The 60,948-nt window shown below is 42.5% G+C and overlaps 2 protein-coding genes across 5 annotated transcripts; one reads left to right on the top strand and one right to left on the bottom strand.

Annotated features, from left to right (window-relative positions):
• The first annotated feature begins 527 nt into the window (after positions 1 to 527).
• slc41a3 (solute carrier family 41 member 3) lies at positions 528 to 22,422 on the top strand. 4 transcript variants are annotated; one of them, XM_004070268.4, is made up of 11 exons: positions 528 to 711; positions 3,374 to 3,693; positions 11,610 to 11,717; positions 13,311 to 13,382; positions 13,481 to 13,625; positions 15,752 to 15,898; positions 15,999 to 16,143; positions 16,242 to 16,321; positions 20,419 to 20,553; positions 20,628 to 20,776; positions 21,203 to 22,422. In XM_004070268.4, exons 2-11 carry the CDS (start codon positions 3,397 to 3,399, stop codon positions 21,374 to 21,376), a joined length of 1,452 nt encoding a protein of 483 aa, XP_004070316.1. In that variant the 5' UTR covers positions 528 to 711; positions 3,374 to 3,396; the 3' UTR covers positions 21,377 to 22,422. The 4 variants fall into 4 exon arrangements, with proteins under 4 accessions (XP_004070316.1, XP_011475011.1, XP_011475012.1 ...); XM_011476709.3 differs by lacking the exon at positions 528 to 711 and adding an exon at positions 1,600 to 1,737; XM_011476710.3 differs by lacking the exon at positions 528 to 711 and adding an exon at positions 1,792 to 1,902.
• Positions 22,423 to 24,012: 1,590 nt separating this feature from the next.
• On the bottom strand, positions 24,013 to 41,918 carry LOC101160655 (carbohydrate sulfotransferase 11). The gene is made up of 4 exons (XM_004070267.4): positions 41,242 to 41,918; positions 31,953 to 32,029; positions 29,637 to 29,798; positions 24,013 to 26,239 (listed from the first exon to the last, which is right to left on the bottom strand). The coding sequence occupies exons 1-4, from the start codon at positions 41,333 to 41,335 to the stop codon at positions 25,556 to 25,558; spliced, it is 1,017 nt and encodes a 338-aa protein (XP_004070315.1). The 5' UTR covers positions 41,336 to 41,918; the 3' UTR covers positions 24,013 to 25,555.
• Between the last annotated feature and the right edge of the window lie 19,030 nt (positions 41,919 to 60,948).

Below are 60,948 nucleotides of genomic sequence, written 5' to 3'. Positions count from 1 at the left end.
GCATTGCGTCTGAACATTTTTTGCAAAAAAAATGTATTTTTTTTAAATAAACCATCAACGTTTTTTATCTCCAAAAGACAGTGGAGGCATAAATAATCATTGCAAAACGCTAACATTAATTAGATTTTAACTTGAAAACGATTGACGTCATTTCCGCCGTTCAAAAAAAAAAAGAAATGCAGTGTGCATGGTGTCCGAATTGCTTTGAAAATATATAGTTTTTTCTTTTATACTTTCTTCTTTTGAAATCATGGAAGAAAAGATTTCCTATCCAGAATAAATGTTTTGAATGCACTGTTAGGATGACAAAAAGTGCTAAGAAACACTGAATCATTTCTTCAAAGACTTCCACTAACGCGATAAAAATGTTTTAGTGGAGTTTGATGCCTTTGGTGAATGAAACAGTGTGTACTGCTGCAGTCCTGTTGCTGTCAGCCGGCCCACAGACAGATGGAAGGAGACAGCGGGGACATATTCTCATCTGTCACGCTGTGTAATCCAAGCCAGTGCTGCCCCACCATGCATGCGCACTAGCTCCTACTCTGCACACACTGACACTTCAAGATCTCCATGCACAAACGTATATAGGCCTACCGAGATGGAAAGAAGATAGTACATGTGGCCTTCATTTAGATTCAACAACTTCCATTCACTCAGACCGGTTTCTGGGGGTCAGCTTTACAAAGACTGCCTCCTAAACTTAAACTAACGGTAAGGATTTGATCTAATCTGCGTGTTAGAAGCTTGTTATGGTCTTCACGGCCCGACAGAAAATTATGTCTAGTGGAGCATGTTGGCTCATATTTATACTATTGTATTCATATAAATCAATAAAACAGTAGGTAAGAAGCATGGAAACATTCAATATTTCAACTAATTCACTTTAATCCTTTAAGAAATGGTTTTAAAAGAATTCTGTGCACAATTTGAGTTTGTGACCTCACCCATATGGAGTTTGATTTACAACAAAACATATTATTTGAACACTTGTTGGTGTTTAAATAAGCTTTTACAGATGAATATAGTGTAAAATAGGACAATAACTTCAAATTTGGCTTTCAACTTTTTTTAAAATAAACTTTATTAACAAATATTGCACATACAAAATACCAAAACATTGTTATTCCACACTCTGTGCAAAAGACACAATTTTCACATTTGCCAGGCAAAAGGAACAAAAATGTCCAAAAGCCTTAATAATAGCAATCTAAACCAGGTTAAACGAAAATAGAATAAAAATATAATAAAGGCAAAGGAATCTGTGAAAGTTGTTTCAAATGTTTCCACTGTTCTAGCAGCTTTTTTAGTGTTAGTGCAGGATTTAATACTATTTACATTCACTATTGTTTCTTTCTGGAAAACATAAAAAAAACTGTTTTTTTGTATCCATACTTGTGAATGAAATATTTAGCTAATATTATAAGTAAGTTAACTACATTCATCATCTCTGCATTAACTCAGATTTCACTATTTTTTTTACTTTCAAAGTTCCAATCTAGCAGCATTTGCATGAGCTTCCCGGAGGGGCGGGGCCACATGTGGAGACTATTTTAATCGTCCATTCAGAGAGCGTCTCCTTGGGTAACCGTGGTTACCGGGGCTTGGTTAGTATTCTGGGATGTACACATGGCAGCCTCGCGCGAAGGAATGCCTTTCAACGGATTTTTATCGGAATTCTTGGACAACTTCGGATTCGCTGATGAATTCGGACATTTTTGGAGATTGTCACGAAAAGATGTACGTAAACCACGGCGCATATTTACACTTAGTACCCGGTAAACTCAGTCAAAGTCGCGGGGTTTGTTTTTTTTGCGTGCTTTTATTTCCTTTCGGGTTGTCGTGGTAAATCCTCCAGGCTAAACAAAACAACGACATGCAAATGAAGAATAACCGTTTGTAATGGTAATGTAGCCTGATTTCTGTTTCTACCCCAAAATGCTGCCTTAAACTAAAAAATAAATAAAAAAATAAAAGAAAAAACAAATCACTGGCGGTAATAAAAAATGTAGTTTTAGGTTAAAAAAACAATTAACCTATTTGTATCTATTTTAATGGCTAAATGCACATAAAAATGTAATATTTAATATAATATACTGTGAAAATTGTGTTTATAGATAGACTTTATTAATCCCACGATGGGGAAATTCTTTAGATACATTTTTTTTAAATTAAGCTTGGTCTATTTTGAAAAAATAAAAACCTGTAACCTTGCCTCTCTAATTTGTTATTCCTAGTCAAACATCTAACTTCAAAATTCTCGTAGAAATAAAGTTGCTTGTAGAAATCTGATTAGGCTAATGAAGATTTAAGTCATTTAAATCCTTCAGAGTTTTTCATTTTTATTATTGAACTTCTCAACCTCCTTTAGGTAAATACCTAATGTGATATAAAGTAAGATAGAAGGACTGCCGTGTTGTGCAAACCAGAGAAAATCTTTAGATTTGCAGACTGAAGCCAGTTGTGGTGTGTGTCTTCCATTGACCATATATGAGAACTGGACCTAGCGAGGCGGAAGTAAGCCTCTGCTTATTTCCCATCATGCTTTTGTTTACACTCTCTCCCACTAGCTTACAGTCCCTCACAGCTCCAAGCTAAGTTTACTCATGCAACAAAAGTGGTGGGCAATATTGGAGCTATCCAGCCGTACAGTTTTGAGGCAGATGCCAACTCGGATGTGGAAAGTAAGACGTTGATGGATCTATTAGTCTGCATTAGTGGATGCATCAGAATGGAGCAGAGCAGGGAGACTTGGGCCTGCCCAATGCAGTTTCTGTGTCACAACTGAGAGTTTTTTTATTTGTCTGCCCCATTATTCACCACAACCTGAATAAAGAAATACTCATAAAAGTTTAAAAACACCATTTTCATTGGAGTGAGTCTTTAATAAAAAAAGATAGGATTCTGACAAATATAATGCCTGAGTAATAACTGTTTATTTTGCTATAAAATATAGGATTTTGGCTTGTTTGAGCCAGTAGGTACTTCCTGTTTGGAATGCCAAGGGGGGAGGAGTCACTCAGCCCAGTTCCTATTTCCAAATCTATGTGTAAGGGTCATGTGAGGTTCAGTGCCAATTGAAAGAAGCATTCATTCAGTTTTCATTCATCTTCTTCTAAACCCGTTTTGTCCCTTTTTGAGGTCACGGGGCTGGAGGAAGCCGGAGTCCCCGGAGAAAACCCACGCATGCACGGGGAGAACATGCAAACTCCACACAGAAATTCAAAGAAGCAGTAAAATCAAAATAATCTAGTCTTGCCAATAAAAGCAACTTTACTTTTAGGAGAACATTTTTCAGGGTTAGTGTGTTCTGCATGCTAGAAAACATGTAATAAACCAACCTTGAGGTGGCGTCTTCTGCCTTTTGTATCTTCAGATTAAACCGTCAGAGCAAACGCCATGGCCGGAGAAGATAAACCTCCGCAGCCGGCCCGGCACAGGAAGAAGAACAAAAAGTCCCGATCCAAGGGGAAAAGTCCAGGCGGCAGTCCCGGTGGCCACTTCACCGACAGTCAAGATGAGCTCGTTTTACCTCCAGTCCTCCAGCCCAGAAAGCTGCAGGAGGAGAAGCCCAAAGTTTCTGTGGCTAAAATGGAGGAGGAGTCCTCCACAACCATTTGCCTTCAGGTGCTGCTTCCCTACCTGCTGGCTGGGATGGGTATGGTGATGGCTGGCATGGTGCTGGACAATGTACAGGTGAGTTCAGCATCATATTCACCTACGCCTCAGAAAAACCTTCACTTTAACCTCCTTTACATTTTTCTACTGAAGCTCCACTGTCATACCTGGACCTTGTAGTTCTTTACTTTAGTCTGGGTTACTCTTCAACTTTACCGGCCAGCTGTCACACTGATGAAAACCTCGTCCACAACGCTTCTTTTCTAAAGTTTCAGTGCCTATGGATGGTGTTTATCGCCGTCATAGTTCAGCCAACATCTGGTGTTTAAATGCAGATGGAAAACATGAAGACACGGTCAGTCCCGTCTGACGTTAGCGGCAGTAGATGTTGACCCGCTCCCACTCCAGTCAAAGTTGACCTGTTGACCCCATTAGATTGGCCCAATAAGAAACAGATGAAAAAAATTGCAGCTCAGATATATAGAAGTGTACCTTAACATAATCACACCTAAATGTCTTTATTGTTTGAAAACTCCCATGAGCCTTTGGGGCAACAAGATCTGGAGTCTATGGCTATGTCCGAATTCCCATCCTAACTGCTGTATAGTGCACTATATAGTGCGTTCACCATTTTCTAGTGCTGTCTGAATCTACAATTCCAAAATTCAGTACCCTAGAAATTTCCCAGAAGTCTCTGTGAAAAACCATGAGCATCGATGCTCACTGGATCGGCCAATATAGACCCCAATGCATTGGAACGTTTTATGCCAAAAAATGTATTTAAATGTATTTTTCAAATAAATCATCAGCATTTTTATCTAAGACAGTGGATTCATAAATAATCGTCTCAAAACGCTCATATATCAATTAGATTTGAACTTGGTGAAATAGATGACGTCATATGCAGCGTTTAAAAAAAAAAAAAAAAAAAGGAAAAGTAGTGAGCGTGGTGTCCAAAGTGCTTTAAAAACTCTGGGCACTCTATAGTGCCGCACTATAGAGTTTTTTCGAAGTTAGGGTGGAAATCCGGACACAGCCATAGTTTGGACCCTTAGCAAAGTAACTGCGGTGATGCAGACGTCTGGCTCTTTAGAGCTCAACACCCCGTGGGTCAAGTTCTTGTAGAACGAGACGGACGTGTTCTTTCCTTACGTGCAGCCCATTTTGAACACATCCACTGATGCATGCCGTCACACCTATGCATCCACTGACTGATGCATGCCATCAGTCAGTGGATGCATGGGTGTGTACATCCAGTGTAATGGATGAGAAAAGAGAGGGATGAATGGTTTTGACAACATTTCCAGAACACTGTTTAAGGAGTTTTCCTCTAAACAGATGAGTGGAAGTTCACTGCCGGCGGCAGTCTGCTGATACTGACGCTTATTGCAGCTTCTGTGAGATTGAATGAGAACCCACGACGAGAACGACACACACACACCTCTGCATCTTTGACACAACCCCGTTGGTTTTCGTCTGATAACTACCATCACATATGAAGCTAGGAAAAAGGCTCAGAAATATTCATTTTTTTCTACGTTTCTGGGCCTCTTGTAGTTAGAACTGAACTCTTGTTATTACATTTAGTGATCCCAGGCCTTTATAGTACTCATAACTACTATAGGTACTATGCCACTGCCACATCTTTGTGTTTTACTGCATTTGATTCTTTATCACTTTTCTATCTGGATTTTTGCAAGCTACTACTATACCTCTCGATGACTTTAGTGACTCATCCCAGGCATTTCGTGGCCTCGTGTTGATCTTGCTTCCGACACATAATGAAGAATTTTCGGGCGGCAGTAGCTTTCAGCTGTGTGGGAAGTTTGTTTTCCTTTAAACTGAACTTGTCTGAGCTCCTCACGTCTTCATCCCGTGTCTGGCATATTGAGCGATTTGGTCCTCAGCCAGATGGGCAGAGGAGATCAGACGCTCCGCTGTCTGCTTCGTTGACCTTCAGGTGCCTCGTCTTCCTCCTTTGTTCACTGACAAACGGCTTTCTCCTGGCTCATCTGTGATTCCGACCACTCGCCGATCTGTGCTGGTACTTAGAAAATATTTTGGCCAGAATCTGTGGTTGGAGGGGGTTGTGGCTAGAATTGTTAATACAGATGTTTGCTCCTTCATCTCTTGCATCTTGTGTTCTTCATCATTCATCCTGTCTTCACTTCCTGCAGAGCACTCGGTTATTGTAGTACCATGATGAGGCAGATTGAATACATAAAAATGTTGGAACTGCAAACGCCAGCGGCAGTTAATGCAGAGAAGGTTGTCTGTCAGACTGCTGCTGTGTTTGAGAGCAACAGCACGGTGTGATGCTGTTCTTTGAGTCAAATGAAAACCTCTACAGGATTTTTCTCCCCTTCTCTTCTTGTTGTTTTCTTCTTTTTTGTGGTCATTTTTAGCTTTCTGTCACAATAAAGGGAAATAGAAACGTTCAAACAGAATCTTAAGAAGGTTTTTCAAGAAAACACGTCTTATTTTCTGTCTTGTCAAGAAAATAATCGTATCAAGAAAGTTTTTCAACCACAAACAATCTTAGCTCAACCTTTCTCAAAACATGTCTCAATGAGTAGAATTTGTTCTTCTTGAAATACAAATTCTTGGTAAGACCATTTTTTGACCCCGTTGGCAGATTTTGTTGTGTTTTTAAAGAAAATCTGCCTATGGGGTAAGACTTTTTGACTTGTTTCTTAGTGGCCTGTTGTTGCAGTTCAACTTGAACCAAATCCAATTTTCAACCCTTGTGCTTCTATCTCACCCGACCACACATGTTCTCTGGATAATTCAGAGGATTTTGATCAAACGTAGACAGGTCTTCCTGTTCTTTTCTGCCTCCGTTTTGTTCTTTTGAGGAAAGTAACGCTCACTGTGGTTCTCTTTAAGGAACACTTAGAACGTTTGAAGTCACATAAACATGAAGGATTACAACCCTCATCACATCTTTCTGAAAAAGAGTCACAAATGTCAGTTGGGCAGAAACTGTAGGGACATTTAAAGCACATCTGTGAAGTTTAGCCCCTCGGTTATGATTCAGCTGAATTTCTCCTGCTGGAGGTTCTACATCAGCCGTTAGAGCGGCATTTCTCCCTGCATGGGTAAAAATACAGCCGGTGGGGTAAGTTAGCCGAACACATGGAAGGGAAGAAGGGGGAAGGCAGTGAGAGCATCTGACGGGGAGGGGGGGTGGGGGTGAGACGCAGAACACACAGGCACAGAACAAGAAAGCGGCGAGCGACACAGACGGAACCGTCTCCCTGCCAGCTACGTCACAGCAGAGCGGAGTCGACCCCGATGCTGAGCAGGAAGAAGAGCTGCAGCCTGCAGGAGCCGGCTGCTGCGTCTCATTTCTTTTGGGCTTTTCCAGAGCTCCTTCCTCCTTTCCTGCTATCAGCTTGAGATGCAAATTGAAGACCAGAATCCAGATGGCACAGTGGCAAAGACATTTCCCTCAGCTCCTCATCAGGGGGCTGAGCTGTCTCTTTAAGCGCTGCTGGGATTTACCGGATTCAGCTTCTTTCCTGAAGGTCAAGTGGATTTCAGACTGGATTGTCAAGTTTTGAAGTCTCCGGATCATCTTTAGTCTTTTTAAAATGCTCAGGCTTGCAGGTGTTTTCACATCCGCACTTGTTGAACACCATGACCTATGAGTCAGAGCAGGTGGGATCTGCTGACTCATTAAAGGGGTGACAATGCCACGCGTCTCTGCGGATGGTGAGATGAAGATTGAGGGTCCAGTTCTTGTTTTTCTCCTAGTTAAAAAGGGGGTTTTGAGCTGCACTTTGAAGGCTTTTTAACTGACATAGAAGCTGCAAAAATTGTTTAAAATCAAGGCAAACTTTGTTTTCCTCTTCAGTCTGCTGTCATCTTCAGAGCTCTGTGACAGAACAAATGGTCTTCAAGGGAGCTCTTGTTTTGGACTGAAGCTGCTCCTGCCATGGGATAACTGCTGAGGGGGTTACAGCTTCCCTGAAAATGGTGGTGACCCGTCTGGAGCTGGAGCTTCGCTACCAGGGCCAGAAGCTGCGTGGCGTGACCTGGAAGCTGACGCGGTCGCAGTACGGCTTCCTGCCTGAGAGCTCCTGGCTCATAGCGGCGCAGGTTGTGGTGCCATTCCTGATATCCGGGCTTGGATTGGTCTCTGCTGGAATTGTGATGGACCTTATGAAAGTATGAGCTGTTAGATGTTTTTTACACCTTGTGGCTCTGGTTATGTTTTGTAACTAACTTTCTGAGTCGGGAAGTTTCCTGAATTTCCAACTCAGAAGTCTTGTCCTGATTTGCTGAGAGGCTGAGAGCAGCAGTCAGGACAAACATCTGAGCGGATAGCAGAACCGTGTTGAAGCCTCGTGGAGACCATGAATGGAGAAGATTATAGTATATACAAAAGGTAACGTTGATATCAAAGGAACTGTCATCCATCCATTCTCCGCTCATCCGGGACTGGGTTTGGGGGAAGCGGGTGGTCTAAGCAAAGATGCCCAGACATCCCTCTCCAGCTCCTCTGGGGGGACCCCGAGAGGTTCCTAGGCCAGTCAAGAGACGTGGTCTCTCCATCGTGTCTTGGGTCTTCCCCGGGTCTCTACCTGGTGGGACATGCCCGGTTCATCTCCGCAGGGACGCGTCCAGGAGCTACCTCAACTGGCTCCTCTGTATGTAGAGGAGTGGTTCTACTCCAAGCTCTGTCCGAATGACAAAACTTCTCACCCTATTGCTAAAGCTACGTATACAGGAAGCATGGAAGATGTTTTCAAGAACATGCTGTTACTAGCGCATGTACTCAAAGTTGGAAGAAGCTTGGTGCAAAATGTCAAAGTGGAGTAAATCTGGTAAATCTTGCTCCAGATTTTTTCTTTCACAGCTCTATTCCGATATCTGAAAGACTTGGTGTCAGAGAATTCCAGCCAGCGACATACCACAATTATTCATTTCTCCTCCATGATCAACAAACAAACGGTTGGGACGCACATGAACGAAAAAGGACGCCCCCCGTACGTCACTAGAAAATCTGAGTCTCTGATTTATCAAAGTTTAACTGGTTTAACTTTCAGTGCACATTTAATGGCTGTGCATATACATAGGCCTTTTATTGGAGGTGGTCGCTCAAACGCGCATTTCTGAGCTCGGTCCGAACGTAGCATGAGGGAGCGCCCAGTCACCTTGCAGAGGAAACTCTTTTTGACCATTTGTATTTGGGACCTTGTTCCCTGGGTCATGACCATAGGTTAGCATTAGAACGAAGATCCACCAGTAAATTGAGAGCTTTGCTTTCTGACCCAGTTCTCTCTTCACCACAACGGAACGGCACAGCAACTGCATAACAGTGGAGACCACAACAATCCACTAGTAAACGTAATCTGAAGGTCTTTGCTCGATGAACAGGACGACATCATCTGCAAAGAGCAAAGGGGACATCCTGTGGTCCCCAAACCAGACCCCAAGACGAAATGTTTTGTCCAAAAAGCCCCAAAAGCAGAACCCAAACCCGACTTTACTCACCTGCAGATACACCTGAGAACCAACATTCAGACGCTTTGCTTTGAGCAGGAAATGACGCAAAATCCCAGTGATGTCGTAAATGTCAGAAAGAACTGCAGAAAGCAGAAAGAGCAATATTTAAGTCCAATCGAAAGTTTAAAAAAATACACAGCCAGTAAACAGGAGTACTAATTAAAGTCAAATATTTGACTTCAAAACAAATTTTTCCTGCCATAATTCCAACCTGGAACTTGAAAAGTTGAAACTTTAGTGAGCAAAAAACAAAAACAAAAAAAACAAATAGTTTTGGTTGTTACTTCAAACTGCTGCTTTGCAATCAGCTCGCTGTGTTTCTGCCACCTTGTGGCGGGAGCCATGTATTACAAGCTGTGGAGGTTTAACCCTTGTGCCATCTTAGATGACCCCACCCTCACATTGACGTGTTCTCCCTACCATGACAAAGGTGGATAAAGGTGGAAAGATTTCATGTAATCCATGGACACCAGTGAAGATCACAAATTATTGAAGAAAAAAGGTTCAGAGCACTGTCTAGTGGGTCTAGATGACCCAACTCCCAATGTTAAAGTGCCTAGGATAGCACAAGGGTTAAAAAATACATCTGCAGATCAAAATACTAAAGTTCCTATTCTTATCCTTCAATAATAACCCGTTTAAAAAAGCCTCCTTCTCTGAATATGAATAACAAAGAAGGAAATTATGGTTTTATGAAAGGGAATTGATGAAACTGATATTCAAATTAAGAATGGAGATGTCTGGATGAACCCAAAGTTTCATCTAATTTCAATTTTCTGCACATCATCATCATCATCATCACATTTCATGTATCAGTTTAGCGTTTTTCTCGTTGGGTCAAAATATTCGACTATAGTAGATTAACTTAATCTTGACTGTGTTGGATTTAATTTAAAATAATAGAAGAAACTTGCAGGAAATTGGATTTTCACATCAACCTGGAAGAACTGTGAGGTGAAGAGGAGGAAGAGGAGGAGGAGGAGGAGGAGTGTCATGAGCGTCTCTGTGTTTCATGCGCCCAACTCCACATGGATGAACAGATCAATGATGAAAGCGGATCACGTCTTAGTGGAATCACGACGACGAATGACCTAATGATTCGATGAATGAGGCCGTCACGAAAACACTAGTGTAGTTTCCTTTTGTTGTTGTGATCCACAGACGCTGTAGAAATCCATTTCTGTGGGCTCCATAAGTCGGTTAAACAGCGTCCGTTCATAGTGAGGGGGAAGAAGAACGAAAAGCTGACCAAGTGATTTGAGTTTGTCGATCCCGATGGGTGCAAAAACAGAAGAAACGGAGGGAAATCCGACCTTCTGCTGCCTCGCTCTGCTCTCAGAAGAAGTGGGCCGTGTCCCGAGCCTCCTCCTCTGTGTGACAGCCGTCAGCCAAAGCGGTCCCAAATCCTCAGAGGAAAGTAGATCAATATAAATAAATAGACAGCTGCATATGGAACAAGAAAAGTCGAGATCCAAGAAACATTTCTGCAGCATTTGCAACATTTTAGCAGCGATCCAATGCTTTAGACTCTCAAAGTCTTTAAACCCTCAATGACTTTAGAAACTGTTAGTGCAGTTCTGTCTAGTTGTTGCAAGGAATGACTAGAAGTAACCGACCCACAGCTGTTTTCACATCAACAGTTTGTTAAAGACCCACTCTGATCATCTTTTGATCTATTGTGAAAGCGTTCCCGCTTTATGATAATGCCCCACTGCTAAGATCTCTCTGTTTACATGCTTTTCTGCTAGCTTACAGCCCCTCACACCCTCACACTCACTTCACAGCTGCAACAAAAACGATAAACATCATTAGAGCTATCCAGCCGTACAGTTTAGAGGCAAATATCAGCTCATATATATGCCCGCAAGTGGATGCAACAAACATGGAGCAGAGCAGGGAGCCCAGTGTGTTTTCTACATCACAAACACAATCTTTTTCAAAAGGCAATTTTCCATCTGCTGCTGATTTAGACAAATATCCAGAAATGCATATTTGAGCTTAATTTTCTTATGTTAAAAACACTATTTTCATGGAAGTGGATCTTTAAACATGATTTTACTGAGCTCAGCACCGTCCCTTTTGCTTCTGTGCTCGACCACAGCTTGTTCATCACAATCCAAGAGTGTTCTTACAACTGCCTGAATAGAATAATCAATCGTTCAGACGATTAGTGTGACACGTGGCCTTCAGTGTTCACTCTATGCTCTCCATCTTTGTCTTTTTCCATCGCCACATTTCTCTGCGGCCCATTTTGGCCTTGTTTGCTACGTTTGCATGTAAAGCTCTGAGCTGCAGCTGCAGAATCTGCCGGTGAAGCTGCTGAACCCGTGCAGACTGATGGAGATGCTGGACGGTTTGAACAGGAGCCAATCTGGAAAGTTCCTTTCAAACTGAAACTGGCCGAACAGATCTAGAGATGACACCTTTGGTTCTGTGCTCTGTAACCTCCTCTTTAATGTTCAGTTTGTTATGTGTGTTGGCAGCACTGGCAGGTCTTCAAAGTGATCACAGAGGTTTTCATCCTGGTTCCTGCTCTGGTTGGACTCAAAGGAAACCTGGAGATGACCTTGGCAGCTCGCCTCTCCACTGCTGTGAGTCGTGTTGGTTGATCCTGTGAAAATGTGGACACAAAAAGCAAACACACACTGATCTGCCTGTGGGTCTGGTAATGACCGATGCCGTCACCTGTAGGTTTTTGCCTTAAAGCTCAAGCAAACCTGTCACTGCAGCGACTTGTGACTTGAGTCCTTTGACTGAAGAAGACCTGATGGTTTCATTAATAAGAGGAAAGTTCTAAAACTACAGGAAAGGTTCTCTTTTAAACTTTCAACTACTCCGAATTAAGTAATTGTTAATGGCCGATGAAGTATGCATAGTCAGAAATTAACGCACGACGTGGAAGCCTGAACCGGTTCAGGCTTCCCCGAAGTGCGTCAATGCTGATGATGCACACTTGGAAGGTCATTAACCCGCTTAAACCACGGTCACTTACAAAAGAAATCAATATTCAACCAGTTTTTAGGACTTTATTGTTGATATTTTTTCGGTTTAGATCACTTTTTTTCTCAAAAAGCAGACTATTTGATGCGTGGTGCGGCAGACCTCCGATCTGGACTGCAGCGGCAAAGGAAGGTGATACCTACTCTGATCATCCCGATGGGTTTATAAAGAAAGCATCAGTTCAGAGAGAAATTCACCTCTTAGCGCTTGTTTTTGTCCAGATGATGAAGCTAAAGTTTGTTTTAAAGAACCCAGAACATTTTCAGCTATGTGACCGGAACTTCTTTTTTCCCCGTGCGGTTATCACTGTGGTATATTACTTTTTAATGCACACCCAGCAGCCAATCAGAATCGAGAATTCACCTGGACCATGGTATACGTCACGGTTAATGGCTGACGGAAGTATGCATTATCACTTTTTAACGCACGCCGTGGAAGCCTGAACCGTCAAGTGCGTTATAAAGTGATAATGCATACTTCTGTCAGCCATTAACCCGCTTTTACCATGGTCACTTACAAAATAAACAAATATTAACCAGTTTTTAGTCCTTAATTCTTGTTTTTTTTTCCGATTTGGATCGCTTTTTTCATGAAAAGTGGACTATTTGTTACGTGGTGCGGTCAAGATTCAGCGATTTTATATATATGCTGGTCGTCCCGATGGGTTGAATAAAGCATCAGTTCAGAGAGAAAGTTCACCTCTTATCGGTTGTTTTTGTCCAGATGATGAAGCAAAAGGCTGTTTTAAAGAAGCCGGTGCAGTAATACAGAAGATTTAAGAGAAGTGACCGGAACTTCTTTTTGGGGCGTGCGGTTATCACCTTTAACGCACACCCAGCAGCCAATCAGAATGGAGTATTCACCCAGTATAATAAAAAACAAACTGATCTTTACTTACAGTAAAAAATGCAACAAGAATTTGTTTAACATATGGAGGGGGGGGGGGGTGCTTTCAGCTCATTTTCATGTAAAAATGACCATTTTATTCTTTACAAAAGTGTCACTTTAGTTTTAATCACAATCAGTTTAATGAAAATGTTATTTCTTAACAAAGAAATAAAGGATTTTAGAGTAAAATTTGAAGAAAAAAAAATCATTTTTATCCAAAATTAAAAACCCAAACCGCTGAGACCAATCCAACATGGAAAAACCTTCCGACTCATTGGACTCGTGTGTGTTTTCAGGCAAACACCGGTCAGATGGACGACCCGGAGAAGCAGTGGACGATGGTGCGCAGCAACCTGGCTCTCATTCAGGTCAAGCTCCTCTAACAGCATTAAATCTTCACTGCTCTGGTGGAGAGCAGTGAAGAACCAAAGGCTCTGTGTGAATGCAGCAACATTCTGTCCTGCAGGTTCAGGCCACAGTGGTGGGGTTCCTGGCAGCCGTGGCAGCTATCTGCTTAGGAGCCGTGTCCAGGGGGGGTGTTGAACTGGATCAGGCGGCTGTGCTGTGCGCCAGCAGCATCACCACCGCCTTCTTCGCTGCTCTGTCTTTAGGTGAGAGATACATGATGGTCTTCATCAGGGGTGGCCAATATGTCAATTCGGATTGATCAGTCGATCGTAGAGGCAGTGTGGGCAGATCACAGTCCATTAAAAAATAAACAAACCTGAAACAAAAAGGTCTTTTTTTTTAAAACAAATTGCTGTTAGCCAATCATCATCCTCGCCGCGAATTATGTCACTTTACTTACATGCAGAACAGCCAATCAGACGTCCTCTGTTGTGTCCACATGTTGTGAGCATTCGGCGTCAGACTCGTAACCCTGGATGAAGCTGTGCAGTATGAGGAAAACACGCGATTTGTGATATTTGTGATCAATTTCACCATGACGATAAAACTTGTGATACATGAACAAACAGCAAAACAACTAAATACATCACTTCAATTTCACTGACAGAATTTAATTGAAATAAGAGTCAAGATAACTTAAATTACACTCCAAATGACCCTCGTCTACATAGGAGGCAAACATCTAACGTTAAAGGAGTCCATCCTGATTAGTCAACAACGTGAAGGTGTCCTTCCGATTGGTCAAATGCATAAATGGATTTATTGGATCCGTTAAATACTTCAAGCTGCCATCAGATTACAATATTTTACAGGTTATAGAGTGCACCTGAGTACAAACCGCACCCCCCTAATTTAGAAAGGATAAGCCATTTTGAACATACACTAGCTGCACAAGTCAAACATATACATGCTGCATGTTGTAATGACTCAATTTGTTAGTCATCAATTATCCTGCACCAAGCACTATGCAACTAGTAACAGCTTCAGAGAGGGGGAAGTACACAACATATCAGTTTATTTATTTGAACACACTCACAAACAGCCAAACAGCATGCAAGTCACTTCTGCTCACAGCCCCCTCAGTCATGGTGAGGAACTTTACAACCACAATTCCCCACTTCCCATGAGTCTTAGGGGCTTATGGTGGGGCTAACCCCCAGGTCGCCACACGGTGTTGTAGATTGAGAATGTTAATGTGCTGAAACCGCACGTGTGTCTAAGACGGAAGAGGGAGTGTGTCCAGCGGAAGGAGGGGAGAGCGCGAGAGCAGCGCAAGAGGGAACCTGCATGTTGGGACTAAAGATGCCAAAGGATTGTGGGATGCGGCCAAAGTAGGGCTGAGCATGGCGGTTTCTTTTTGTGGCACCATGACTGAGGGGTCTAAGAGCAGAAGTGACTTGCATGGTGTTTGGGTGCTTGTGGGTGTGTCAAAATAAATGAACTTGTTGCCGGAAATGGGATTATACATTCAGCTTCCTCTCTGAGACTGTTTGAGGCAGCAACACGTGCCTCATCTCCCCCATGTCCCATACTTACCTTATCTGCTCGAACCCCCCAGCAGCCGTCAAAAAATGCATAAATTAGCCGCATTGTTGAATAAGCCGCAGGGTTGAAAGCGTGTGACAAAAGAAGCGGCTTATAGTCCAAAAAATACGGTAATTTAGCACATTTGAGGGAACCATTCATCGCAATTGGGGTCGTTTTTTGCGAGATCCGTATTGCACAGCTTGAAATCACTATAACGATAAATTTTCAATATATTGATTGACTTTTAAAATCAGCTCTTTCATAAAAAGTCTGTAATTTAGATACATAGATGTAAAAATTAGGACTCTTATGACATGGTTTTATTAACAAGACAGTTTATACATCATATTTTTATATTTTATTTCTTGTATTTGTTTTATTGCATTTTTCTTTTATGTATGTGTTTAATGCTAAATACTTTTAGTAGTTTTATGTTGTTTTTACATTTTTGTTCTTAATTTGTCCAAAGTTTCTTGTGTCTTTTTTTACAGTGAAGCACTTTGATACAGTCAAACAGATAAAGTCTTAGTTCAGTCGGGTGTATTTTCATAGTATGTCTCACAGACATTCTACGTCCTTCTAACTATTTTGTTCATCCAAAATGAGCAGAACATGACTATTCGATTTCTCCTCCTCTACAGAAAGCTGTGGCTCAGTTCTTGGTTGGTACGGAAAAAGAACCCCGCCGTTTTTCCTCAGCAGGATGTTGAAAGCTTTCCATCAGACGGCAGCAGCTCTGCTCTCAGACTTTCACCTCTCACCCTAAACCTTTCTGTCATCACCCCTTCCTTTTCCACTCAAGGCCTGGTGATGATTGGAGTGATCATCGGCTCCAGAAAGGTGGGCATTAACCCTGACAACGTGGCCACGCCCATCGCTGCCAGTCTGGGAGACTTGATCACGCTGTCCCTGCTGGCTGGGGTCAGCAGCACGCTCTACCAGTACAGAGGTGAGGACACGCAGCAGACGTTTCCTACATCCTTCCAGCAGGTGGCAGCACAGACTGGAAGCATCGGCGTGTTCCCATTTCGTGTGCTCCTCCTCCTCAGACTTGTGGTACTTGTCCCCCCTGGTGTGCCTGTTCTTCTTGACCCTCATCCCTCTGTGGGTGGCCGTGGCCCGACAGAGTCCTCAGATCTCAGAGGTGCTCCGCTCGGGGTGGCAGCCCGTCATCGTAGCCATGTCCATCAGCAGGTCACCACTCAGCTCCCTCCCCTGCATCTCTGCTTCTCATAAACCTCCACCCTCCCTTCCTGTGGCGATGTTTGTTCTCTCTTTGCTCCTCATTCCAGTGTTGGTGGACTTATTCTGGACAAGACTGTGAGTGATCCAAACTTCAAAGGAATGGCTGTCTTCACTCCCGTTATTAATGGTGAGTGGTCCTGACTGAATCCTTTATTATCTCAGGACGCCCAATGAAAGGATGTCTCATCTGTTGAACATCCTAACCAAGGATGTCCTCCTGATTTGGTTTTTTGGCCCAGAGTTTTTTGATTTTCAGTTCAGATCCGAAACTTTCATCTGACATAGAAAAAAACCCCCGAAGAAATGCTAAATAAACAGGTCCAGGTTTTCCACCATCATTTTATACACCCTATTTTATCAACTAACACCGAAATAGTGCACTTCTATTTGAGATAACTATAAACTTTTATGGAAACATAAATTGGAACTAGGAGCTGCAAAAGTAACTAAATAAATAAATTAATTAAATATATGATCAAAGTTGACCATAAATAAAGTGAAAACAGCACAGAATATCTGGAAAAGTTGAAGGATTTGAAGGACCAAAAGTCATAACTGGAAAAAGCGGAAAGAGCTGAACATTTGAATAGTTGAATGGGTGAAATAGCTGAAACATTATAGATGGAGTTGAGCGCCATAAAATTGGCAGAAAATACTATAAGAAAGAGAAACAGGAAAACAGTGGGATGAATGCTTCATAGCTTTCAGTGAAATAAAGATCCAAACAGCAGCTCAACTCAAGATACGCAGCAGACATGTAAACACATCAAAGTGCAAAAGCAAGGCCCCCAGTGGTCCCTGGGTATAACAAGCTTCACCTTCGGGGGTCTCCCAGACTTTTTGCCCCCTCATTGCGGTTAGGCTGCTTTGGACTCAGCCACCAAACCCTTTTACTCCATGTTGCGTTTGCACGCCGTTTAACAGTTTGTCCCTTTTAGTCTCGTTCGTGTTGTGGCGACTGCATTTATCTCTTCCTGTCCTCACCTTGACTCTCTCACTGCTGACTCTTGCACTTTTAAATCTTGTCTTTTAACCTATTGAAGGTTTGGGAAATAATGGGTGAATGAATAATAATGCCTGGACAGATTTTCAGCATCATCGTGCCAGTACGTTTTTGTTTTGACCATCCGGCTGGGATCTGGGATCACATCAGCAAGCGTTTGTGGTTGAAGGCAGGTGAAGTTACGGTTCGTGGTTTTGTTTGGCAGCAGATCTGCTCTCTTATGCCAGAGTTCTGGCAGACTTTCAAATCCTCTGTGTTCTCACCGTGTCTTCATCGTTTTTCCACCTCTTCAAACTGTTGCTCAATCCTTCTTCTCTCTGAAAAACCTTCTGAGCTCCAAGTTTGCTGAGTTTTCCATCTAGAGCTCTTCCAAAAGACGTGGACAAGAACTGAATCCATCTGCAGCCAGTTAAAATGTGTCCGAGACTTTCCCACAGGGAAACTCTTGAGGGTTTTTTCCAGAGCTGATGTCACATTTGTGTCTGCAGTGGATCAGCTTGTTGCATAGAAATGCTCCATCATTCCTGAGGATCAGAGCTTCGGTCTGCACATTTTCTCAAACCTTCATAGAAGTAGCACTTAGACTCTTGCACAGGGGCCAAAAGCTGAGGACATCTTCTGATGAGTGACGGAAACTGTAAAAGAAAAACTGCTACCTGGTTGTTTATTTGACTTAAATTTAAAAAGTAAGCTGTAAGTTACAGAGAAAAAGCTAATAAATAGGATAAAACAAAAAATAAATGGGATAAAACAAAATAAAACAAGCTAATAAATGCAGAACAATGAACATTCAATGCTTTCAGTGCAAATTTCAATCAGGATTTTAGAGCTATATATATTTATATATATATATATATATATATATATACATAAAAAAAACGCCCCTCTCACCCTCCGTGGGTGGTTTCTCCTCAAAGCTCGGGTCCTCTACCAGAGGCCTGGGAGCTTGAGGGTCCTGCGCAGTATCTTAGCTGTTCCTAGCACTGCGCTTTTCTGGACTGAGAGGTCTGAGGTCTTTCCAGGTCTCTGTTGTAGCCACTCCTCCAGCTTGGGGGTTACTGCCCCGAGTGCTCCAATTACCACTGGCACCACTGTCACCTTCACTTTCCAGGCTTTCTCCAGTTCTTCTCTGAGTCCCTGGTATTTCTCCAGTTTCTCATGTTCCTTCTTCCTGATGTTCCCATCGCTTGGTACTGCCACATCCACCACAACGGCTTTCCTCTGTTCTTTATCCACCACTACAATGTCTGGTTGGTTCGCCATTACCATCCTATCAGTCTGGATCTGGAAGTCCCACAGGATCTTTGCCCTCTCATTCTCTACCACCTTCGGAGGTGTTTCCCATTTTGACCTTGGGGTTTCCAGTTCATATTCTGCACACATGTTCCTGTATATTATTCCAGCCACTTGATTATTGCACACCTGTGCAATAATCATGCTGTCTAATCATCATCTTGGTATGGCACACCTGTGAGGTGGGATGGATTGTCTTGGCAAAGGAGAAGTGCTCACTATCACAGATTTAGACAGATTTGTGAACAATATTTCAGAGAACTGGTTATTTTGTGTATGTGGAAAATGTTTCACATCTTTGAGTTCATACCATAAAAAATGGGAGCAATAACTAAAGTGTTGCATTTATATTTTTGGTCAGTGTATTTATAATATAAAAAATATATCAATATGTACAAGAAGTGCAGAAGTGTGCAATATGCAAAATTTGAACTGTGCAAATATAACAATGTCCAAAGTGTATGCAGATTGATATGTACATGTCATAAACAAATACAAAAACATAAAAAAACAGCAAGGAAGGTGTGTCCAAACTTTGGTTCTGTACTGTATATATACAGTATATATTTATAAATGCAGGAGAAGGATTGCAAGTGAGGATGTACAAGCTGACATTAATGGAGGAGAAGAAGAAAATATGAAAGAAGGAGGTGCATTTCCTGTATTTAGCAAGTTCTTTACGACAATAATCACTTCCAATGTTTTGTCCGCAAAGCCCCATCTACATTTGTTTTTACAGTCAAGATTTATTCTCATACGTTGATCTGTAGTAGGAATGTAACGATTCATTTGATCATAATTTGTGGTCGATGATACAATTCCTAGTTTCTTTAAGATAATCGAGTGTGATTTAAATATGTGTACAAACAAATAAGTAGACAAGGCTCATTGTTGGTAAAAAATACCTTTAAAGAGTAGTTGATTACTTAACTTTTTAGTGAATGAAATAGTAATTAAATTAATTATTCACCAATTTCTTCACTTTTTTCCACTCGTGCACAAACAAGAGACCCTCAAAATTAAAACATGGAGGCGACACAATCAGGTTTTTTAGCAGCACCTCATCAGTTTCACCACATGAACATGAAAAAATATAGCATAGCATACATATAATAGAATATAGTAGTGCTACATAGTGGATAGACAGGCAGTGGACAAAACCTGCACTTAACTGAAATATTTGATACTATTGTTAAAAAAACAACAGTAAAAAATGTTCCATGAGTGACGTCACTCTCTCACTTGGGTTCTCTTATCCAGTCAGTGATGTAAATCCAGGAAGGATCAGTCATTTCAGTTAAATGGCATTTTTTTTTATTGCCAAATCTGTCAAAACCTTCGATCTCTACTTTACAGCTCCAGTCTGCTGGAAACGTTTAGTTCAAAAAGTTAGAGCCAAAGAAAAGTTTTTATTTGAACCTTTTTTTTTATACGTTTCTATCGGAAAAAAGCTGTTAAATAATAAATGTGAAGCCTTTTGTTGTATACACGAAGCGGGTAGAAGTGAAAAGAAAAAAAAGAAGAAGCGGTTCCGCCTGCTGATACTCTTGCTGGCGTTGCAGTTGTGTTAACTGTCACTTTCAGTTGATCTTTGACCCGAGGTCATTTCTCTTCATGAATCACTCGCTTCAGGAACCCCCCACTCTCACCCATCCACACCTTTTGGCAGGAAAACCTGCTTTCACTGCAGCAGTGGCGGTTCTACACTAACTCACCCCCCGGGCGACATTTGCGGGACCTCCTGAAAGACGGGGGGGCGCGTGCAGCTGCAGGGGCGCCAATTCGCAGGCCGGGCCTCAGCTTTGACACAGTGGAGTCTGGATCCCAGCTCAGCAGAACCGCCCTGCAATAAAGACACCCCCCACCCCCCCAGATTTTGGGGCAAAAGTTTCAGTCATCGTGCTTCTCATGTTTTGCCCCCACTGCAGGAGTGGGGGGTAACCTGGTTGCCATCCAGGCCAGCAGGATTTCGACTTACCTGCACTTCTGGAGCATCCCGGGGGTGCTGCCCTACAAGATGAGGCAGAACTGGCCCAACCCCTGCACCACCTTCTTCTCCTCCGGTACCTCACTTTTCTCTCAGGTTTGAGCCTGCGCTGGGGGGGACGCTGTCCACTTTTTCTGTTGCCTCCTCCAGGTGTGAACTCCAAGTCGGCGCGGGTGCTGCTGATGCTGGTCGTTCCGGGTCACCTGGCCTTCCTCTACGCCATCTCCCTGCTGCAGGGCGAGGAGGCGCCCAGCACTGCAGCCTTCATCCTCTGCTACCTGTGTGCCGCCCTTCTGCAGGTAAAAGCCCCAAAAGCGACGGCGCCTCCTGCTGGCCTCGGCGTTTCTCTGGCGCTCTCGGACTCGGACCTGTTCCGGGACAGGATCCAAACGTCACCAGAACATGAAAAGTAGGGTGAAAAGTAGGGGAAGCAGGGTGGCAGCTTTAGAGTTACAAAACCAAAAGACCAAAAGCAACCAGAGAAACGGACCTACGCCAGCGTGAAAACAATCACTTTTAGTAGGAGAGGTGAATCTGAGTCACGACTTTTACACAAAGTTACAACTGATTATCCTTTCTAAAAAGGTTATTCAAAAATAAAGTTGTTTCTTAACTAAACCAATGTTACCTGTTTGGATTCTGCTGAAGTGGACAGAGATTCGTACAAATGTGGTCACTCTGTTGGACCTGGGGTAGTTTGAGCGTCTTCTCCCCCGTCTCCTCAGGTGGCCATCCTCCTCTACGTCGCCGACCTCATCGTCCGCCTGATGTGGAGGAGAAGTCTGGACCCCGACAACTTCTCCATCCCGTACCTGACGGCGCTGGGCGACCTGCTGGGCACCGGCTTCCTGGCTCTCTGCTTCCGCTGCGTGGCGGTCCTTCAGGGTCCGGGTCTCTGAGTTCCCCTCAGCCGGACCTCCTCTGACCGCCTTTACCGAGCAAACGGACCTCCTCATTCGGCCTTATCCAGTTCACCTCCGGGGAAACATCACAGGAGACGCCTTTTCACGATTCTCAGCCGTCTTTCTAACGTCTCAGAGTTAGATTCATTCCACATTAGAGCGTTTTCTTGTTGCTCAGACGCAGACATAAAGTCCTCCTGGTTGACCTCCTGACCTCCTCTCGCCTGGTCTGCCCCAGAGTTCAGGTGAGCTTCACGCAGACAAACACCTGCTGAAACCAACTCTGGTGTGGACCAAACATCTCCGTGTGAAACAGCAGGACCTCCTGCTGCGGCAGGAAGCAGCTGCACAAATGAAAACAACGGAAAGCCGGCATGTTTGGATGAGGTGAGGAAAAAAAGGCGACCAGAGATCCAAATGCTGCTGGGCCTTCTGCACACAGAGCATCGCTTTGGTCTCCTCTGTGGCTGAAACCACAAAACAGGAAGCAGATGAGGAGGAAGAGGACTGGAGTTCATCTGCTGGATGAAATCATTTCTTCTAAACGTTTCTGCTCCAGGTTGACCGGCAGATCAGGTTGATGCTTTTGTAGATCTCCTGTCTAAAGTTAAACGAAAGATTTGCTCAGAAACAGACGCTGAACTTCTCTGTTCTGTACCTTCACTCTAAAACTGTAGAAAGCAGTGCTGGGTAAATCACTTCTAAAAAGTAATTGATTACTTTGTTCCTGGATCAAAATTGTAATTAAGTTACTTTACTCATTTGAAAAAGTAATTCTTTTTTTTCCTCTTGTATACAAACTTCACAGGAAAAAAACAGCACAAACTAGATTCTCTTGTCTTTCATTTAACTTTTTCTTTTTTTTAAAATGATTTTGTGCAAAATATGAACCTGGTTGAAGACATGACCTGCTTTTATTAGAATTCTGACAACGGTGAGATGTGGAAAAAAAACGGTTTCGCCCAAATTCACGTGTATCAAACCTGAAATGAAGCCACAACTGAAAACACAAAAAACCATTAAAAGTCTCCATGTTCCTGTTCGCTGACTTTGGGTTTTTCCTTACAGTCAGCGGCGCCGTTCTCTCTCTACGTCTGCCTTTTGTGCAAAGTTCTGCGCCCCCCCCCCCCCCCCCCCCCACACACACACACACACACTGCAGAGCACTAACTCATATTGACCAGAGATGCAGTCATGTGCAGCTTAACCCTTGTGCTATCTTGTGGGGTCAAAATGACCCTTACCCTTCCATTGACGTGTTCTCCCTACTATGATAAAGGTGGAAAGATTTCATGTAATCCATGGACACCAGTGAAGATCACAAATCATTGAAGAAAAAAGGTTCAGAGCACTGTCTAGTGGGTCTAGATGACCCAACTCCCAATGTTAAAGTGCTGATGTCATTTCATAGATTAGAAATGAGATCAAACTTTTTTTGATTCAGAAATGAGGATATTTGTGGTGAGATTTGAACCACTTGTTTGAACTAAAGTTGCTCAAAAACGGTCATTTGGATAGAAATGACTGTTTGGGTCTTTTTGCTGTAAAGCCGCGTCAAACTGGTTGGAGGCAGCCGGACAGTTCCTTGGCGGCCGGTGGAGGGTTGCTGGTTCAGGTCCAGATAGTTTGCTCCGCCCTCCATCGTGCGCCCAAACTGATGCGGTGGAGCTCGGTTGTCTTCCCCGTGACTCCGTCTGCTTCCACGTTCGTCTCACACGATTTTAAAAACAACAAACTGAACTGTTTATTAATTTTTAACCCTCGAAAGGTCTTAAAAAAAAGTGGAATTTTAAGATTATTCTCTGATTACTCTTTTCAGATTGATCTTAACTAAAAGGAAAACTACCACAAAGTCAAACTCTAAAGGGGTTCATTTGGTGGATTTTCCACACATTTCAGTCTGACAGTTTTGCTGAAAAGTTCAGAAATGCAGAAAATCCACCGGAGGAGGAGGAAGATGAAGAGGAGGCTGCTGCTGCTGCTGGGCTTCAGCTTTATTGGAACTTCAAGGAAACCAGTCAGTAAATAAGACAGCAAGTGGACTTCAGTTCATCACATTCACAGTTAGAAGCAGCCCCCCCCCCCCACAAAGCTGAGCTCAACTCTTTAATGCTCTCAGACAGAAACAGAACATCTGATCAACCATCGGCAGAGAAACCCAAAGGAAACCCAGGAAAGCATGCAGTTATTGCACCGTTTTAGAGAATAATAAGACAGGAAGTAAAAGATCATTTGGGTTTTTGTTGACTCATTGAAGAACTGCGTGGAAAAGAAAAAAAAATATTTTAAGACAAAAAAACTGAAAGAAAAATCTTTACAGCAACAAAAGTGAATTCTTTGGGATTTACAGTGAAAATCCAGAAGAGAGAAACTGAATCTGTGAGGTTTTTCTGGACTTTGGCTGCTTCAGTGGAACTGCAGGTCTGACTGATTCCTTTAACAGAATAAAGACAAAGATCTTCAATGAAGCGACCCAGAGAGCATCGGTGCAGCAAAGAAGCTGAAACACCACATCAGATCTGAAAACGCCCCACCCAGCCCCCCCTGCAGACTGCTGCCATCCTGCTTGTTTATTGCAGCTATGATGAAAAAACAAAACTAGACAAAAAAGAAACAACATTAATGAGGCCTAATCATGTTTTTCTGCTGTTCTTCTATTTCATTTTTGTGTCAATAATGGTTCCTACGGAAGCCCAGAGGAATCAAACTAGATCTGGCTTTAGTGATCCTTCCGCAGACCCACCTGTTAACCAAAGCAGGTGTGTTCCACCAATCAGACGGGGGGACAAGGATGCAGGGCGCCAGGCCTGGACGCCACCAGACCATTGGCTGCTCTGAAAACTCACATTTAGAGGACTAAACGCTCCGGTTTGGGTCTTTTTCTGCTTTTTTGGTCAAAGGTTTCCATCTTATCGACGTTTTTACTACGTTCAGCATAAATCTTTCCTTAAATTGAGAACAGCCAACGACCGGGAAAATGCTTCCATTGAACCTGTTGGTCACTTCCGGATTATTAAAACAGACTTGTTCCAATTGAAATACTATGGAACTGGATTATAATTTAATCTTTTCATTTTTGCATTTTTTTGTCTGTTTACAATTTAAGAATAATTTGAATGAATACATTTACAGAATTGAATATCTTTAGGTTTTTTTAAATGACATTGTATTTTATTATAAACTACATTAATTAAGAAAGTGTCTGTTTCTGCCGCTGTCAGATTTAGGGGATGGGAGTCCCTCATCCCTCCTGCCCCCCCCACCCTCATCCAATACTTAAAGGCAGAATGCTCCTCTTTTGTAGAAATGGGTTCGTCTGGAAAACGTTTCAGCAGAAATGTGTTTTGCTGGAGCCAAATAGACTGAACTGGATGCGTTTAATGCAGCAGTTTGAACATTTAAGCCAACGGCGTTCATTGAAACAAAAGCAGCAAGAAGGTTTTTTTCCTAAACGGTAAAACTCCACCTGGAAAAGGCAGAACTGAGGGATTTTTCCCTTCAGACACAAGATGCCATTAAGAAACTCTGTTCCTATAATAAGCTGCATGAATTCCTGCAGGTCTGCAGAACAAGGGGCCGCAGTGCAGCTGCTTTAACCCCTCGTGCGCCGCCGCTCCCACCAACAAGGGCAGCTCTGAGCGGGGCGGCGCTGGGCTGGAACAGGCCGCGACCACAGCTATGCGGCTGTTTGTTCAGCCAAACGCGCCGACGGATGAGGGATGGCAGCAGGCGGCGGGGAGCGACCGTCGCAGCCCCTTCAGGGAGACAAAAATCTCTGATAGGAATGATTTGCACTTAATCTCAAACCCAGGAATAAATAGGACGGACATAAATAGAGGCCTTCCTGTACGGCGGCGGCGCTGTGGACTTTCACATCCAACAGCAAGAAGAGAACCCGCTCCTCTGAAAGTCTGACTTTCATTTATGGCTCATTATTCGGGAGAGGGAGAGCGTCTGCACTCGGAGCACAGCAGGAGAGCTGAAGGCGGCGGCGGCGGCTCAGCAGCTCCAACCAAAGCCAGGTTTGCTCATAAACACAGAAGGCGTCGGTTTGAAAGGAGAGTTCCTCATGGAGCACAGCGCCTTCCCCAGCTGGGTTCTGCGGGACCCATCAGGTCACACCGTGTCCTCCGTCTGCCGGACCCGTCAGGTCACACCGTGTCCTACGTCTGCCGGTCATCGAGTCCTGAGATACTCGGGTGTGGAGTAGTTGAACAGCAGGAAGTCCATGCGATACAGGTTGAAGAGTTTCCTCTGGTACAGAGGGGTGATGTGCTTGAAGAAGCGGGCGGCCATGTTGCCGTCCGTCCGGGTGCTCTTTCCGGACGTCGGGAACCGAACGGTCCCCTCCACGCCGGCCAGCCGGAGCACGGCCTGGGCGTCCGTCTCCAGGGTCTCGTACTTGCCCACCACGTCGTAGTGGATCAGGCAGGGGTGGCACAGGGAGTGCACGCGCTCCCAGTGCTCGTTGAAGGGCTCGTCCCGCTGCGTCCGCGGGTCCACCAGGTACTGGACGAACTCGCGGAAGGACACGTCGTTCCCTTGCTCCAGAGCTTCAGGGCTGGGGTTCTGGCGGTGCCGCCGCACGATCTTGGTTCCGTAGCGTTTGTGGAAGGCGGTGTTGTAGCTGCGGGTGAACTTGTTCCTGTAGGCCGACACCAGACGCTCGAAGGGCTCCCGCACGAAGATGAACTTGAGGTAGCTGCGCAGGCGCTGGTTGATCTCCGCGGGGGAGAGGTCGGACAGGGACCGCAGCTTTCCTGCAACGTGGGCTTCGTTGGCGGGGATGGCGAGCGGGTCGGTGTAGCGGCCGCCGCTTCCCAGGACCATGAGCACACGCTTCCAATTGGTGCAGGCCACCTGCAGATGAAGAAGCCGAAAAAGCCGTGAGTCAAAGTCCACAAAGAAAAAAGAACATTCATTCTTAAATGTTTTCTAAATCCTGAAAACTCTGATCATCCTTGAATCCATTTTTAATTTGTTCCCAGTGATCTTTTGATTATGATGATGCATTTATAGCCAAAAATCTAAAAACTGTTACGTTCTAGGACATAACTTCTGCAGCAGTTCAACTTTACACACTCTCCCTCTAGCTTAACCCCCCCAGCTTAACGTCAGCGGTCAAACAAAAATGGCAGCATTGTTGGAGCTGTCCATCCGTCCAGTTCTGATCCAGATTCCAGCTCAGACCAGGAAAACAAAGACGTTGATGGATCCGTTTGTCTGGAAGTGGATTCATCAGAATGGAGCGGAGCAGGGAGCTTGTGGCCCCGCCCAGCATATTTTCTACATCACAGATATGATCAAACAGTAATCTTTTCATCACAGAAATTTGAATAAAGAAATAGTCAGAAATGCGATTTTGAGCTTAATTTTCTTCATAAATCTCCTCCATCATTAGAAAAACACCCAAAACACCATCTTCTTCCTCTGAGTGGGTCTTTCAGGACTGTAAATAATCTGTGTTGTGCCGTCACTCGATCCTGCTCTACGTGGAAGTGCATGGGTGTTACGATTCATCCATGAATCCATTTCTATTCCTACGATTAAACCAGATTAATCCGTCTGAGGCAGGCTGGTAATCGAATCGACCTATACTTTTATAAAATAGTTTCAAAATGAAATATATTAAGAACTAGAAGGAGCTGCACTTCCAGAAGAAAATGCAGAGTTGATGCTGTATTGCTGAATGAAAATGAAACTTAAAGGGTAAGAATTGGCAAAAAAAAGAAAGAAATGATCAAAGTCAACCATAAAGTGAAAACGGCATTTTTGCCTATCACGGGTTCTTTTTGGAACGTAACCCCCACGAAAAACAAGGGTTTACTGTAATGTAACGTGATGTAGCAAAAATGGATCCAATAGTCATGTGACCATCCAGTGTACTAGAATGTTCTGATGTGGAAAAACAACAGTGGGCTGAGCTTCAGGAACCCAATGGATTTAACATTCATTCTTGTCTCCTTGTACCCACAATTCATTTACACTTGATTGAAGAAATCCTAGAATCTGGCATCAGTAGCAGGTATTTCTGGTTGAACTTTTGGCTAAAGATGACTGGATCTATTTCAGGTCAGAATGAATCGGGTCGTTGTTCAAATGAATCTTCTTTCTGCTCATCTCTGAATCAGTGCAGATCTGTAGGAGGCGGAGCTCTATGCTTCTCAGTATTCGGGGTTTGATCATCGATTAGGTGGAGTTTCCAGGAAGCCTGCCTGTTCTCCGCGTCAGATGAGTCTTCTGCAGCGTTGTCCTTCCAGCTCATCATCAGACGAGACAACATCTCAGTGAACTTCTGTATCTCTGCTCAGAAAGTCTGCAGTTTGACCAGCGTCTTCCTCTGGAGCTCAAGTTGCTCAACAGTCCTGAAAATCGGCCAGATGTGTTGAAATTCTGCGACTGCATACATGTGAACAAAGTGTGTGTGTGTGTGTGGGTGCGTGCGTGCGTGTGTGTGCGTGCGTGGGGTACATGCTGCCCATCAGTCGATCACTAAAACCTGCTTTCTGTTTATCCGAGGAGCCATAAGAGCTGAAGAACATCTTTGTTTCTGGCACAAACTGATCCTCATTAAGATCCACTTTTATAGCAAACAGCAGCAGAAAAATTCAAAGGCGGTGGTTTATTAGAGGCTGGAACACAAGTTCAGCATTTCTGATCCAAAAGGAGAGCTGCTGCTGATCCGGTTCGGCTGGCAAACTCCCCAGGAGGGAATTCCCACATCAGTCTGTCTTTAGGATCCGATGAGAATCAGAGGTGAAATGCAGGAGCCTTTCCGGTTTGGAGGCTGAAATGTGATCAAAACGTCCTAAAGACACATTCACTGAGGTCATTTCCTCCCTCCTTTTTCTTTGCATGTGTTCCTGCCGTAACCAGGGGGGGGGGGCTCAGATGTTCTTCAGCGTTCTTGATCAGGTTTCCTTCACCAAATCACAGGAAAAAGCGTTTCCATGTCTCTGCTGATTCAGTCACAAAAACATTGGAGGCCTGATAGAAAACACAAATGCTGAGGATTTTTAAAAATACATTTCTAGATGCATAAAAGACTAAAAGCCCCCAAAGAAAAGTCAGAACATCTCCACCTAACTTCTCAGATCCTTTTGGGTCCAGCTGCTGCTGGAGGCCTGATCTACAGGCTCTGGTTCTACATCACAAAGCCTCTGGTTTCTTCTCTCTCCACCGTCACACACAGCAGTTTCTGCCTGGAGGCTCCTCAGAAAATGTGTTTGGATTCTTTTGGGCCAGAACCACTGACACCAACTTTTTATAAAATGGTTTCCTAACAGACCTAAATGGTGGGTCAACCCTCAATGGTTTCTCAGAGATTCTGCCCCTCCCCCTCATGGGTTACCTGGATCAGGAGGGTTCTGCTGATAACAGGGATGTGCTCAGAAAATGGTCTGGTCTGGACCGTCCCATTGGAAAAGTTCTAGAAGTTGTAGATCCTCCAAACAGACTGGAGGTTGAAGGGAAGTTTTCAGACGAGAGCCTTTAACCCTGGAGGAAATCTTTTTTTTCTCCAGGGTTTCTTTTTTTTTGATAGCTTAACGTTTTTTGACACAGTTTTCCTAATTTCCGGTTTTATTTAAATTTCCGTCATTTTATTCGATGCTTTGATTCTAAAAAACACTTTCTGTGGAGCGAGTTGGGTTTTGCTTTCCCCCGATTAGCTCAGCGATCCTAACAACCAGACATCAACTTTCCTTTCAGCAACTCGCTGGGAAAAATAAAAATTAAAAACTAGAAACCAACTTCCTGCGCTAAAATGGGATTTCCTTGAGGCACGGCGTACTGACTGACGGTTTTCTGCTACAGTCAGAGAGGAACCAGAAAAGAGAAGCGTCTCAACTGAAGCAAATGTGCCAGCGTGACGGGGAGGAGCCAAAGATGGCTACAGGAGGATGGAGGTGAGGCGAGGCGAGGACAGAAGCAGCTGATTGCAGGTTTCTGCTGGACACCAGCAAGCATTCACATTTTTCATTCATATTTGAAAGCTGCTCCATAAAAGCATCAATATTCCGAAATATCAGAGTTCAGTAGTGAAAATTTAAATTCCATATGAATTCTTAAACATATCATCACATTTATATGACATCAAAAGACAGATTTATCTGCTAAACCATAAATATTTCTATAATCACTTAGAAAAATCATGTTTTATTTTATTTTATTGTGTTTTATTGTGGTTCTAATCCTCGACACCTTCCGTTCTTTTAGGACATTAGGCCACACCCCCCCACCCACCAGGGAGACCCACCTTTGGCACGTAGCAGTAGATGAGGCCGTGTTTGTCGTCCACGATGAGGTGCTTCAGGTCCTTGGGCGAGAGGACGCGGCGTTTCTTGGTGTGGCTCAGACACGCCTCCTCCAGCAGCTCCCTGCGGTCCTGGAGCGAGCGCTGCTCCTCCGACAGCTCCAGCTGCTCGTCAGGACGCAGAAGAGCAAACCGTCAGAAAGGCAGCAGAGCCCGCTGGAGCTGCAGGTGCAGCTGCAGGTGTGTTCCACGCGTCGTTCCCGATCCGTCCAACAGGAGAATTATGGATCCGCATAAACATTTCAGAATCCTGACATCCAATCATCTCTGGCATAAACCTTAAGGCAGTAACCCTTCATCTGCCAATCAAAACCATCTCTGATGACTCAGAAACGTCAGCTTTGATATAATTTAAAGGACGGATCTGGAACCATTTGCATCTACATTTCTAAGTTTAGCTTCAGTGTGTTTTTACATACAGAGACAAACTAAAGGAAAGAATACAAGTTTGAGTTTTAATCGTTTCATTTGACTAACAGAATTTAAAAAGAGGGTTTTTCTTTGAAGGTTTAGACAAGGTTTTTTCTTTTTCTTCAATTGCAGTTTTCAAATTCTGATGACTGACTGCAGACTATAGTCTCATAAAAATTTTAAAATTCTACATTTTCCTCAGGATTGATCTCAAGACAGGAAGGAAGTTTATTTCCTCGACTTAAGGCTCAATGTTTGTTGTTTTGGTTTATTTCTGTGTTTATATTTATTTGATATTTTTCTCTATTTCTTCATAAAACTGGTCTTTTTTCCTGAAGGCGTACAGCCGTCAGCCTAAACACCAGGAGGAGCTGAATGCCTTTCTGCAGGCGGTCGGTCCGCAGACGGACAGAACGCCACGCCAGAACGCCACGCCCCCTCCCAAACTCAGCAGTACGGAGTCCCTCCCCAATTTCATCTGAAATACTCAAACTCTCATCCATTGATTGTAATTACTAACATAGGCTACGTTCACACTGCAGGCTGAAACGACCCAATTCCGAATTTTTTGCCCCTAAGCGGCCCAATTCCGATCTTTTCATGACAGTCTGAATGACACAGATCCGATCTTTTCAATTGCGACCCAGGCCCCGTGGGTTTGCCGTCCTGATTCCGAATTGAAGCCGTTCTTTTCAATTGCGACCGCCGTCTGACCGGCCAGGCGACTTGATTCCGAACTGTACGTCATCGACACGCAACAAACGTCATCATTTTGCGTTGAAGTAGGCGGGAACGAGAACATAAACATTAACCATGGTGGACGATGCTGCTGAGATCAGTCAGTGGAAGGGAAGGGAGGTCACTGATTGGATTAATATTTGGGCTGATCGCTCTATTCAGGCCAAACTCCAGGGCTCTTATCGCAACTGGACGGTTTTTGAAAAAAATTCCAGCTAAATGGCAGAGCGTGGTGTTGAACCTTTCCCGCGATAACTTTTTTTTTCTTTCTCCTTTCCCACCGTGCTCAGAAGTGCGGGGGACCCGAGGCGATCCTCCTCCTCCTCCCTGTTCTGTTCTGTTCTAATCCTTAGATTCTCCAGAACGGGTTAATAAAGAGTCCATAGCATTTATTTGGGGGGAAACCTTCTTTTATTACCGTCCTCCGTAACACACAACATGAATGCGCGCACACACTGCCCCCCCCCCCCCCATTCTCTATCGCGGCACCCGCTTGCACACACACGCGGGCGCGCGGGCCCAACACATACACATTCCTATTCCACTACAGTGGGTACAGACGATCCCGACTCCAATGCCTTCTTAAAATGAGAAGATTGTAATTGTGCTGCTCCTTCATGAAAATAAATTTAATATTACAAAAAGAGCTCCGCTTTTGACAACACTGTTGTTGACATCCATGTTAACGTTTGCTCCTCAAACAACAAGTGACGTCGTTCACCGTTGAGTATTCTTCTGGCTTCTGCGCATGCGGGTCTCGTTTGGGTCGTGTCACGGTCACACTGGAGATCACAAAAGTTCGGATTTACTTGGAAATGTGAACGGTCTAGCAAACAATTCGGATTTTTTGAAAAAAATCCGAATTGAGCATTAAGCCCTGCAGTGTGAACGTAGCCATAGATTGTATTTTAACTTTTCTCTTTTATTTTGCATTTTCATTTTTTGTATTCTTGGTATTATGTTTATCTTTGAGAGTCATCTGCTGTAAGGCGACCAACAAATGAATTTTTTTTTTTTTTTTTGGGAGCTTTTTATAGCAGAATATCGAGGCGATTTCTTGTCCATCCTGATGATGAGGAGGAGTTCCTCCCGCTCGCTCTTCCTCCTCACCTGCTCGCCGTTGTAGAGCGTCTGCAGCGGACTTCTCCTGCTTTTCCCGGGAACTTCCTCACTCCCCAGGGAAAGTTCTGCAAACAGACAAGCAGCCGATGCTGTTGGACGCTGTAGAAGGTGTCCTTTCTGCTCTGGCTTCACGTTTTCCTCAGCTCAAAGACACATTCACAGCACCTCATATTATGGGATTGCAAATGTGACCACAACATGCAAAGCAAAGATGGAAAACACAAAAATAGAAGAAGCCTCATCGATGACAACTGGGTTTAAAGTTCCAGATTACAGATGAGTCCAGGATTTCTGTCTCAAACATCTAAATAGTCTGCAGCTATTAATACTGCAGCTTTCAGCTGTAGAGATATTTCTGTCTGTTTGTTTGTGTTTTCTCAATAATTTCTTTTCCATGTGTGTTCAAACAATGCCGGGGGGGGGGGGGGGGGGGGGGGGGTTCTTTGCATCTCCACGTCTTTATTGTCTGACAGAAAAAAACTCCAAACAACGACACGGACAAAAACAGGGAAGAAAAAAAAAAGAGATTGCCGTCTGGAAGCGGGTCTGGACTCCCAGAATGCACCTGTACAGCTTCTGTCCACCTTTAATCTTTGTGTCCAGATTAGGACGGCCCATATGAGGAAAACCCGAGATTTGCGATATTGGTGATCAATGTTGCCATGACGATATGGGTTGTAACACATGAAAAACTAAAAGCCTCATTTGCATTTCACTGCAACAGTTTCATTTAAATCAGAGTCAACGTCCCTTAAATTCTACTGTAAATGAGGCTCGTCTCCATCTAACATCAAAGGCTCCAAAATGGATCAATAAATAAGCGAATGGAAAGACTCCATCCGATTGGTCAAATGCATAAATGGATTCATTTAATACTTCAAGCTGCCATAAGATTGCTTTAGCACATTTATGATTAACATTTATTGCAATTTTCGTCGACTATTGCAACATGAATGCTGCACAGATTGATATGGCGATAACGCTAAATTCTGGATTTCTTTTGCAGGCCTAGTCCAGACAAACCTCAGCTGTAGTAAAGACAGACGACCGTTTTCTAGATAAAAACCCAGCTTTAAATCATTTCTGCTTCCTTTTTTTCTGTTTTGAGGAAGCCTGAATCAGAAAATAGCAGAACTTCAGTAACAGTGACTCAGCAAAAATGAAGCAAACAGGCAGAACGAGTCCCGACCGTCCTCGTCTTCCCGCATCAGCCCCCATCCCGATGCTCAGCCTTTCCATAAATGCAAGCAGGTTAAAGATGGCTCCACCCACATGAGGACTGCAGCTCGCCATCAAACAGCGTCCCTCATGACCACGATCAGATGAAAGTTAAAGCGTTTGGGGTTTTCTGGAGCCTCAGGGTTGACTTTCCAGATCATTAGGGGTGATGGGTGGCTCCCTTTGCTGGTCCTGGTAAATAACCATTTCCAAACCTTTACTTTCTCTGTAAAACATCAGAAATATTCTGCCTCTGAGCAGCAAAATGCCCCGTCACTGATTAGAAAGAAAAAAAAACAACCTTTCAAGATGTTTTGGGTTAGGCTGCAGAAAGTTGCAGATTGAAGATGAAGACGCCACGTTTTTTCTTCACATGATTTCCACGTGAGCGGAAAAGCAGAAACGGAAGAAAACGAGCGGGTTCTGAAGAGCGGAAACCACAACGATGTGTTTCGTGACTAAACCCCAAATCGACACTTCCTCTGAGAGGCAGGAAGTGACATCACAGACACCAAGAAGAGCCGAAGCGGCTCCGCTGGTCTGAGCAGAAGCTCAGGTCGGCTTCAGACCAACGAGGAAGGGTCGGTCACGTCATGTCGAGAGAAAGACTGATTCATCTAGCAAAGATGAAAAATGTCTTCCTCTGTGTATCAGGCCAATCTCTGAGCTAAATGAGTTTCCTTTCTTCTTGAAACCGACTCTAATCGTGATGAGGATGGAAGGTAAATATCCGCTCTGCTTAGGAGACGTCCAGGTCTTCTTCACGTCTAAACGAACAATCCCAGATCTGTGCTGATTAAAGACTCTGCAGAACTGAAAGTGACGGAAAAAGAAAATAAGAAAAGAAATTCAGGCAGGAAGAGAGGACGGCAGAAATCTGTTGATCTTAAAACATGCAAATCCAGCAGTTCAAAAAAACCAGTGTGGAGTCCTGAGCGGGTTTTCACAGAAACCCCAGAGTTCAGATGAATATTCAGAAGAGTGATCATAAAAAAAACAGAGACGCACCGGATCCGACTGGCTTGGTTGGATTTAAAGAGTGAGATCTACCAACCCCAACATTGTTTTAAGGGGTTTGTTTTTCTGATAAACCGCAAAGGATTCCAGATTTAAAGTGTCTTAATCCCAACATAAACTGGATTATTTTGAATCAAAAAGAAGAATTTTCCAGTCCACTGCAGACTAGAGACTAATAAGAGCTGTAATAAACAGAGAAGCCTGAACCTGCTGTTGGGTTGGACACAGACGGGAACATCTGCAGCTGGAAGGTTCTGAAGATCCTGAAGGTTGATCCACATTTTCAACGTCGCTGTATCTGCTGTAGGTCCAACAAGAGGCCAACCGTGTCTCTGAAAGAGGCCACATTTCTGAAAAATCTAAATATCGCAGTTTTGTCTGCGACTTTGGTTTGGCCACCATCTTCATGCTTTAAGACAGAAAGCTGTCCAGCTTGTAGTTTGCAGCTGCATTCAGAAAAAAAGGAACAGAAGGGGATTTGCAATTTCAAGCTTGTATTTTTTAAAATTGTTCATTTCCAGGAAAAAGTTTGGAGCTGCAAAAGTTGAAGCAGGAACCTGAAGGAACCTGTTTGCAGCTCAGGAAGGTTTTCTCTAAACCAACAGAAAAGATGCTTCTTTGCTAAAAGGGACGACAACATTCATCGGTTTGATGGACTTTTACTGGAGCCCAACCAACCAAACAGATGGACTGCAGGTGTAGCGTGTGGCGTTTGGGGCTGTGGGGCATCACAGCGTTCTTTTGTTCCAAAACAGCCTTTTTTTAAAAGCTCTTTTGCAGACGTGCATGAAAGCTGAAATGCTGACATGAATGTGTTTAAGTCCTCTTCTTTGTTTGTGCAGACGGAACAATCATTAAAAAAGGAAAACAATGGCGCTTTCCTCCGTTCTAAATTAAAGTCAGATTGGATCGGCACATGTGGGATTACGGCAGCGACCCCGACCCAGCAGGCAAAGCTGGGGTTCCTGCTGGCAGAGCGTCTTGTTGGACATCCTGCAATCGAGCCAAACACGAGCAAAAGAAGAGTTCTGCGGGCGGGCCTGCCCCGGGGTCGCAGCCCGGCGACCTCAGCGCCACCGCCTTGTGTCTGAAGACGGCTGCTGAGAGCAAACCAGCCGATCTGTGCCGACCCATCAGCCGTTGGCAAGAAATGTCGATGTGCTGATTCTCTCTCTCAGGCCGAGCTTCATTCGGATGAAGGGGGCGCTGCTGAAGGGACGATGGCAGAAAACCCAGAGCTCATCTCTGTCCAAATACATGCCCACACTGACAAAAAGAGCGGGAAAAGGTCATCTACAGGTGTGTTTTGACTCTGCATTTGAAGTTAATTCATTTGGTTTAAAGGCACTGGGCAGTAAATGATGAGGATAATATAGACCATTGAAATAACTGCTAAATTAGAAACAACTATTAATCTAATTAAAACTAAATACTGAGTGAAGATTTAAACAAACATCAACAGCTGTTGGTCTCTGTCACAAAAGTACGACTTGGCTTTGTTAGAAAACAGGGTTGTATGATAAAGCAAATAATGTATTAAATTATAAACAAATAAATCTTCCAATTGTAACAACCATCCAGCTTTAAGAAACCAAGTCATGGCGGCGGCGGCGTGTTCTGTTGATGCCAAAGCCTTTGGAACGGACAGCGAGTCACTTTCCTTACCGGTCACATCATCGTCACACGACCAGAGCGTGATCAGTTTTCTTATGTTGCAATAACCAATACTTCCTTTTTTGGTTTCCTCCATGTTTGGTCCATTTCTGACTCCATGACCCGTTTACTCATTTGAAGCAGTGATGAACAGGACGACATTGAACGCATCCTGATCACGCTCGCCATCCATTATTGGACAGACGGCGGAGCGCCTTTTCCAAGCAGCTAAGGCCCCTTCACTGCCACGGCGACATAAAACATAAGCTGCATTACTATTGTTGATGATGTAGTAGTGTATTTTTCAGTACTTTGTATTGTAGATTTAGTAAATTCCAACCGTTTGTTGTACAAACTAAAGCCGCTGCTGAAACTTTCACAGGTTGGGATCAACAAAGTCTTGTCATCTTTAGATGGAACACATGTCTGATCTAGTGAAATGTCGCAGCACGGCGCATCTATAGGAACTCTTTGACAGTCAAGATGGGAAGCTCCTCAGCAAACCCAGACGACAGCAGGGAAAGGAAGTCGGAAAAACTTCAGAGTTCAAAGCTTTTCGCAGAGACTCGCCCGAAACGTTGGGGTTCAGATTTTGACCGTGATCGTAACCGAGCAAAACACTCGTACTTTTCTCAACCTGAAGGACGCTATTCAATGGAAAGAATGTAGGTGCCCACTAGGGATGCAACGATTCACTTTTCCCACAATTCAGTTCAAAGCTCAATGTTTGGGTCACGCTTTGCTTTGGATTCCCAGAAAACTAAAAACTCTGAAAGGTTTTTTTTTTTTAATTTGCTAAAAAGCAACAATGAAGAAAACCTTTCAGTCAGCTTCTACTAAGCCTGGCGTAACGTTTCGTAATAAAAAAATAAATGCCTCCTATGCACGTGTTTGACACGCCTCTCCTGGTAAACTGTAGGGATCCAGCGATTTACTTTCCTCACCATCTGGTTCAATGGTGGAACAAATGGTTACATTTTAACCTAAAAGTGTTGCATCCCTGGTATCCATCAGGAGTATGTGGGGCTTGAACCTGTTACCACTCAGATGACGCCCCTTGGACAAATGGAAAAAAACGTGAAAACAAAGAAAATTTTAGGTCTAGATGCCACGACTCAACTTCAAGACGGCGTCTAGATAAGTGAGAACTCTCACCGACATCTCTCACATTTCTTGCCCCGTTTCATGTTGTTCTGATAATGTTTTTCCACTTGGGGTCTCAGGTGAACTCCTGTGGAGACCCGGTCACCACAACCATCACCTGACCCAAACGCCACAATCGTCCATGAAGACCCGCTGTGTACATCAGTCCAACAGCTGAACAATGTGCACGATTTATTAAAAGCCATCATGGAAGAATTATTCTGCTAATATTACAACTCCTTTCATGTTATCTACCACACTGTTCTCACTTACAGAGTGCTGCTCCCCAGGGTGTTGCTCCAGGAAGCAACACAATGGACGCACAACAATAACACGCTCCCCACTTCCTGTCCAGAATTGGACTTGTTTTAGAAAGCAATGCGCTAATATGCGCCTCAAAGATATTGTACAAAACGAGGCCAATCTAAGAGACGGACTTCCTACAGTCTCACCAGAAAGTGGTCCTGTGTTTAGCGACAGTTTGGAAGAACACACACACAACCAGGTTTTATCAGATTTACAACAGACCTAACACTAGGCAGATTTACTTCCCACTACTCTAAAAGCCAGCCATCAGGAAGCAGTTTGTCAAATGTGGCGGTTCCACCGCTGAAGTTTCATCAGCGCAACGGAACAAAGCAGCCACACTTAAACCAGAAAATGAAACTACCATTTGGTCCCCATTAGTTCAACAATGAATGGACCGAAAGAGATTCTATTTGTGTCATGTTTGGGAAGTCGTAGGGGAGGTTGTGACTAATTCACAGAAACTCAGCTTTCGTCTGCTGCACCTTCAGTCAGACGGAGCGTGCACATATCTTTAGACCTCAGAGTAGAGAAGATGAGTCACTTTGATACGGTAGAAAAAGGTTTCCTGGGAACATAAGGGCTCGGTTTGCTGTGATGAACCTGTCTGATGGGTCCATGAGACATCCCTGCTGTTCTTTACCTCACAGGAACCCGCTCCTCTCTGACTCAAGTCCATAATTTGGTTTCTTCAGCACTTTCTCATTATCGGGCACTTCCAACTCGCTGCTGCTTTTAGCAGCCTGGCAAAAAAAACAGAAATTCCTCTCCTCTCATACAATCAGATTTTCTGGACCCGTTTGTTGCTGTGACAGAAAAAGGTCTTCAGTCTCAGTCTGAACAAATGTTCCCAGGACGTCTCTGACCGTGTGGAAACGGTTCTGCTGGACATTTCTGATGGTCAACCACGAGTCATTTGTCTCCACCGTTACCCAACGCATCTTCCAGACCACGAACGGGATGGAAAGTAGACCAGACATTTGAAAAAAGTTTAAGAATCTAAAATTGTGGGCAGATTCTTCATTTACTATATTCACTCAATGAAGACATTCCATTCAAACCCGGATTTCTTTTTTTGGCAATACTTATATTTTTTCAGAATTGTCTTTATTTTGTGACGTTTTTGGACCTGGATGTATCATTAGGGCTGCACGATGTGAGGAAAACTTGCAATATTAGAATCAATATCACCATGACGACATAACCTGTGGTACATGAACAAATAGCAAAACTACTTAATACGTCATTTCTATTTCACTGCAACAGTTTAATTAAAATAAGAGTCAACATCATTTAAATGAAACTCCAAATGACCCTTGTCTACATAAAAGGGTTCCTTCTGATTGGTCAATTATGTTAAGGAGCCCATCCAATTGGTCAAATGCATGATGGGTACTTCAAGCTTGTTTTAGCGCATTTTTATTTCCATTTAACAGCAATTTTCACCGCCTTCTGTGATGTGCGTATTGCACAGCTTGATATTGCGATAATGATAAATTAGAAGGACCATGGGCGGCCGTGGTGCAGTGGTAGGGCGGTCGAGGTCCGATCGGACTATTGCGGGTTCGATTTCCACGTCAAACTGTCCTTGGGCAAGACACTGAACCCCACCGTGCCTCTGGTGGAAGGTTGGCGCCTGAGTTCGGCAGCGGAGCGGCCACCAGTGGGTGTGGACGGGTCTGTGCCTGTAAAGTGCTTTGGGACTTCGAGGAAGGTAGAAAAGCGCTATACAAGTATTCACCATGCCACGCAAAATCTACTCTGAGCTTTTAAGTGTTTTCTAATGTTCCTTCCTCACTATAAACAATCCCAAAGCGATATTTTGCTCCGTTTTCGCATTTATAGTATTCCTCTAAAAACCGGCTCTCTGAGCACCAGCCCCTCCCAACCCCAAACCCTATCAGTATTCATAACTAGTATTTAAGACCCACTCCAGTTTTTAAAACCCCTTCAGATCCATGAACGTCTTTGTTTTCCTGGTCTGAGCTGGAATCTGGATAAGAACTGTTCGGCTGGAAATCTCCACTTTTGCTCGCCATTTTCGTTGCACCGGTAATGTTAGGTCGGAGGTGGGAGGGGCTGTCAGCTAGTGGGAGTGCGTGGAAAACAGAGACCTCCCACTAACGTGAAAGGGAAAGAGGGGGTGGGATTGCTCCATGTCAACAGTCCCGCCAACAATTTAGAGGTCGATTTCTAATAAAGCCCTGCTGCTCTGCAGAAACTATGTCCTAGAAAACAACAGGTTTTAGGATTTTGGCTAAAAATGCACAATTGGGATGAAAAGACCACTGGAAACAGTTTGAAATGTTATTTATTTCTCTTTTTTTTAAACTGGGTATCAGCTAATAAGTTTAAAAAGTCATTTAAAGTGTAGACGGCTAACAAATAAAAGCCTCACATCGCTGAGGGTGACACTGGAAATTATGACCCCCCCCCAAAAAAAGAGAATCTGGGGTTGTGTCCGAATTCCTTTGCCCTTTTTGTATTGCTGTCTGAATTCCAAAATCCAAAATGGAAATTTCCCAAAAGTCTCCGCAAAAAACCAGTGTCCATCGATGCTCACTAGATCCGCGAATATAGACCACAATGCATCCCGTCAGAACATTTTTTAGCGAAAGAAAAAATTTAAATTGTTTTTTTTTAATAAACCATCAACGTTTTTATCTTCAGGGGAAAATGGACTGATAAATAATCGTCACAAAACACTCAACTTTGTGAATTCTATGACGTCATATTTGTTAAAAATACATAAATAAATAAAATAAAGAAAGATGTGAGCATGGTGTCCCAATTGCTTATAAAATTTAGGGCACTACAAAGAGCCGCACTGTGTCGTTTTTTAGTAGTTCTGGGTTGGGGAGGGAATTCGGACGGAGCCTGGGATGTCAGGTCATCGGGATTACGAGATAATGCAGGAAGAAAAACCTGGAGAGAACTTTAAAAGCAAAAAGCAGAAGGGCTATAACAGCTACCTTCTTCTGCTGCGTCTCACCCCTGAATAAACCGAAAGACGACTGGGAGGTTGAAGGAGGGAACGGCTGTGATCACAAACACACCCATCCGACTGTTGCTGCTGTTTAAATCCACTTTGGGGGAAGAGAATAATTTCAGAGGGGCTGAGCTTTGCTGACATCCTGGGAATTAGTCCCGTCTAATGTGGCTCCAGCCGGCTTCACATGTGGCTTTCATTGCTACTGCTGCGCCTCTAAAGCCGACAAGCCCCAACAGATCAGGCAGTTTCTGTGTGTGTGTGGTTGGGGGGGGGGGGGGGGGCTTGTATGTTCAGCAACATGTGGTTCGTGTGTCAGCTTGTACCGACTATAAAAGGTGGTTTATGGCTTTTCTGAAAATGAAGGGCGCTCTGGGAACAATTTAGGCCGTTTGGCCGCCGCACACTTCTGCTGCTGCTGCCTTGTAAATACTCCAAATAATGACGGGAATTAAAGAGGATTCACTGTGGACCAACCCACATGCTGACAGATGAGTAGAAACTAGAAGACCCCCCCCCCCCCCCCCCCCCCCCCCCCGTCTCCGTCCGGGCTATCTGGATCTGTTATTTTAAACCACAAGCGTTAAATGTAATAACCTCTGGGGTCTTTTTCACCTTATTTTGCCCATTTTCCCCCTCAGTACTCTGAACATCGTGTGGATGGGGGCTTCTGGTGTCCAGGCAGGGATGGAGGGGGGCGCATAGGAATGCAGGGGGTGCTGTGAAAACATTCCTCTCTTCACAGTGGGCTTATTCATGCATCATCTCATTCACCTTTCATCACGTGTTACACAGGTGCTGCTCTGTGGCTCCTTCAAACGGCTCCCTCTCAAAAGGCTTTTACTTTGAAAATCCTCCAACTGTATTAAGCTTTTCGTATTAACCCAAAGGCGAGGAAAACCGCCAGAGAAGTGTCGTAAAAATAATATCGTCCCTGGACCACATCCTTACCTGGTTTGGTGATGCTCTGAAAGTACAGCACGAGGACGAAGAGCGAGCCCGCGCTCGTGGCCAGCAGCAGGCGTCCTCCTCTGGGCATCCTCATCCTGAAGCCCGCCGGCTCCGAGCCCCGACGGCTCCCGCGCCGCCGCTCATGCGCGGGGAGGCCGCGAGGACTTCGGACATACGACCAACATGGTGAGGAGGATGACGACGCAGGAATAAGAATTTACCGGAAAAACGTCCAGCGCTGCTGACTAAGGGGACCAACGGCTAGGCGGCGGCGGTGATTCCGTCCACAACAACCGGTCGCTCAGGCTCCTTTTTTTTCTTTTAAACAGCGGTGCTCCTCTAAAATAGTCAAGACAGGAACCTAAAATTGACATTAATTTAATAAAATAAAAACCGATTTCAGAGGCGAACCGAAAAGGCAGCCACCACCAGCTCCGTCCGATCTCCTCTCATCGTTTCCCGCACCGACGGAGTGAAGTTTGCTGAAGCTAAACAAACTTTTTCTTTCCGAACAAGGACGGACGCTGCTGTGACGTCACCGAGTATGGCAAGCCATTGTAGCCGAAATTTTCCACACACGTTTATATGACATATATTTGATTTATATTTACATTTGTGCCTCGATATTATTGTGAGACCAATGTAGGGGCAGAGACATTTTTAACGAGAATAAACTAGTTAATATTGTGATTTCCTAAACAAATGTTGGCCTACACAGTGGGGGGGCAAAATTCACCCCAAAATTCAGGGTTCGGATCGTGTAACGATTTTAGAATCATTAAAAAGGAGAAAAAAGAGAAGAAAAAAAAGGACAAAACACAAGCTTACAATTTTTTAATCTTCAGTATTTATATTTAATAAAACAAATATGGAGTACTTCTAAACACACCCATATACATTATATACATTTATATGTATACACATGTACACTTACATATAGTTAGAGTAGCTGAAGGAAGTCTGGGCCTCTTTGGGATGGAGTCACGCTGAAGGCATCAAAAGTGTGAAACTACTGAAAATATGTCTTGAAAAAATGTTTTGTAAGCTACTGCTAGCTTGAGCATCTCATAAAGAGAAATACTAGAACACACTCGGCAGAGCATTTTTGGTAGCAACGGCCTTGAAACAGATTTTGCTATGTGTGGTTTGATGAAGTCAACACCCCAGTGACAAAATCTGTTCTTTTGATCTACCAAACAAGTTGGCTGGTAGATAAAAACGTCTAAAGTGCCTCTTATTATATTAATAAATAAAAAATTTTAAAAATGTTATTTTGTTGCAATTATCCACCATGTTTTAAAGTCCACTCCACGAAAATATAGTCCGACTTTAAACCGGTCCGTGATTACATGAAGGCGGTGTAGGTACCATAACCATTCGGCCTGCAATAACCGTTCGGGGTCCTGTCAACTGAGGATGACGTCACACTATGGTATCACCACTTGGACAAACTACGTAGCGTGGAGATCTGCTCGGGCTCTACATATTTCAATTTTAAGTTTTTTTCCCTCATAAGTTGTGTCCGACATTGGTCTTTGTAGTGTTTGTAGAGAGATTTTGCCACAACCCACTTTGTAAAAAGATCTGTGGCCGTTAGACTGAACCTACTGCTCCACACAAGCGAACTGTGTCTCAGATCAGAGCAGCTGGAGTCTCGTAGCTTCGTGTTCGCAGGCAGGGAAGGTGCTTTGTTAGAGTGTGCGGTCCGGAGAAGGGTTCGGACCGCAGTCCGTTCGGCTGCAAACGCACAAGCTCTGCTTGTTTACAACGGACCGCATAATATCTTCTTTTATGTTTGTGTAGTAATTTGTCCAGACCAATCACTATCTGACACGTCATCAGACCAACGGACAACCAATCACATAATGTGATGTCAGCACTGGTCTAAGGACCCGAACGGTTGTTGCAGGCCGAATGGTTATGGTACCTACAGGGGCACATGGAGCAGCCGGTTTACATAGCATGATAGTATCAAAGCCTTTAGCATCGTAGCATCAGTGTTTAATGACACCGCTGTCTCCAAATCAGCATTTTTTATTAAACATTCTGCTGCGGCTGTAAGTCCAGCAGATTAATCTTACCGTTTTTTCCCCCTGCTTCATCAGTTTAAACTGAAGGCTACACAGAGGCAATTAGCAGAAGTTATGGGGGTAGAGGGCGCTTTTCACGCCATGTGCATTAGTGTTTTCTTGGGTTGCTGCCATTTTAACATCTGTGCTTTGAGAAAGACAGGGGGACTGACTTAACTCCTAACAACAGAAGCGCAATAGTGCAGAGAGCTTTATTTGTATGCATGAGAATGAGAAATAAAGATCTATCTAACTATATGAAAAAGTCAAATCTCGGTTTCCTTAAAAATGAATAGTCTAAAACAACACATTTTTAAAAAGTGTAGTTTTAGTGTGTTAAACAAAAGTTTATCTTGTTCATCCCTTGACCTTTGGCATGCTTTGAATTTTGGCCCTGGAGTTTGACACGGCAGCCTTATATAAATATGACTTTGAAATTGAAAGAATGCTGCACTTTCGCTCAAAAAAAGTTGCATTAGATACTGGATGTTCATTGACAGTCTTTTTTTAAAGGACTTTTTTTTTTTGTGCTGAATTTTGCCTCTTGTGGCTTGCCATACCTTAAATTTCAGCCGCCCTCTCTCAGGCTGTGCTGCTTGTATATTGCTGTCATTGGAGAAACTCAAATGGTTCCCACTCTTAGTGGTCACAAAAGGTTCCAATAGCCATCAAATGATATATTATTCAAAATGAATGAATATTAACAAAACATAAATAAAAAATGTCAATTCCTGATGTTTTTTTTTCTTCCCCGATTTCATACAGAAAAATGACAAAGTTTTAAAATATCTTCCACAACGTTTCCTCGAAAGGTTTGCTGAATTTTTTTTAAGTCAGGGTTAGGGCAACACACTTTAAAACAGGAGTAAGTCTGCTCATATTTATTTTGAAAATCAGAGCATCGTTTTTGTGCAACTTATCCATTTTCATTTTCTGGAAACATACGTTTCCAGCAAATTTCAAAGTTTGGGAAATGTGTTGGGACTCAGTTGTCTGATAGTCCAAGTGAAATCCTGTGTCTAATCATTGCACCAGTCACACATTGATTATGGTCACTAAATGGTCTGGATCGCGATTAAATAATTGTGGTAAAATTTACAACCAACCAATGGAGAATTTGTTACAATTAATTATTTATGACTAACAAACCTCAAGCACAGAGCAAATTTTAAGTATGGGAACTCAAGTTAAACTTAAATTCTTTGCAAGTGCAAATTAAGGGGTGACTCAAGTCTGAACTACTCATATCTCCAACCCTGGTACATAATACCAATTTTCCTGGATTTGGTGCCGTCTGCAGTCTGAAAGGCAGACTTGTGCAGCAGATTTAACATGACTTAAGTCAGGGACTGAAATTGTGCTCATGTCAGCCTATTTGCAATGCAGCCACTCACGCAGCCAAATCTGAGAATGCCATAATTATACACATGCCCATCATTGGGCCAACATCACACACTGCCATCTGGGCTTTCTTGGAGGCACTTGACAGAGGTCTCAGACGTGCGAATGAGAGAGTCTTAGATGGCGCTGGCCTGTCTAATTATGTGGTTGTTGGGACGATGTTAGCTTAAACTACATAACTTTCGCCAGTAAATGGTTTCCTGACCACCCATGGGGTAGATTTTAATCTCTACCTGTCACAAGTTGACTTCAGTCGAGTGATTTGGAGTATCATCACCAGCCCATAAACTACATACAGCTGTGGGAACTGCCTATAAAAGTCAGTTTTTTTCTGGCTTTATTAGCTCATAGCCAGACAAAATCTTGTTGCAAGATTTAATTTTGTGTTCGTTTGGCTATTTTATACAGTCTCAATCAAATTCCTTTTAAATTAATGTTTGCCTCCACATCTGCAACAGCAACAAAACATTTCTAACTAATTGAATCAAGGCAGTTTTAGGCAGCATTTTGTGGGTAGCAGCATCTCTGGGTCAAGGCTGGCAGAGCTGATTTCCTCTTCGTTCTCTTGAAATTTTGTTGAGTCCCTTCTAATTTAAAGTTAAAATCTTACCAGTTTTCTCTGGTCTAATTCCGGATAGTTAATCCCTTCCATTTCAGCATCGGCACAGGAAGTAGTTATCAACCTTTTTGCTGATTTAACCACCAAAGAGTTGATACTAAGAGTCAAACAGGAGCTAACTAAAATTGGTTAAATGTAAGACTCATTCTAAATCTAAATGGGTTGTTTTTTGGTTGAGCCTGGCTGGAGCTACCATGAACCACATCTAAATTAAAACCTGTGCATTTATGTTTAGATGACTATGTGATAACCACCAAATTCTAAAAGCCCACACAGTTCTATCATGCTAACCTCAGGATGAGTCCAAGAACATGACAACTCATCCAGAGAAAGATAAAAGCATGGAAAGAAGAGAACGCCTCCCTTGACTCAGTTAAAGTCAAGTTCATGAGTCAACTGTGAGAAGGAGACTTGAAAAATTTGGGTTCATGGATGAGTTCATGGAGAAAGACACTAAATAATTATCTTACATTTGGAAAATCTTACATCTGCAAAATTTTAATATTTGGTAGACTGAAAAGAAAAAAAGAAACTTTCTGCAAGCCTCCTCACACGTGTACTATCATTAGAAAAGGTAAGTCAACTGTTATTTTACATAGACTATTGAATCAATGCAAATAAACATGTAGCATAAGTCCAAAACAGTTAAAAAAAGGATTATAATGAAACAAACCATGAAACAAAGTTTAGATGACTTCATTATGCTATTATGGAAAGTTATCCAGGTCTCTAAGCTGTAAAGCAGCCCCATACCATCACACTACCACCAACTTTGATGGCCGCTATATGTTTAACTATAGTATATCCCTGCCTGACTACCAATAAATGACATTGGGCAATATTTAACCCTTGTGCTATCCTAGGCACTTTAACATTGGGAGTTGGGTCATCTAGACCAGTGTTTTTCAACCAGTGTGCCGCGGCACACTAGTGTGCCGCGGGAGATGGTCAAGTGTGCCGTGGAAAATTGCCCTCATTAATCATTCACTGATCTAAAAACATTTTCCATCTCCAGGAAATCAGCTCTTTGTTCATCCAAACAGGCCCTGATAAAACACTGAGTAGTGAGGAATATAAAAGATCTTAAAATTACTTTTTCTTTGTGTTTATTTGATTCTATTAAAGACATTTTGATAAGAATGACGGTATTTACCTGCAGCTATAGCGGTTTGCGGAAAAGTCCCGCCCCTTTACCTGTCTCCACCAATCATTGTTGAAGGCTTAATCACATGTCAGCAGTCTGACCAATCAGAAGTGGCTAAAGTCTTCACTTCCTTGTTCTTAATTCTGCTGATAAAGTCGCTCAGTTCCAACAAAAATACCAGCTAAAGCTCGTCTTTAGCGGTGTAGCTTTCCACAGAGTCCTGTGTCAGACCGTGAACAAAACAATGAAGCTCACAGACGCGAGTTTTTCTGCCCTTTTTCGGCAGTTTTCACACTACATCTCCCATGATGCATTGGCTTAAAGGGCCAGTGTCCCAGCGCACAATGAGTGCGCGTGAAATGTCTAGAAACCTCAACGGACAAACAAACAGTTTCTAAATTTCCTAATTTAACTTTTATTTCATCTCTTAGAAAAAACAGCCGCAACTTCCTGCTTTTTGGGCCACAATTATCACAAAATCCACGTGAGATTGCGGGGGGGGGGCTGACGATCAAAAGAGACCATGAATTTCTGCTTATTTTTTTTTATTTTTTGGATGCTGGTGTGCCGCGGGATTTTTGTCAAGGTTAAGCCGTGGCTCAAAAAAGGTTGAAAAACACTGATCTAGACCCACTAAACAGTGCGCTGAACCTTTTTTCTTCAATGATTTGTGATCTTCACTGGTGTCCATGGATTACATGAAATCTTTCCACCTTTATCCACCTTTGTCATGGTAGGGATAACACGTCAATGTAAGGGTGGGGTCATCTAAGAAAGCACAAGGGTTAAAAGAAGTTGACTGACATTTCTCAGCTTTGCACTGAGCAGTCTTTTCAGGTAAAGTAACGAAGTGAGAAATATATATTTTTTAAACTTAACAGTAAAAGCAGAAGTTCATTCATGTCAACAAGTCTCAAACTGAACGTATTCACAGTGAGTTTCCAAAGTAGGTCGTGATTACATCATTCAAGCCTTAACTAGTGCTTTGCTTAACCATAACTCATCTGTTTCTTTGCTTTTAACTACCACTAAAAGTTCTTTCCATCTTTATTTTCTGCTGTTTTGTCCCACCAACACGTGTTCACTGGATTATGTGAACAGGTGAACTGAACTGAACTGAAGAAGTGTCCCTAAAAACAGTATTGTGCGATAACAAGACCTAGATCCGTGGTCCCCAACATTTTTCAGGTCATGGACCGGTTGAATGTCAGACAAAGCTAAAGTGGGCATCCCATTTGTTTTAGCTTCTAGTTTTTGCTAACTTCTGAGGGGGAAGTTTATCTTCATCCTCTGTAAAATGTCTGCAGCTGCTTTGAACTTTATTTATATACTAGATTTGGTGTAGGAACCATTAAAATGTGATCTAGATTTTCCCTTAACCCATGAATTTTAAAGTGGAAGATAAGATAAATCAGATGTCAACTTCAGCCTCATCTGACTGTTAAAGTGTAATGGATACCCTCAAAAAAAGGGAGCTAAAACGTACATTTTTCTAAATATAATAATAAAACATAAATCCACCGTTTGAACAACTTTACTAGCAGCATCCTTGTGACCTTGGACAGCCAGTTGCTGATTATAATGCATTATTATTATGGTCTGTGGGAACAACTGTCGCAATAAATCCACGTTTGGATTAAAGACTCCTTTTTTTGTCTGTTAAATGCGGCTTCTTTTATTTTGAAGTTGAAGGCTCTTTTTCCATTTCTTTTCTGGCTCTTTCCTGCTAAAAGAAACTTTCCAAATACGTTTGTTTTTTTTCTTAACTTTGTTAGTTTGGAGGTTTAAATTTGGCAGTCGGCAAAGCTGCTTGAAGAAAATAGTGGATGGATTTTCGAGCGAGCGACTTGACGTGTTCCAAGAATGAGTCGGATTTGTTGGGGAGTATCTAGTAGATGTTTTTCAAAATAAAACTTAAAAATGTAGGTCATGTTTTTTTTTTTTTTGTCACTACAACCCAGTACCAACTGTTCCATGGATCGTACCGGTCCGCGGCCCGGGAGTTGGGAACCACTTACCTAGATAACTATGAATCTACACAGAAATTATGGGTCTAACATGCATGTCTTTCAATTGACACCATTCAATTCTAATATTTATTGAAAGAACCTAAGATCAAAATCTTTTAAAATGTTATCTGTTACATGCATTATTTTTAGTCACTCGTCACACATCAGAACTCTGTTAATTTAATAAAACTGTGATAAATAAAGTGAACAAAAGAGGTTCTTTTTCCACAGATGTGTGTTCACAGTTTAGTAATTAGCATCCTCTGATCGCGTCTCATGGTTTGGTGCTTGGGATGTTGGGATGGGCTGAGAAGAGGAGCTTCCTGTGGAGACGTTCCTTGGAAAAGGACGGGCAATGACAGGGCGGCTCAAAGCAGAGACATTTTCAGGGAAATTGCAATCAGCCTGTAATGATACACCGCACACCAAATAGTTTCAGGCGGGCCGGGCGGGATAAACACACACACTGTCATGACAGGTTTCATTTAAAGAAGTTCAGGCTGTTTAAGGACAAACTCTGCAGTTCTGCCTCTTTCGCAGAGTCATGGTAGTTAATGCCGACCTTGGAAACACAGCACAGCTTCCTGAATCCATTACAGACAAAAACCTCTGGACTCCGTTCAGGAAGTGCATCGGGTGATGAAGAACTCCGCAAATTCCAAGAGCCAGAGGTTCAGAGTGGATCACATCAGTTGCTGACGATGTAAAAACTTGAATTAGGACTCAGCTAAAAGCAATTTTCTTAAAAAGTTCACCTCCAGACTGTTCCGGTTGATGCTCCTCAACAGCATTCAAGACAGTTTAATCACCAAAAGAGCCAATGACATGGTATGGCTGTTGAAAAGTGAATAACAGAGCCCCACCCAGTCCTTCACATTGCTGTCATGAACACAGAGATCACATAAAAACCTACGGAGATGTAGTTTCTATGAAAGGAAATAAACATGTTTGCCCCTTTTTGATTTGTTTTCTTTTTGTTTCCTGTTTGTCTAGCGTAAACTTTCTGGAAACTGAAGCAATACAAGACGCCATTATAAATGATTCTATTCTGCTTCTAAAAAAGCAGTCCAAACCTCTGACTCCATGTGAAAAGGTAATTGCCCCATGAGATGAACAACCAATAAATACAATCAAGTGGCTGTGGAAAAATATCCGTGACTGTTTCTGTGGAGACAGTTTGAATCACTTTTGAGGCAACACAACCTGACTGTTGGATTTTTAACTTTCAGTCAACACCGGGTTTTTATTTGTGGCAGGCCACCAATTTTTCTTTCTGAAAAGCTTTTGTTTAATCACAGCTGGAACAGCTGGACGCTGTGAATTTTTCCTGTCAGTTTGGGGAGCTGAGTGTCTTTTACCACACTTTCCGTGCTCGCAATTAATTAAATGGAATTACTTTTTTTTGGTGTGCTTGTGGTTCCAAAGGTTCTTAAAAAGAAGCAGATCTAAAAATGAATAAATAAACACAACTGATGGGGAATTTGTAAAAAGTTAATAATATATACATTATCACAGTAAAAAAAAATCTACATTCAGACAATAACTGTCAAAAGTTTGAACAAAGTTCACTCATTTAAGTGTAAATTTTTGGACAAACGTTTGAATGGTAAATATAATTTTCATCTAAAAACTGTTTTGCGTTTTTACTTGGAGGTTAAATCAGAAACATCCGTCTAGTGAGTAAAAGCCTTTGTCAGTGAGGCTGTAGAGAGTCGTGTATTGTGGTTTCTTTGACAGATGGTTCAGAGAATTGTCTATAAAATGAAACATATAAGGCATAGCAGAACTCCAGCTTGACATTCAGATAATTCCAGATCATTTCACTCAGTTCACATCTTTTTCTATGAGAATCTATTGACTCTGCCATGTTTTCTCTTTTAAACTGAACCTTTTGCCATCTTGTGTTTTCCGGCAGTATTACACACAGTTTCTGTCACAGGTTCGTTTTTCATCTTCAAGGAACCATGAATGAATCTATATAATTTAAAAAAAGGAGATGTTCTGTATTTTCTAAAGGCATAAAATGACTGTTTTACGTCTTCCCCCTTTGGAATGAAGGGTTTAAAACGGAAGGGGATTTATTTGCATTTTTATGCAGACAGGACTCAAAACCTATAAAAAATTTTTTTTTTTTATCAGGTTTAGGTTTATGAAACTCATTTAAACCAAACTCAAGTCAATAGAAATAGGCTCACAATTGGTTGAGAAACATTAAATGATTGGAATCTGACCAAATACAGCAAGAATTAAATCTTCATTCATTCATTCGTTCATTCAGTCTTCTTTTTCGGGAATCAAACAGTTCAAGAAATGCAACCAAAGTGTCAGGAGGCAAAGGACCAAAACTGAAATGGACCAGGCAGAAACTTCAATACATCAATTCAAAGTATAACAAGACCGTGAAAACAGAGTGACAAAGCAGATGACCTGCAAACCAGACACTCAAATACACAGAGGATGATTGACTTCATTAAACGCAGCTGTGGAGAATTATCAGACAAAACCAGGTGAGACTTCAACAGGCACAAAAAAACCTCCAAAAAATCTGAAAACAGAAGATGAAGTAAGAAAACACCAAACTAAAGGGTTAGTTCATGAAGTTATAGATAACTTTAGCCAGGTGAGGGGAAAAGTTCTTTACTTTGCATTTTTTTCTGTCATAATATTCAACATTTACCAAACAAATGACCAGAAAAGTTAGAAATATCCCACTCAACTATGTATTTACTTGGTCAAGTATTGAATTTTGGGGAGTTTTCTTGGTTTTCATCATTTGACTCTTTACTTTCCATCATTTTCTGACCAACAAGGTTTCTCCCTGTGCTTCCTACTTTTGTAATTCCGTCTTTTCCTCCTTCTGAGCTGCTTTTTCTTTCCATACTTCTTCATGAGAGGAGGTCGTTAGGTCATCACACTGGAGATTTGAACGTCTTACAAGCTTCTTTTTAATGATTTCAGGCACCAGGGAAAGTATGAATCATTGTAGGAGCCCCTTATTCTCTCATTTCCTGTCTCCCATGCAGAGGGTAACATGTGAAACACTTTGGATGAAGGTAAACCAAAACCTTCCTGGAAGAAGCAGCAAAAACATCAACGTTCTCTTAACTCCTTCCTCGCAGACGTAAATGTCAGGTTTTCTATTTGAAATTGAAACGTGTCGTTTTGAATGAGTACATCTGAGAAACTCAGCAGGGTGTTGTGTAAGTGTTGAAATAAAAGTTAGGTTTGAAATTACAACAGAAATTTCATTCAAATAAAGTTGTCAATGTTCTGTTTCTCAATGCTCAATGCCGTCAACTCCAGTTAAAACAAAGCATTCATAAAAATAAAAGCCAAATGATGATGCTTTTGATTTATGGTTTGATTTAAGAAGGAGAAACACCAAATAAAAAGTAAAGTTTTTAGAGCTGGGATTTAAAAAAACATGATGATGATTTTTGGATCTACTTAAAGACCTACTCCAATGCTGTTTTTGGTGTTTTTAAATGTCGTAAAGGTTACTTCCACATCAGTCCCACCCACAAAACAGAGGCGAATTTCTAATGAGCTCCTGCCGCTCTGCAGAAAATATGTCTTAAAAAAACAACACAGGTTTTTATGCTTTTGGGTAAAAAATAAAATAAAAAGACCATTGGAACAATATGAAAATAGATCAAAATATAGTCAGACTTTAAGTATTGGCTAACTCTGGTTTCAACACAGGGTTTTCATCTTCATACAAAGAATTTCAGCTTTAAGTTTAGACAGGATTTTATTTGTGGTGCAATAAAAAGAAAAGAAAAATGGAGTGTGCTCTGCTAGAATTTGCCTAAGAAGCAAGAAAATAAATCATTTCTTCTGAAAATTCAGTTTTAGAGCTCAAGTTCATGTCAAGTTTGAAGACATAAACAAAGGGGAATTGAGTTAATCTCAAGTCCAAGTCACAACTCTGAGTCCCAGTCTCTGGAAGAGATGAGTTTAGACGTGTCCTTCTTTGTAGAATAGATTGGGTTTACATCATTGATTGGGAGGTGATGCATTTTAATGATCTTTTGAGTTTTGGTCCAACTTGCTTTCCTTAGTTTTTCTTCTCTCTTTGTCTCAACTGTCCTTACCAGTGGAAACGGGCAAAAAACCTGTACCTGTATACGAAATATCAAGGTCACAGACCGCTCTGTGAACCCGGAGAAAGAAAATGTTCATGCAAATTTATTTTAACGGACAAACTGCGGGCGATAGGTTGGAGCAAACATTCAACACTTGAGGGTGAAGTAGGAGAGAAACAAACGTGTCGTATAGATTTTTCATCTTTATTTCACCCCCCCCAAAACCTTGGCACTGTGCAAGGAGCCCATTACTGCTGTTCATGCTCACATGCCTGTCCTTTTGCACACAGCAGACTGTTGGAAATGAGACAATTTGAAAAAAAAAACAGAGTATATTTAACATGCCCATCCAACAAACATCCTATGGGGTGTTTCCATTCATCAATTAATCAAATTATCCAACCAGATTGATCTGTCCAAGGTAAGTTGGTAATCAAGTCAAAGCATTCCTGTGCAGGGTCAGTGATGAGCCAGTACTCGTTTCTTACTAGATCGAGGCGCATGGACATTCTATGACAGCATCACCCCAACCAACTTCTATTAACCTTATTAAGTCTTCACGATAAACACCCATGACAATGGTACGTTCCAATTTCATAACGCCCTTTGAGGTCGCCATGCCAGCCTCGAGGGAACTGAAAGACACACCTGTGCTCCCCTGAAGATGCAGCCGCTCCTTTCTGTGACCCTCCACGGTCCCGGACCACCCAAACACCCACAGAGCCCGTACAGGTCCGCCCTCCGTATAGGTGCATGTGACTAAGACTGGCATTTCTCACCCTAATGCTTCAGGTCAAGTAGTCATGAATGGTTGTTTATGGCTCATTAGCAGCTTGTCTTTATGAAGCTGAAGGGAATTGGTGCAGACAAAGAGGGGGTGGTTCTTGGATGCTGCAATTTGTTGAGCCTTCTCAGCATTGTGGGTCTATTTAAGGAAGTACAGACAATTGAAGCTGCCCACCTAAAGACATCAGAGGCCTGCTTAAACCCATACACACACCTACACACACAACAGTTGTGCATTCTTACCATAAATGTTTGTTAGGATGTGAATAGCTTGTCTCTAAACTGTTTATGGCAGTATCCCAAAGATGTATAACAGCTCTGAGACTGACCAACAGGTCAGATAGTTATTTCAAGTGTCTTCTAGGCTTGTATTGAAATAGTAGCACTTACCTTGAATTCACTTATTTTCATGTGGTTACTTACTGTTTGCACACAATCACTTGTTTCAATACTTTAAATCCAGCAGGAGATTAAAATGACAAAAAACTAACTAAATTTCTATTATTTTAAAAGAGTCTCTAGCAGTTCTTCATTTGAATTTGCTCTGATGAATCTAAAGATTTTCCTTACATTAAGATCTAGAGATTTGAGCTGGAATGCATAGAGAAGTAACACGAACCAGAGCCAGATTTTTTTTTTCCCCTGTACAAATCTCTGAGGTCACATTGTTAAAATGATGTTTTCCACAGCTGCAGATTGTAGGTTGAGATAATATGGAAAAAAAAGCAAACACAGCCAAACACATCGGCGTTAGGCGTCTGCAGCAGGAGGGCCGGGTCTGCAGGCCGCTCAGTTTGTTTAATCATCCGATTCGTCCCTAAAGAATATTTGGATGCCTTTATTTTCACTATTAAAATGTCTTCTGTAAACAAACAACAGGCTTTAACACACAAACAGCAAACAGACGACCTGTTGCTGCCAAACATGATCTCACCGGTTTAACAAGCGAGCAGAGCAGCCGTGGCGCTGACGTTAACCCATACTTTCTTCCCAGCGGTTCTGAAGCAACGAGCAAACATGTGATAAATACAGAGAAGAAGAAATTGGTCAAAAACTGAAAAATGTATGTAAACCAGCAAATTGTAGCTCATACTTTTGCTTGAATAGGAGTATGCTTCTTTGATTGACATGTGGATGGACCTATGGGTGGACTAAAAAACACTCCCACTTTGCCTTGTCCCACCCATTCATCTTTTTCATAAAACCTTATTAATTTGGTTGTAGAAATGACCAAGGAAGGTGTCCAACCCCCTTCCAGTGTCAGACTTATTCCTTTGTTTGTTTATGGTCAGAACGTGAGCTTCCATCCTGACAGAGTTTAGGTTGTCTGGGCGGTGTTACCTGTTTCGGCTCCGTATACGGCACAGCAAGGGACTCATTTTAGGGCATCTAAGTGAGTGATGCCCTCTGGATTTTAGTGAAAAGACCACGGAGGGGCAGTGACTCTGCAATGTTTGTTGGTGTTGGAGTCAACACTCTCCCATCAATCAAACCCTCACCAATATCAGACACAGCACAGTTTGTTACCAATGTAGAGGTACTGGTACAGACTTTTTTAAGGTTGTAATTTGTGCTGTACTCATATTTTAATGTGATATTCTCTTTATACCTTTTGTTTCTATTCTATTCTAATAGAATAGAATGTAATTTTGGAGAAAGTGTATCATATCACGGACTCACCCTGATGAAAATCCTGTTTTTTGTGTTTAAACAAGTTCTTGAGGCGATTCTTTTAATGATGGGGGCCATAAATAAAGAACATGAAGTCAAAATTTCATTTCTGATCATTTTTTTGTTCGTTGTGAATCATGAGCAGAGGGGAAAAAAGCAGTTTGATATATACATATATATTTGTGACATACAAAAGAGATCAAAAGATGATTGAATTGGGACTTTAAGATATTTTTCCACTTTCTTTTCAAAGTGTTAGTTCATTTTACGCAGAAACTGATCGTTTGGCTTTAATATCAATGCTGAATGTGCAAAATCTGTGCAGCTGCAGAAACACTGATAAATTCTGATGGTGGCAGCAAAACAGCCCTAAAGACGGGTGACAAACAGGTTTCCATAATCCCAGGGTCCAAATCTTCCAGTTTATGGAACACGACATTACTTAGTGCACAGACATACAACCACAGACCACAAATAAAATCAGGCTCTAGGAAAATGGTTACATTTATCCTGAAATCATGAATTTTCCATCACTCCTCTCTGACGAAAGACATCTGCTGTTCTTTCCTGCATTCCTTGAAGCTTCTCAGACACGAAGACCACTGGTGCCCCCCATCCTTCATGAACGGACCGACATTTTTAACGTGGAACAAAAGTCAAAGGATGCCTCTGCAACGAAATCCGTTTCACCCCGCAAAGTTTTAAGGAGGACTTTTTGGGTAATGACTATTATTGGTTCCGGTTACGCAGATGGGAGTAGTCCAGCACAGCCTGAGTGCTTCCACATGTCACATGTAATAGTTTGGCTCGCCGGCTTAAAAAATAAAAGAGTCCGAGCTGTGGGCGTGATATTTTGGGATTCCACATCAGTGAGGAACTGAAGCACTTGTCATTAAACCGATCTGATCAAGTTTGCAGAGGAAGCCTGCTGACTGATCAGGAAGGGTTTTTTTTAGCTTTGAACTGCAGCCTGTCGGCCCCAAACAGATGAAACCCAGAAACAGAAAGCTTCCAGTCCAGCTGGACACTCAAAACCGCCCGAGATCTCCTGCAGAGGATTGTTTAACCGCGATGAAGCGAGCGCCATGCCTCTCAAAGACCGCAGCTTCACTCATGTGGCCCCAAAGCCGCAGCACTTCCCAAAGCACTCATCAAGGTTCAGGCGCTTTGGTGGAACTGATGAAACGAGGACGAACAGCAACATCCCAAAAGGGAAAAAGAAAGATCCCACAAAAGAAAGACTCCTTTTAAAGGGACATGCAGGAAAACTCTGCAGGTTCTCATGTTGGGAGGCAACAGGAGGTGCAGACGACTCAAAAGAGCAACTTTTAAATATCTGATGCCGGTGAGTTTATGCAAAGAAAACGAAAAAACTTCAAAACTTTTTATGTTTTTCTTTACTTAAAAACGAAATGAATTAAAATACATTTGTAAATACTGTTAAAATGTTATTAAATTAGTTTCTAAAAAACTGTCCAAGTGTTTATTTTCTTACCTGAATACATATAATAAAAGTGCTTCATAAGTATAATTAGGAAGTAAAACTGACGTTTTTGAAATCATCTACAAAATACTTTTGGATAAATTCTAAACATTTTTTTTTTTCTTGATTAACCAAATTCTTCCTAAAAGAAATAAATGAACCACCAAGATCTCGTTTCACCCAAACAGTGAGAAATAGATCTTGGTTTGCTCCGTCATCACGCCGTTCCTACAAAATATAAAGACTAGTCAACTGTACGGTGGCCCTGAAGTTCAAACCACATTGAAAAAAATCACTCAACACTTAAAAATAACAACAACAGTTTTCTTGCTTTAAGGAAAACAAACAAACAATAAACATTTCAAAAAACAAAAGTAATTTCCAGAACTGAAACTAAAACTTGAAACAAAATAGTTGCAATGAGACATCACTGATTGGATGATATTTGTTTTCATTTCAAACTCCTCCTATGGATTTCCGTATATCGCCCCCTAACTCCTTGAGTAGCTACTTGGGAAAATCTGTTTGTAGATTTTAAATAGCTTTTCCCTGTTGTTTGAACATTTTTTCTGGAACATAGTGAAAATTTAATACATGAATCCCGCCTCAGGCTGCACAAATCAATATAAAATATGAAATGACTATACTAGGAGTAGCCGGGATAGGCTCCGGCAACCCCGTGACCCCGAAAGGGAATAAACGGTAAAGAAGATGAATGAATATACTAGGAATGTGGTTTACTTTTGCTGATTTTTATTTTTATTTACAGAAACCTGATCGTCATGGTTTCTAGATTTAAAAACAAAAAAAGTGTGGTGGCTGGGGCAGAGGCGGGGAGTGAGGGGCATGTAGCAGCCCCTCAGCCGGTGATGGTGGGTCTTAGCCCCTGCAGGCGCCACACAACGCTGCTTGAAGCTTCTGGCCACAGCAAAAGGGAAGTGATCGCTCAGTCAACTCTGTAGCACGGCTTAGTTAAAACTTCCTTTGGCTTCAAAACTCAAACATCATCATCCCGTCAGTGGTGTTCCATAACACCTACAGAACTCTTGCCTGCTTCATATTTTGTTTCTTTTTTTAACATTTCATTTGGATTTCTGGAAACTACTGGAAATTATTACATTTTTTCCCAATTTATTTATTTATTTTTTTGGAGTTTTGGTTTCAAGAATTTTTTTTATTTTGAACTCTAAGATATCAGCAGCTCCTGACCACTGAGTGAAGAGCTCAGTGGCCCTGTGCAAGAGTGTCTGCCCTGTGACTGGAAGGTTGTGAGTTTAAATCCAGTTTCCAGGCCAAGTCATGACAAAGACTCTAGAAAAGGGGACCAAAGTGTGTGACAGATAATGGAATTTAAAGATGGTTTTTCTGGCCTTTAATGTGTGTTTGCACTGATGGGATTTGAACTTCTAGGCCACTGTACACTTAAAGGAGAGAAGCTGAATCTGTTCTGAAGGCAAAAGTCTGTCGTCTGGAGTTTGAGCCTCACATCATCCCCTATTCGTCTGCTCTGCACCCCCTTTTCTCCACATTTGTGAAAACACTCATGCACGTGTTGTGTCAAACAAAATCACAAACAGGGCTGCTGGAAAAAAAAAACCCTGCTTCCATTTCATCATGATGTGTGTTGTCTTTGACCAACCACAGCTCTGGCTTTCCCGCCTCCTGCTGTGATGTGTGAACAGCAGCAGCAGGAGACGGGCCACAGTTATGACGTTTGGAAAAGGCTCTTCAAAATCAAACTGTTGGACAAACATTATGGAGGTCTGGGAGATTTATTCAAAAATGTTTGATTGACCTTGACACGAAATATACAGAAGATGCGAGGGGTTTCTAGCACATTTTATTTTGAAAAACAAGCCTTAAAATCCTGATAAGGTATGATGTGTTTTACCCCATCATTTAAATTCAAACACAAAGCATTAGATGAAGGTCTCAGACAGGACTAAAATGGAAGAGTTTCATTTTATTAATTACTTTATGGTAACAAACTGATTAATAATGTTTGAACTTCCGTTTAATCCAATACAAACCCAAGACTTAAGTGAAGAAAAATCATGGCACAACAAAAACGAAGAATGAGAAAAAATTCCTCTGCAGAAATACTTGAAATTATTACTTTTAGAAGAAATAAGTGACTGAAAGGTTTTTGATGATTGTTTTCCTCTCAGATTCTGTGAAGCAACAAAACAGATGGACTACATATGTTTGACCACAAGAGGGCGGCATAGGACTGTCCTATGCGGCTCCTGACGGGAACACAAACCTACGGTGGCCGACAGGGCTCACACTACATACAAATGGAAAAACGCAACGGCATTACCCGAAGCAAGACGAAATTACCCGAAGCACAACGGCATTAAGAGACAGCGCAACGGCATTAAGAGACAGCGCAACGGCATTACCCGAAGCGCGACGACATAACCGCAGCATTAGCATTAAGCTCAGCACAACGGAAGTGAGGACTTTTTTTCCGGGGAAAAAATAAAAGCCTGGCAGATTCAAACTATTCGGTACGACAGAATTTTAGGGCCACCAAAAAAAGTAAAATTATGAAATTTTAAACCGTAAATTTATGAGAAAAAAATTGTATTTTTACGAGATTAAAGTGGAAGTGAGCATACAGGGCAGCAGCAGCAACAAGTGAACGCTGCAAAGCAGCAGAGCAGACTGACTAAACTTAGTTGAACAGGTGAGCTGAATGTTTATTGATAACGTTCCAAATGTCTGGAAGTTTAGTTGTTTGATTTATGATTTATTAATGTTTTATTTTTTGATTGGTGGTTTGGAGGATCTCTGCAGCCCGATGAAGCCGACGGCGACAGTTATGGAGTGTGCGCGCGCGCGCGTGTGTGTGCGTGCCTGTGTGTGTGTTGGAGACCCCGCGTGCATGTGTGAGAGCACGGGCGAAAGAGGGGGGTGAGAGCGCGGAGCGGGAGAGTTTGCGTCTATATTGTGTGATCGAGACTGAGAACCTTAATAAAAAGATGATGTCCCTCCCCAGAAGAAGTATTTTGTCTTATTAACTCGCTCTGGAGGCTGACGATCCGAGCGGGAAAGTGAATCCCAAACGAGGATCCGCCTTCGGCCCTGGAGAAAATCTCCCCTGCGTTTCCGACCACAGTCAGAGAGAAAAAAAGAGAAGTTATCGCGCAGGTTCAACAGTATCCCTGCAGCTGTCCACCTGAATCCTTTCTTCCTCCATTAAAGATCAGATCTCTACGTTTGTGTGACACTTCCGTCTGAGGAGGAGCACTTTCTGGCATTTTCAACGTTCTAATGCTAATATTACAGACTATTTTCATTCCTCTTTATTGTTATATGTTATAACGGGACGTTTCATCTGGAGGAGGTGGCGTATGTAACACTGTTTACTTCTGCATTGGTGTTCTGATGACAGGTTCATGTCGTAAGGTGACAGATGAACTTCAGGATATGTGAATGAAAAGGAAAAATAAAAGCTGCAGCGGTTCTCTACACCCAAATGTTACACACAAATCAGATAATTTTCAGTGTAAACCGGTTTTCCGGGGTTCGGTGTCAGTAAAGCGGAGTTTCATATATAAAATAAGGAGCTCAGAGAAACATTTGGGTGTAGAGAACCGCTGCAGCTTTTATTTTATTTTTCACACTCCATAACTGTGGCCGTCGGCTTCATCGGGCTGCAGAGATCCTCCAAACCACTAATCAAAAAATAAAACATTAATAAATCATAAATCAAACAACTAAACTTCCAGACATTTGGAACGTTATCAATAAACATTCAGCTCACCTGTTCAACTAAGTTTAGTCAGTCTGCTCTGCTGCTTTGCAGCGTTCACTTGTTGCTGCTGCTGCCCTGTATGCTCACTTCCACTTTAATCTCGTAAAAATACAATTTTTTTCTCATAAATTTACGGTTTAAAATTTCATAATTTTACTTTTTTTGGTGGCCCTAAAATTCTGTCGTACCGAATAGTTTGAATCTGCCAGGCTTTTATTTTTTCCCCGGAAAAAAAGTCCTCACTTCCGTTGTGCTGAGCTTAATGCTAATGCTGCGGTTATGTCGTCGCGCTTCGGGTAATGCCGTTGCGCTGTCTCTTAATGCCGTTGCGCTGTCTCTTAATGCCGTTGTGCTTCGGGTAATTTCGTCTTGCTTCGGGTAATGCCGTTGCGTTTTTCCATTTGTATGTAGTGTGAGCCCTGTCGGCCACCGTACAAACCAAATAAAAGTGTCAGGTTCACCTGAACGTTTCAGAGACTGTTCAGCAAGAAGTGTAGAATCTCTTTTTCCCTATTAACAGTTCAAGGAGAGTTTTAGGGTGTATTCAGACTGGAAAAATCTGTTGGTCCATCCCTGGTCCGCATAATTGGGTCCGGATCGAGTCTTGAACCTTGGGTTTTGTCTGTATTCAGACAAAGGGACATCCCTGCTCAGGGGCCTGTTTCAGAAAGGAGGTTCAA

This window comes from Oryzias latipes, chromosome 7 (genome assembly GCF_002234675.1).
Source record: "Oryzias latipes chromosome 7, ASM223467v1".
Taxonomy (NCBI): domain Eukaryota; kingdom Metazoa; phylum Chordata; class Actinopteri; order Beloniformes; family Adrianichthyidae; genus Oryzias; species Oryzias latipes.
The sequence above is the reverse complement of the archived record's forward strand: the minus strand, read 5'-3'. Positions and strand labels throughout refer to the sequence as shown.

What these genes read in the sequence shown, in the direction of transcription:
- slc41a3 (XM_004070268.4), top strand. Translation starts at nt 3,397, where the DNA reads ATGGCCGGAGAAGATAAACCTCCGCAGCCGGCCCGGCACAGGAAGAAG. An exon ending in CACGCTCTACCAGTACAGAG is followed by an intron (nt 15,899 to 15,998) that starts GTGAGGACACGC and finishes CCTCCTCCTCAG; the next exon opens with ACTTGTGGTACTTGTCCCCC. An exon ending in TGTGTGCCGCCCTTCTGCAG is followed by an intron (nt 20,777 to 21,202) that starts GTAAAAGCCCCA and finishes CCGTCTCCTCAG; the next exon opens with GTGGCCATCCTCCTCTACGT.
- LOC101160655 (XM_004070267.4), bottom strand. Translation starts at nt 41,335, where the DNA reads ATGAGGATGCCCAGAGGAGGACGCCTGCTGCTGGCCACGAGCGCGGGC. An exon ending in TCAGAGCATCACCAAACCAG is followed by an intron (nt 32,030 to 41,241) that starts GTAAGGATGTGG and finishes GTCTGTTTGCAG; the next exon opens with AACTTTCCCTGGGGAGTGAG. An exon ending in CGCTCTACAACGGCGAGCAG is followed by an intron (nt 29,799 to 31,952) that starts GTGAGGAGGAAG and finishes CCTGACGAGCAG; the next exon opens with CTGGAGCTGTCGGAGGAGCA.